Source organism: Populus nigra, chromosome 5 (genome assembly GCF_951802175.1).
Source record: "Populus nigra chromosome 5, ddPopNigr1.1, whole genome shotgun sequence".
NCBI lineage: Eukaryota > Viridiplantae > Streptophyta > Magnoliopsida > Malpighiales > Salicaceae > Populus > Populus nigra.
Window position 1 is genome coordinate 11,487,637 of NC_084856.1, and position 72,089 is coordinate 11,559,725.

General features: G+C 32.1%; 1 protein-coding gene across 1 annotated transcript; it reads left to right on the top strand.

Annotated features, from left to right (window-relative positions):
- The first annotated feature begins 24,758 nt into the window (after positions 1-24,758).
- Positions 24,759-26,956, top strand: LOC133693650 (COMPASS-like H3K4 histone methylase component WDR5A). The gene is made up of 2 exons (XM_062114906.1): positions 24,759-25,520; positions 26,320-26,956. Exons 1-2 carry the CDS (start codon positions 24,858-24,860, stop codon positions 26,608-26,610), a joined length of 954 nt encoding a protein of 317 aa, XP_061970890.1. The 5' UTR covers positions 24,759-24,857; the 3' UTR covers positions 26,611-26,956.
- Positions 26,957-72,089: the final 45,133 nt, after the last annotated feature.

Genomic DNA, 72,089 nt, shown 5'->3' on the forward strand with positions numbered 1-72,089 from the left:
ATCTAACTTCTTTGGAGAAATCACCACTTCATCAGATCCTTGAACCTTTGGAACCCAACTGTTCCCTTGTGTCGTCATCTTGCTAGTCTTCAACCGTTTCATTACAAACTGCTATATATACGAAAATAGTACCGTATGGATAATCCTTCCACCAAGCAAGTTCCCAGGAAAGATTGGAGGGGTCACACTGGTCCCGCTTAAAACCCAATCTCCTAGACAGAACTTCTCAGGCCATATGTATCCATCGTACTGTCTTTCCGTATATACAACCATTTGCTAGCTTTGTTGCGGCTTTCCTTTACAAATGATCTGGAATATACTGGTTTAATACATGATTTCTCAACTTCTGGTGAGACTACCAGTTCTTAGATTCGTCAAGATTGGTCTTTATCAATTTCCACTCTTCACCTCAAATTATCCACATGATCGGGTGTCCAGAGTGTCCCAATTTTGCCTTCCCTCAAGGCAGTTAAAATCAACCATTGTGCATAAACATTGACAATAATGTAAACTTTGAGCTCAAATCTAGTTTTATACATGTTCAATAGATTGTTCACAACAATAACTTAGAGTCCGCTCTAGCAATCATCAACAACAATCATAGAAAATATGCATAGGAAAACAATCATACTCATTCATAACATAAACTGAAAATAGAAGGAAGAATAAATCTCACGGTTCTTGAAATCCGAAGGTTTGTTGTGTCCTTGCAACCAAGAAAAGAGCTTAGCCTTGCATAACTATTGAACAACTACTTCTAAAGAATGAAAAGAGCATGATTTTTTGGGTTTGTAGAGGAGAGAATTTGTGTTTATTCTCTGCTGGCTGCTGCCTCCTTCTGCTCTCCCTCTTTTCTGCTGGCTGCTGCCTCCTTCTCTCTTTCTTTTTATATGCTAAGAAACCCTAGTCTCTATTTTACAAAATAGTCCTCCCTTGAGTTGGCAGTTTACATTTAAGTACTTTAATAACTATTTTTCCTAAAAGGAGAAATAGCCTTGCATGAAATCTTCAAGCTCTGACTTAGAGGAGCTAAATTGCTGATATAAAAACTTGGATGTCGGTTTAGATGCTTCGGAACGTAATTTGGACTCGTTTCTTCACAAAACCTGTTTGCTGGCAGAATTCAGTTGTCATCTTTGGAAAATCATATCTCCCTCATATGACATCGTTTTTGGCTGAAATTGTGAGCGTGGATAGGTCTTTGAATTAGGAATCCAAGAAAATTTAGTTTGCATCAATCGGACTTCTGTAGCTCCAGATATTAAATTTTGAATGGCCAAAGGTCAACACTGGCAGAATGCGAGATTTGACTTTGCAGGATGTGATTTCCATGATCTTTCTCCTTTTATTTTTCTTGCATTACATTTCCAGAAAGGTATGGATGTTAGCTTTTTATTGCCACTGGAATCACTTCATTTCGATCTCTAGAACTCACGCTCTGCACAAAACATCGACTGAACGTCAAATCTGCCAATTACCTCCAATTTACTCCTTTTTGCATCTTTCATCCAAAAATGCCTTCAAAACATAAAACAAAGAATATCAAGGCATTTTATATATAAAACATGGACAAAACATTAGGTAGATGTGGGTGAAACTATCGAATAATATGGTTACATCAACAACGCAAAACCTACAAGGGAAATGCAAAGGAGATTGAACCCGCTTATGATGGAGGTAGTGAAAGCTGAAATTTTAAAACTGTTAGATGCAAGAGTCATTTATCCCATCACGGACAATAAATGGGTGGCGCCAATCCATGTGGTGCCTAAAAAGATCGGAATCATGTTGGTGAAAAACAAAAATGATGAGCTCATTCCTACTCGCATCTTGAGTGGATGGAGAATGTGTGTTGATTACAGAAAGCTAAATCTTGCTACACGCAAAGATCATTTCTCATTACCATTCATGGATCAAATGTTTGAACGCCTAGCAGGTAAGTCTTTTTATTGCTTTCTTGATGGATATAGTGGATACAATCAGATTGTTATTAATCCTGAGGATCAAGAAAAGACTACATTTATATGTCCATTTGGTACATATGCATATAGGAGAATGCCTTTTGGTCTCTGTAATGCTCCTGCAACTTTTCAAAGATGCATGATGAGTATTTTTTCTGACTATGTTGAAAGAATAATCAAGATTTATATGGATGATTTCACGGTGTATGGTGATTCTTTTGATAAATGTCTAGAAAATTTATCTTTAATCTTGAAAAGGTGCATTGAAACTAACCTTGTCTTGAACTATGAAAAGTGTTATTTTATGGTAGAACAAGGAATAGTTCTTGGGCATGTTGTGTCTTCACGTGGATTAGAGGTTGATAAAGCTAAGATAGATGTTATTTCATCATTGCCTTACCCCTCATGCGTGAGGGAAGTTCGTTCTTTTCTAGGCCATGCAGGTTTCTATCGACGCTTTATCAAAGATTTCTCAAATATTACAGCACCCTTGTGCAATCTATTAGCCAAAGAAGTGGATTTTGTGTTTGATCAAGCATGTAAAGATGCCCATGATGAGCTTAAGAGACGTGTCACATCTGCCCCTATCATCCAACCACCAAATTAGGATGAACCTTTTGAGATAATGTGTGATGCGAGTGACTATGCGGTTGGAGCTGTGCTTGGGCAAAGAATTGGGAAGAATTTGCATGTTATCGCCTATGCTTCTCGCATGTTGGATGGAGCACAATGCAATTACCATACAACTGAAAAGGAACTTTTTGCAGTGGTGTTTGCTTTTGAAAAATTCAGGTCATATCTTCTTGGTACAAAAGTCATTGTTTTTATTGACCATGCAGCTCTCAGGTATCTTTTGAAAAAGAAGGAATCCAAACCAAAACTAATTAGGTGGATCTTGCTTTTACAAGAATTCGATCTTGAGATCAAAGACAAAAAAGGTGCCAAAAACTATGTGGCTGACCACTTGAGCCGACTGAGGACCGAGGATATACAGATCAAAACAATAAGAGAGACATTCCTTGATGAGCAGTTGTATATGTTGCATTCCTCTACAAGACCATGGTATGCTGATTTGGTAAACTATTTAGTCACCAAAGAATTCCCTCCAGGTTTGTCTAAACCCCAAAAAGATAAGTTACGAGTTGATGTTAAATATTATTTTTGGGACGATCCTTACCTTTGGAAATTTTGTGCGGATCTAGTTAGGAGGCGTGTACCACAAGATGAATTTCATTCCATTCTCACTTTTTGTCATTCTCATTCTTGTGGTGGGTATTTTGGAGCAAAAAGAACAGCCCACAAGGTACTTGAAAGTGATTTCTATTGGCCTTCTATTTTTAAAGATGCATATCACTTTTGCAAATCATGTGAAAAATGCCAAAGAACAGGTAATATCACTCATAAGAATCAAATGCCTTTAACGAATATTCTTGTAAGTGAAATTTTTGATGTTTGGGGTATTGACTTTATGGGTCCATTTCCTTCTTCATCTGGCAATCTTTATATTCTTCTTGCTATTGATTATGTGTCCAAATGGATTGAGGCAAAAGCCACACGAACTAACGATGCAAGGTTTTTACTAAAGCCTGTTGTAATAGTAATAGTAATAGTAATAGTAGTAATAATAATGTCAAGGTATCATTAGTGATCGTGGCACTAATGGTATTTCAAACAAGTATAGTATAAACTCTTATTATTCAATTGGAAACCACACACAAGGAGGTTCCAATCAGATTATAAATTGTTAACATCTGGCAATCTTTATATTCTTCTTGCTATTGATTATGTGTCCAAATGGATTGAGGCAAAAGCCACACGAACTAACGATGCAAGGTTTTTACTAAAGCCTGTTGTAATAGTAATAGTAATAGTAATAGTAGTAATAATAATGTCAAGGTATCATTAGTGATCGTGGCACTAATGGTATTTCAAACAAGTATAGTATAAACTCTTATTATTCAATTGGAAACCACACACAAGGAGGTTCCAATCAGATTATAAATTGTTAACATGATTACATTAGTTATCTTATTCGAATAATGCTAATACTTGTAAATGTTGTCAGGCATTCATGATTATAACTTATGTTAACAACAAATCAAGTTCCTTTCATAGCTCAGGTGTCGGTTATACCATACAGTATGGGCTATGAAAGTGTCAAGTATTTGTTGTACCAAGTGTTATACAACATAAATCTAGATTAACCATTTAACAAGCAAAGTATTAAAAGTGAACAAGATAACAAATACAAAGTATGCTAGTATCCAACATTAAGGTCCATGTTAAGTTTATATTATACTTATTCTTACACCATTAGTGTACCCTTTTCACCTTGACATAATTAACTTAGCTACACATAATGAAAGAAAGAAACATAAACTAACAAGATAAGAACATAAATGAGAAAGAAGTTAACTAAGTAAAGAAAAGGAAATGAAAGGCATAAACAAGAGATTAATATAAACAAAACTTAAGTATTACAAAAGAGAGAGCAAGAGCATGATCTTGATCTGAACACCAAGATGCCTAAATACATGGCAAATGCCTTATAGGCCAAAATTCAGAACTATTGATTTGTTGACTAATTGATGAATGGGTGGCCACATCTTGACTTGGTGACAATTCTTATCTTCTTGTCTGCCACAAACATCATTGATAACGTCATAATTTGAACAGACTTTAACATGAAAGTTCTAGGAAATTGTCTCATCTTTTCAGGGTAAAAATTTGAGATCATTTGGACTTCTAGAACTCGAGATATGGGCTGAACACTGAACAGTGTCTGGGCTGCAGGACATATTCGAACTTCTTTGTTGTTGCTACAATTTGGACTTGAAAACGGCCTTGTTAAATCTTGGGCTCCCCATGAAAGTTGTAGGCCTATGTCTTATCTTTCCATCCATATAAAGTAGACCTAAATCCGAGATATACAGCTCCAGATATGACCCGATTACCGAACAATGTTCTATTTTGGACTCCACCAACATCTCTTTTCTAAATTTGGCCATCTCTTTGTCCTTTCAATTTCAGTACTTCAACTCATCAATCAATTCTTTCATTTATGTGATAGGCCTGCATTTAAGATGAACATTTACCATAAATTTAAGGTATCTTATATTATTAGATATGTTATTATAAAACATGCTTTAGTTAAGGAGTTATTGATACTTCAAGTGCAAAATGATGATATAAAACCTTGATAAAAATATACTTTTAAGTACTAATCATCTGACCTTCAAAATTTACTGCAAAATTGGTGCAAAAAGACCAATGTTTAAACATGCTTGGCCAAAGGGTACAACTAAGGTGGATGTGTTGAGATTGACCTAAAGGAGAAATGATAATGATCATTCCACCAAGAAAGGTACTAGGAACTTTATCCTTACCTTTAAAAAGAGAGAAATGCAAGAAACAATGAGAGCCAACTTAGAGAGATGAAATGCCAAGATAAAGAGAGATAAGAAAAAGATAGTTTGAGTTGAGAGAGTTTTTCTAGGTTAGAAATGGGGTTAGTTTGAACTAGGAAATTATAGAGGGAATAGAAGAAGAGAGAAAGAAAAAGGAAGGAAAAGAAAGCAAAAACCAAAGAGAAAGAAAGAAACCAAATAAACATGAGATAAACTACCCTAAAAACAATGCATTGTCAAAATGACAATATTTTTGCCACAATAGCAGCTCCTCCTTGCCTGGAACTAACTCTAATGTACACCTAATCCCTTTTTTCTTCTTCTTATTTCCTATATGTTATGTATAAAATAATGCACATGCTACTATTTATGCATAATTGCTATAGAATAGAGTGAGTAATGTTAATCTATTTCTTTGTAGCCTAAAAGGAAACTCTACTTGCTAGCATAAATATCCCAACTAGAAGCATAACAACTATCATTCACACTTCTCATTCAACTAACATCAATATATTTTTCTAGAACATGTGGAAAATTATTATGAAACAATATACAATTGTGTTATTGCTCTTTTGGTGTCATCAAAAACTTTTCTAGTAAACATTATATAGGGTATTTGCTTCTTTGAAATTCAAGAGATTAAATTCATCACCTATTTAATATAACGTATTTGAGTTAATGCAAAACCTCTATTACGTTTTTTAACTTTTAAATATAGAATTGTTAATTTTTAAATCTAAGATTGTATCAACTTCACCAAGTCTTTTATCTTGAATTTAAAAGTTAGAAAATTTTTAGTTTTCAAGACACCTTTCATATTGGTTTTAATAATGAGCATGTCATCTATAAATAGATAAATTATAACGCTATACTCATTAGTAAATTTTAAATATATACACTTGTATGCTTTAATATATTTGAAATCATCTTATAAGATCATCAATTCAAACTTTTCATGCCATTATCAATGCTTGCTTCAACCCATATAAGGATTTTATAAGTTTACACATTTTGTTTTCATTTCTAGTTAATATAACACTCTCAAGTTGTTTCATATATACCTCTTCATATAAATCAACATTCAAGAATGTAAACTTAATATTCATCTGATGAATATGCAAATTCATATAAATAAACTAAAGTAAATAACATTCTTATAGAGGTTATTCTAGCATTTGTATGGAATAAAGCTAAGACATTCACTTTGTCTAAACCATTTAGCTACTTACTTAGCCTTAAAGTTTTTTATAAATCCATTTGTATTGTATTTGTTTCTCCATTTACAACTAATTGGTTTTTATCCTAAAGGCAAGTCAACAATCTTGATGTGCTATAAGAAAAATAGAATTCATTTCTTCTCTAATTGCCTGTTTCTAGAAAGCAATTTCTTTCGATGTAATTGCTTCACCATAAGTCATAGGATCATCTTTAACTAATAATAACTTGGGAATTTTATTAACCATAGTTTTACAATTCCTTTACACAAGATAAATTATTTATGTATAAATACAATTAGGATGAGATTATTTTTGTACATTTCCCCTATGTCTTCGTTTGATTTTACTATATGAGACATTAATTTTTATCATTGTTTCTTAAATCTTCAAAACTTGTATTTGTATTTTATGTCTTTTCCAACTATAGATCATTATCAAAATCATTGAAGTATTTATCTTCAATAAACTTAACATATTTCGATTCTGCAATAAATTAGAATCAATATTTAATAGTCCATAAGATTTTGAATTTTTAACATATCCCACAAAAATAATTTTATTGGATCATGATCTCAACTTTGTCCTTTATGGATTAGATACTCTATAATAAGATAAATAAATCCAAAATTTAAAGTAATTTTAGTTTTTCTATAAGATATTCTATTATTTATATGACAAGCTTTTAGCGAATCCTCTCCCAGTAGATTTATTGAAAATTTAGCATAAAGAATCATGACATTTACCATTTCAACCAATGTCCTATGTTTTTTTTTCCATCAAACCATTTTATTATTGGGGTATAGTCTAGGACTCTATGGCATTTTAGTGTCACCATTACTTAATATACAATTCTATTTTCTTTATTACTGGAACAAAACTTCATAGAAAAATATTAATCTCCTATATCATTTGTATTGTCACCATTGGTTAACACTACCAGAAATTCGTTAAATAGCAACGGATTTACCGACAGAATATTTCTGTCAGTAATTTGAGGTCGAAATTACCGACGGACAATATTCCGTCCGTAATTCAGTCAGTACTACCGACGACAAATTTCTGTCGGTAGTTACCAACTGAATTACAGACAGAAAAGTTTTCGTCGTCAAAAAAAGGCAGGTCGCTGACGTGGAGGTTTTGGCGGGTTATTTTTTCAGACGGAATCACCGACGGATTCAAAACGATAGCCCGTACAGCGACCACCATTTATATTGCTGACAGAATCACTGACGGATTTGAAATGACAGATCCGTACGATGACGTGTCGATTGTTCCGTCAGAATCATCGACGGTTTCACCGATGGAGTGTCTGTCGGGAAAAGTTAATATATGTCCGATCTGCCGACCCTCTCCTCCCCTATTTCTCCTTCTTCTTCCTAATCACAACTCTCCTCATCTGCAAACAACTAGCCCCCCCTCCCCCTCGAACAAAAATCTCCCTCATATCAGCACAACAAGTTATATTTCTTGAAGTTTTGTGGTCACAGCATCTGTGTTCTAATTTACCGACGGATTTTATCAATTTTTATAAGTAATTCTATCTTTTTACATTTTAACATTTAATTAAATGTCAATTTTATTGTTTTTGTAGTATATGTATTTTGTTAGTAGATGTACATGTTTTATTGTTATTTCTCAAACAAACTTGTAGTATATGAATGTATAATTATATACCTTTTATGGTTTGTTTTAGATTTTGTAAGATTGTATTTGTTTGTAAATTGTTAAAACTTTATGGAACTACCGAAGTACATGTGCTATTTTAAAATAATTAATAGCTTGCTTAATGGGTCCATTTAAAGTTTTATCAAAGGTATTGCGGAGTGGTAATTTTCATAAATTTATATATTTTAATTTGTATGGACGTTGATAAATGATAATGAATATTTAATATCTATGAGAAGTTGTGATTGGTTTGTTGGATAATCTCAAGGAAAAGTAATATTTTTGCAAGTTTATTTACCTAACTTAGTAAATTAATACATGACGTCATCATAATTTTATAGAGGTTCGATATAAATCATGGATGATCGTTCATGGATGTATCGAGATTCACCCCAAGGATTGCGGAGGATGGATTATTGTAACGGGGTTCAGGGTTTTATTAATTTCGCAACATTTATTCCTAGAAATTTTATTGGAGGCAGTATTAGGTGTCTATGCAGGAAGTGTCAAAATAAAAAGTATCTGCATCCAGATGTTGTAATGATGCATCTTCTACACAAAGGGTTTGTGGAGAATTACCAGTGTTGGTATGCACATGGAGAAGTATTTGTTAGTGAGAGGAGAATGGAAGAAATGGTGGTTGGGTCTACTTCTAGTGCTAGCAACGTGCATGAAGCGGCAAATGACAACACTAATCCTTATAGAAATATGGTTATGGATGCAATGAGAATGAATCAAGGTAATGTTAGTCAATGTCCAATCGTAGAAGAAGAACCTAATGGAGATGCAACTAAGTTTTTTGATTTGTTGAAAGATTCTAACGAATCATTATGGGATGGCTGCACGAACCACAGTAAATTATCGGTCGTAGCACAGGTGTTCACCATCAAATTAGATCACGGGTTGAGTGAGGCCGGGTATGACATGATTATTGAATGGGAAATAAGCATTTTACCTGAAGAGAACAGACTGAAAACGAACTTCTATGCTGCAAAGTCCATGATGAAACCCCTCGGTTTAGGATACTAGAAAATTAGCATGTGCCATAACTTCTGCATGTTATACTACCTTGAAAATGCTGAGATGACCGAGTGCATGACATGCGAGCATTCCCGTTACAAACCAAGAACTGGCAGGGGAAAGACTCTAGTGGCATATAAAAAACTTAGATACTTCCCGATCACACCTAAACTGCAGAGGTTATTCATGTCACCAAGCACACCATGCGGTTGATGGAGTGATGGTTCATCCTTCTGATGGCGAAGCGTGGAAACACTTTAACAGTGTTCATCCTCACTTTTCAGCTGAATCAAGGAATGTGCATCTTGGGTTGTGTACAGACGGATTCAACCCATTTGGGTCATTTGCTGCTCCTTATTCTTGTTGGCCGGTCATACTCACAGTTTATAACTTGCCACCAGGAATGTGTATGAGGCCAGAGTTCATGTTTTTATCTACTGTCATACCTGATCCAAGCAGCACAGGACGAAATATAGATGTTTGTCTTCGACTGTTGATTGATGAGTTGGCGCAATTGTGGTCCTCCAAAGCTCTGACTTATGATATATCGAGGAAACAAAATTTCCTTATAAGGGTGGCTTTGATGTGGACTATCAATGATTTTCCAGCTTATGGAATGCTTTCTGGTTGGAGCACGCATGGGAAACTCGCATGTCCATACTGTATGGAAAACAACAAGGCATTCACGCTAGCAAACGGAGGTAAAGCTTCTTTTTTTTACTATCACCGTCGCTTCTTGCCACTTAATCACAGGTACAGAAAGAACATAAAAGATTTCTTTGTTGGCAGAATTGAAAAAGATGTTGCATCCCTGTGTCTTTCTGGTGAAGAATTGCATGATGTTGTCTCAGAGTACGGTGACATTGTGTTTGGCCTTCAATCAGGTAAGCAAAAGTTTCATGGTTTTGGTTTGACCAATAATTGGGTAAAGCGAAGTATCTTTTAGGAGCTTCCTTATTGAAAGACCAATATGCTCTGCCATAACCTTGACGTCATGCATATCGAAAAGAACATGTTTGAGAACATTTTCAACACCGTCATGGATGTAAAGGGGAAGACAAAGGACAACATCAAGGCTAGATTGGATATAGCTTTATACTGTAACCGTAAAATATGGAGTTGATTTATGATGAGTCACAGGTCGCAAAACCAGGAGTAAGCTTCGTGTTAGAGAAAAACGCACAACTGCTAGTCTCCAAATGGCTTAAGAGTCTGTGTTTTCTGAATGGATATGCATCGAACATATCAAGGCTAGTTAATATAGAGGACTGCATATTGTATGGAATGAAGAGTCATGACTGCCACGTGTTTATGCAAACACTCATCCCATTAGCTTTTCATGATTTGTTGCCAAAGGGAATATGGGATGCATTCATGGAGATCAGTTATTTCTTCAGAGATATATGCTCCAGCAAGTTGAATGTTGATCACATTAAGAGGCTTCAAACGAATATCGTCGAGACACTATGCAAACTTGAGATGATATTCCCTTCATCATTTTTTGACTCAATGGAGCATCTCCCTATACATCTACCGTTCAAGGCAAAAGCTGAAGGACCAATCCAATATAGATGGATGTACCCATTCAAACGGTTAGATATTATAGTTGCAATGTAATTCATATATAAAATTATTTTATATGTTTTTCTTAATTGAAAATACTTTATTAATATTTCAATGCAGGTACTTGTTTAATCTCAAGAAAAAGGTTAAAAACAAGGTGCATGTTGAGGCTTCGAAATATGAGGCCTATATTGTTGAGGAGATCTCAACATTTATCTCGTACTATTTCGAACCTAATCTGAGAACGAGAATCAATCGCGTTCCACGGCATGATGATGGCGGTGAAGTGCCTTCCAGTGGGAACTTGTCAATATTCTCCAATACTGGACGACCCACACCTAAAAATGTCGTAGAGGAAGATATTTGTTGGAAATAGAGTTCAAACAAGCACACAACTATGTTCTATTTAACTGTGATGAGCTGAGACCTTTTATTCAGTAAGTTTATTTAAACTTTGTTAGTAATATACTATTAATTATATATTGTAATATCATACACTCATCATCACTTGTAGGCAACATCGACAATATTTGCTCTCCAATAACTCACAGCTGACCGAATCTCAGATCTTTTAATTACAAGATGAACAGTTTGCCACGTGGTTCAGAACACATGTAAGCACTATCACAAACTCATTCTAGCTTGCAAAATTATTATACGTATGCATGTCATTACGAGATTCTCGTTCATTTACTGTTTATTGATGTACATTACATACAAGGTTTATCAAATGGAAAGGAGTGCGCCTAAGTCATTGTCTTCACTAAGCCTGGGGCCTGAAAGAAAATGTAAGTGCTACAACGGGTATTTTTTCAATGGATATGTTTTCCATACTGAAGAATACGGGCAAGGAAGAAAGACATACAACAACGGTGTTTGTATTAAGGAATCCACTAGTAGTGAGTTAGAAGTTGACTACTATGGTAGATTAGAAGAGGTTGTTGAACTGCAATATCATAACGAACAAAATGGAGTGTTTTTATTCAAATGCTATTGGTATGACACGACTGACAGAGGAATCAGAGTTGATCCGCACTATGGTTTGGTCGAAATCAACTCAAAAGCTAGACTCCGCAACATAAACGATGTCTTTGTTTTCACAAAGCAATGTCAACAAGTTTATTACACATACACCCCTTCATTTAGAAAGGATCGATCAAGAGTGGATTGGTTGTCCGTTTTAAAAACAAAACCCCGGGGTCGTGTCGAGGTTGTTCAGGATGAGAACAAAGACACAAGTGTGCGAGATGAAGTCTTTTAAGTTAGTGAGCTGGTTGAACCATATCGAGTTGCTCCTTCGATTGAATTGGAAGAAAATTCAAATTTTCGTGTTTTCGATGATAGTCTTATTGATGTTGACGCAGAGGAGTTGAATGTTGTTTTGAGCTCTAGCGGACAAGCAAATGTGGATGAAGAAGATGATATCCATATTGAAGATTGCGATGAGGGTGATGACAATTCAGTTGATGATGAAGAAGAAGAAAATTCTAACTAACAATCAAATTTAAGCCTTGTGTAAAACCCTTTCTTTCATGTAATTTAGATTATGGATGATATATTTTGTAACACGAAATATTTATTACTTGAAATAATTACTTGAAATGCCACAATCATGAAATAATTACTTGAAATAATTATAGATTATGGATGATATATTTTGTAACACGAAAATAATTACTTGAAATGCCACAATCACCGACGTCCATACCGACGGATATATGTCTGTCGGCATTTTTGTAATGTAGATAAAGTCTATAGTTTTTTTTGCATAATTCATTGCTAAAGTTTATAGTTTTTTTTTGAATTTTTTGAATATTTTTTATTGTTATATTGGCATAATTATTATTAGTTGATTTGTTGAATATTTATTGTTAATGTTGAATTTACCATAGAATTAGTAATTGAATATGTTTGAATAGTTATTAATTTTACTCTATTATTGCATGATTTGTGTTTAATGTTTTCTATTTATTTTGATTGTTATTCTAGAGTTTTTTTTTTAATTTATTGTTTTGTTGTATTGGTATAATTATTGAATAATTTTATGAATTGTAATTATTAATGTTAAATTTACCTTAGTATTAGTAATTGAATATTTTGGAATAATTGTTAATTTTACTCTATTATTGCATGATTTATGTTTAATTTTTTTCAATTAATTTTAATTATTATTCTATAGTTTTTATTTATTTATTGAATATATTTTATTGTTGTATTGGCATAATTATTGAATAATTTGTTGAATTGTAATTCTTAATGTTGAATTTATCTTAGGATTAGTAATTGAATATGTTGGAATAATTAGTATAGATTGGGTCAATTGGTTGTGGCTTTTGTTAATATATGCAGGTTTATGGATTTGGGTAGTATCCGGTATAGGGGAGTAGTATCCGGTATAGGGGAGGTGCTGTCGAATTTTTTTTTAACATTTGAATTTAATTATATAATTATTTGTATAAAATTGTGGAGATGCGTAGAATGAAAACCAGAGCTGGTCGCTCACGTACGGTCGCAGCTAGTTCGTCTAGCAGCGATGATGATATTTCCTTAGGTGCCTCTCAAGAAGAGGCACCTACACCACCTGCGCCATCAATCGATGCTACCTCTTCCAGCGGTACTTCACAGCGCAAAGAAGGTGTGCCTTCGCAGCGGAATCAATTTACCCACAAGTACGAGACACAGTGGAAGGACGACCTTTCAATGTAAGTTTGTTAAGGTTTATTTTTTTTTAAAAAAAAATACAACATAATTTATGAAGTAATCACTATTTAATTTATTTAATTTATTTTGAGGTTCACAAATATTGAGGCCGCCCGAGTAATATCATCGGCGTTTAAATCATCGATGGAGATTCAATTGTTTCAATGGAGTCAGATATCCAAGAATCCTAAATGGATGCCTCAAATCAATGCATGGTTTGGCAAATTTCAGGTTGGTGTTAATTTATAATTTTCAGCTTATTTCTAATAAATTATTAATATAATTGTAAATAAATTATTGTTTTTATTTTAACTTGTTTATTTATACACAGCACAAATTCTGCTGGGATAGTGAGCATAACACTGTTGTGAGGAGGGTGTGGGAAAATCACGCAGCAACTAGGTTAGATCGAAAAAAATACAAGATTTTTTTAGACTAAAATTTATGTTTCAAAATGTAATTTTTGGTTGCGTGAAGTAGGTTGCATGATTTTTGGTATGAAGCACAGAAAAGGGCAAAAAAAACCACGAGGGATAGGGGTTTCCAAGGCTGGAACGATGTTGCGGTTTGGAGGGATTTCAAACCGATATACATCCCGAAAGATATATGGCCACACTATATTGAACACGTGACATCTGAGCAGTTCACACGACGCTCACAGTTCGGTGCTGGCAACCGGAATCGGCCAATTCATGGCTCGGTGACAACGCACACTGGCGGCTCTGTTCCGTTTGCTGCACATGTGAAACGGATGGTAAGATTAATTTAAATGAAATATATCGTTAAATTAAGTTGTTGTTAATATATCTTTTTTATTATAGGTTGTGTCTCTTGGACGTGAGCCGAGCAAGATGGAGCTGTTTGTGGAGACGCACGTGCGGAGTCAAGACCGCCAAAAGGGGACGCAACAGTTCGTTGATAACCGTGCTCAACATTTCATGGTATGTTTGTGCGACCATTTTATTTTGTAAGTTATTATGTAAGTTATTATGTTTATTGAATTGAATATGATAATTACTGTTTTTTTTAATTTTCAGGAGACCTATAATAATCGGTTGAGGGAGAGATACAGGGACAATATTTTGACCCATTCGGAATTCAATCCGGATTTGTGGATGGAGGTTGGCTCGTCAGGTGGGCTGGATAAAAATCGGGTTTACGGGCTCTCCAACACTACGGTCGACAACTTGCGGTCGACCCGTAGTGTTTCAACCGTTGGGAGCCCCCAATCAATATCGAGCTCCTAATCTAAAGAGTTCGTGGCCTTGCAGCAACACACGACTCAGCTCACTGACAAATACGACCACCTATTAGCGGAGTATGCACAACTCAAAACGTCTCATGCACAACAAAGAGCAGAGTCTGAGCAAATCAAAGCGTCTCAAGCATAACAAAAAGCGGAGTATGAACAACAAAAAGCGGCTTATGAACAACAAAAAGCGGCTTATGAACAGCTTCGCAAAATGATTATGAACATGGCAAATAGTGGAACATGTACGCCTAATCCTTTTTTGTCGTATAATCACCAACCTCCTCCTCCAGGATCTCTTCCTCCTCCTCCAACTCCACCTTTATATTAATTTTTAATAAATATTATTTACCTTTAAAACTTCATTAAATATTTTTTTTGAAACATATTCAGTTTGTAATGAATATTATTTAACTTTGTTTTTTTATGTTTAATATAAATTTTATTTGCATAATTGGTTTGTATTACAATTAATTTATATAGTTTTATATTATATATCCTAAATAATTTTTAAAAAACAAATTTAGAAAAAAACTATTACTAAGGATTTTACCGACAGATTCATTCGGTCGATATTTTAAACACTCACCGACAGACTTATTGACGGAATTAATCCGTCGGCATTTAACAGTAGCTGCCACACTTACCGACGCATTTACAGATGGATATATTTGGTCGGTATTTCATACACTCACCGATAGCTTTACCGACGATTAGTAGCCGTCGGTAAATCATGATATCACCGACAGACTAAAAATCTGTCGGTATATTTCAAGCGGGAATCTTTTTTTTGGCACGCAAATTCCGTCTGTAAAACCATCGGCAAATGGTTTTTTTTGTTTTGCCGACCGATATAGCGATGGAATGGGGAATCACTGACAAAAAGAAAGCCAACGGACATAATCCGTCGGTGATGACATCGGTAAAAAAATCACCGACGAATTTCTAATCACACACCGACGGAATTTTGCCGTCGGTAAAACTATGAAATCTTATAGTGTAAAATACAATTCTTACTCGATATACAATTCTATTTTTTCTTTTATAATTGGAACAAAACTTCATAGAGAAATATTAATCTCTTGTATCATTTTTCAAGAATTTGATACTCCTCTCTATTTTGTTTCCAACTGCAAATTTATAAAGATTAAAAGTTATGAATGCCTAAAGTTATCATCAATGAAAGTAATAAAATACTTATTGCCACCATTGGTTAAAATGCCATTGAAATTCAAAAATATCATAATGAGCTAAATTAAGAAAATAATTATCTTTTCAACACTTGAAAATTGTTTCTTAGTCATTTTGTACTTATATAAAAATTTCACATTTATCATAAGTGATGTGAACTTAGAGGGTAAGAACTCTTGAATCAATACATAAGAAAAAAAAACAACCCAAGAAAATAAAAATTAGATTACGATAAAGAACCCGACATAATGATTATCTAAACCAAGACACCAAAGTTATTGGATGAAAAAGAACCCCAACCCTATGATTATAATAAATCACAAAATAAAATTATATAGGAAGAACACCACAAAATCAATTTATCTTTGATAAGTCCAAGAAAAGTTCAATAAAGAACCAAAAATATGAGCAACCTCGCCACACACAAAATACTTTTATGAAATTATTAAATCTCTTCCAAACAAAAATCTAAATACATGATAAATAACCCTATTTATATCAAATAAAATTTCTTAAATTATTCTGAAAAGTCAACAAAAGAATTCTAAATAAAACATCCTAACACAAATAGAAAAATAATACAATTCCTATATAGTAGCTTCTAGGATTTATCACAAGGTCTTCTCCATGTCTGATTACTACAAAATATAAATCCTATATAAAACAAGGCCTTTAGAATTATCTAGAAAACATTCAGCTCGATCCAACAGTTAGATCAAAAGTTATTATTATTAGTATAAAACTATGCACTGTGAAAAATAAGCCAAAAAACCACCTTTAATATCCTTAAATAATAAGAATTGTTATTGCATAAAAAATCTTGGCAAATGAGGAATCCATGTCAAATAAATATTTCACATGTCATTAAATCTTTACCTTATAAGAATCCACAAATCATATGGGAAGTAGTCATTTTTTTACTTTTTTTATTTGCTCGTAAATTTCATGTATGACTTTAAACCCATCGTTCTCTCATCCGGATAAGTTATTGAGCATACCATATATGTATGTGAATCTTGAGATGTCTAATTTCCATCCCAACTAGAATCACAACAAAATCCCACCTATATTTTCAGATATAGCCTAAACAGTACATAAAAGTCCAATGTAGCAGATTTATACCTTTTTAACCCAAACATCTTGACTCAACAAATTATTCTTTGATCTTTTTTTATTTTAGACATTGTAATAAGCTCAATTAGTAACTCTAATTGATCGGTTGGTGATGCTCTCTGATTCTCATCATTCCCTATCTTCTTAAAAGAATTCATTCTCAAATCACCAATAGGAATACCATTTATGAGAAATACATTCTCATAATTATAAAAGATATCATGTTTTTTTAAAGAAGATCAAGATTTTCTAGAAATTATTTCACCTATTGTGTGTGACCAAAATTTCATGTAAGTGCAGAAAGAAAGAGAAACAAAAATAAAAACATAAAAAAAAGTTAAAATAAAAATAAAAATAAAAATAAAAATAAAGTTTGTAGTTTATACACTAACTTACCTTCTCGGTAATGACATCAAAAACTTGACATGATTAAATAATTGATGAATTTTCTCATTTGTATGAGTATCAAAGTAATAGATAAACCTGAAAGACCAGGATCAATCCATAAGAAGGTTAAGAATACAAAATCACAAATAATAAAAGAAACAAAGTTAAAGAGATCTAAAAGTTGTGATATTAATATAAAGATTTAACAAAGATAAAACAATTATCAAGGTTAGAGATTCACTAATGGTATTTCAAATAATTATAGTCTACACCCTTTTTATTACTCAACTGGAAACCATACACAAAAGAGATTCCAATCAGATGATTTCTCATTAATGGATCATTTTAAGTTATTAACATGGTCATATTAATTATCTTTAATTATCTTATTTGAGTAATGCCAACACTTGTACATGTTGTAAAGTATTCACGATATTAACTTATATTAACAATAAATCAAGATACTTTCATAGCACAAGTGTTGGTTCTCCATGTGATAGGCTATGGAAGAATCAAGGATTTGTTATGTCAAGGATTGCACGCCATGAATGACTCACCACTTAACATGGATGATATTAAGATTGATTAAGATAATAACAACAATGCATGTTAATAACAAACTTTTTTAAATTTAAACATTAAAATTCATGTTGAATTTGTACCATACTTATTCTTACATCATTAGTATAACATTTTCACCTTGCCAAAAATAAATTTAACTAAACATAATTACATTAAAAAAACACATAAATAAACAAGATAAGAACATAGATATGGTATAAATTAACTAAGTTTAATAAATAAAATGATAAGCATAAACAAGAAATTAATGAGAATATAACATGAAATAAAACTTGAATATTACAAAAATACAAAGAAAGAAAGCAAGAGCATGGATCTTGATCTAAAAACCAAAATGTCTATATGTATGGAAAATGTCTCCTTTTAAAGGCAAAAATTTAGAACTATAGATATGGTGGCTAACTATTAATTTGGTAGTTGGATAAAACGTTAATGATAACATCATAATCTGGATAAATGGTTTCCATGATAGTTATATATAATTGTCTCATCTTTCCAAACAAAAAAAATGAGCTTCTAAAACTCTAGATATAGGCTGAACACCAAACAAAGTTTAGGATACAAGACAAATTCAGACTTTTTTTTTTTGTTACTAAGATCTGAACTTACAGATGATAGTATTGAGTCTTGGGCTCTTCATTAATGTTTTAAGCTCACATCTTAACTTTGCATCAAGCTAAACCAAACATGAATTTGAGGTTGATAGCTCTAGTTATAACCTAAAAATAAATGGTTTTGAATAGTACCAATCCAACTAGGATTTCTTCTCTAAGCCTAACCCTCTATTTTTCTCTTTACATAACCCTAAATTTCAACAACTAAACATATCAATAAGTTTCTTGGATTGTGAGATATAGTTACTTTACAAATTTATATTTAAAACTGAACATTTATCATAAATTAAAGATATCTTATATTATAAGACTTGTAATTATAAAACATATTTTAGTTAGGAAATTTAATGATACTTTAAGTGTAATATGATAATATACAAATTTAATAAAAATGCACTTTTAATTGCTTATTATCTCCTCTTTTCTTTCTCTCCTCTTAACCAACTCACCAAATTCTTTCATCTCGACCAATATTTTCTTGTAAGTTAACCCTACTGATATATTCTTAAAAGTCACATTCCTTACTAGAATTTTTTTGCTCCCATATATATGCATGCACATGAATTCTTTGGCCACGAATTAAAATTCCATACTAAGGTCCAATATGCTCTCTCCTAAATTTGTATAAAGGCAATGCAGGTATTAAAAGCCAGAACTTCTTATCCTTGTTACTAATGCTTCAAGTAGTTTATTTATTTTTTGTAATAAGCATCATAAGTTGTTCATCCTTATTCACCTTGATGAATCTCTTACAAATTTATTTTTATCTTTAACCTTCACCACCTGGAGTCTTAGTGTCTCTTACCTTCTTGTATTAGATACCATTTAGGATTGTCTCTCTTGCAAATTAGAAATCATGACATTTTGTTTACCCAAGCTATAAAAAAAACCTCACCAAACCTCACATCCTTCCTCTGAAATTGCAGTTGCATAGCTTGTAACATAAAAAACAGGCTTTCCCTCTTCGTCACAGGTGATGATATGTTTTTGAAAGACATCGTTTAAATCTGAAATTTTATGTTAGTAGTAAAAACCTATATCCTCTCTCTCTCTCTCTCTCTCTCTCTCTCTCTCTCTCTCTCTCTCTCTCTCTCTCTCTCTCTCTCTCTCTCTCTCTCTCTCTCTCTCATGTGTGTACACTAAAAATGATTTCACTCAATTTGTGTTTCACTCAATTTTGGCATTTCACGATAATATGGTCAGCTTTTCATCTTTTACCTCTCGTGCTTTCCTTTTTAGTTCTTTAAGGAACCGATGAAAAAGAAACCAATAATTTTAGTTTTGTAGCATCCAACCAATAGAATTCAAGACACACAACAATAAAGAAAGAAAGAAAGAGATGATAACAAAAAGGAGTACGATATCAAAATTCAAATGAATATGAAATGAAAATAAAAACAAATACAAAAACAAAAACAAAACAAAGATGAATATGAAAACAAAAACAAATACAAAAATGAAATGAAATTCAATAGTGACTTTATGAAACCCAAAACCAAAGTAGACTTCAAATAATCCAAAACCAATATCAAATAATCAGATTCAAATTGATATGAATTGAAAATTTCTTAAGAATCCTAAATTCAATTTTGTGCAAATTTAATGTTTGCGGCAAAAACTTAATCTGTGATTTTTTTTTCTTTTTTTATATATTATTTACACAAAAATCAAGACTAAAAACAACACATAAATAACACAAAAAATTTCAAATAGATAAATATAACTTGATTTTAAAGTTTTACTCTGATATGAACTTATACAAACCCAAAAGGTAAAAACCCTTGAACTTCATACGCAAGAAAAAAACAACCCAAGAAAGCTAAAATTAAATTACGATAAAGAATCTGACACATTAATCACCTGAACCAACACATCAAAAATATTAGATGAAAAACAACCCCATCTCTATGATTATAATGAATCATAAGTTGGAAGTATAAAGGAAGAATCTCATAAAAATAGTTGATCTTTGATAAGTCCAAGAAAAGTTTAATGAAGAACCAAAAGTATAAGCGATCTCACCACACAAAAAATATTATTTTGAAATAATTCAATCTCTTCTAAAAAACCTAAATACAAGTTAAACAATACTATTTATACTAGGTAAATCATTTTAAACAATGTTAGAAATTTAATAAAAATAGTTCTTAAAAAAACATAGTAAACCAACTAAGAAAATAATACAATTATTGCATAGTAGCTTCTATGCTTAGCAAAGTCTTCTAGATGATGATTGCTATAGAATTTTAACAATATATAAAACAAAGCCTTTAAAATAGTTTGGAAAATTTTATCCCTATTCAACGGTCAGATCAAAAGTTATTCTTATTTGAGTAAAATTATGTATTATGAAAAATAAGCCCAAAAACCACCTCTAATGTCCTTAAATAATAAGGATTGTTACTGCATAATAAATCCTTGCAAAATAAGGATTTCTGTATAATTGATATTCTTGAAAATAAGAAATCATTGTAAAATAAAAATTTCACATGTGATTAAATCCTTGTCTTATATGAATCCATAAATCATATGGAAAATAGTTGTTTTTCGACTTTCCTTATTTGCTGATAGATTTTAAGCCTAACTTCAAACATATTGTTTTCTCTTGTCCGAATAAGTTATTAAGCCTACCATATATGAATGGAAATCTTGAGATATCTAGTTTTCATCCCAACTAGAATAGCAGGAGAATTCCATTTATAGCTTTATATGTGGCTCAAACAGTACACAAATGTTTAGTCTAGCATATTTATAATTTTTTAACCCAAACATCTTAACTTAGCCCATTAAATTCTTCTTTGATCTTTTTAATTGTAGACCTTGTAATAGGTCCAATTGACACATTTAAATAGTCTTTTAGCGATGCTTGCTGATTTTTATCAACAAGTTTCATAATTATAAGAAATCATTCCTTGCTTAGATATAAACATTAAAGTTTTAAAACTAACATGTGCTAAATGATTATGCTATAATGAAAAAGATTCAGCAATATAAACATAACCATTGCTCTTATTACTAATATACTAAGCTTGAAAATTCCATTAGAAGAATAGTTCTTCCTAATAAACACCTCATTTGGACAAGATAAACTTTTTAGCCTCTAACACTACTTTAATTCCTTTCAGACAAAACCTAGTTATAGATACAAGAATTTCCTTAATTTTAGGAATATAAAAACATTAACTAAAGTCAATTTTCTTTGCAAAAGTGAAAGAAAGGTCCAATATTTCTTTTAATATAACCTTTTCCTTAGCATTATTTCCCATCACAATATGCTGATCTTTTATAGCATCTTCAAACTCTTTGAATTGAGTTGCATCATTGAAAATATAGACAATATTAATTAAATGATACCATCAATTAAACGATACGACATTAGTTGCCATGTTAGTTTTAAAGATCATGCCAATATGCATTTTGATCACCATGACCCCAAATATTCCTTTTCTCTATACATTATAATTGCTTTGTTGGGATTTTTTTGAACTCACACTTCTTGTAAACTTGTAACATTTCTTAATGTGCCCTTTCTTTTCCATAATGAAAACAACATTATTTTTTCTTGAAGTTGTCAGAGGGGCCAACATTATTGTTGAAATTGTTAGATTTGTCAAAATCAACAAACTTTCTCTTTTGAAGCTTGTTTTTGCTCTTGGATCTATTTTAAACAACATTAACTTTGTTACCATTCTCAAGATTACTTATATTCTCATGGATATATACTAGTTTCTTTCTCAATTTAAATATACTTCAAGAGTTAATCCACATTAATATCTTCATTTGAATGAATTTGAATGCATGAGTTTCTTTCTATAGTTACTCCAAGTTGGTAGAAACTTTATAATAAGTGTAGCCATTTACTAGGGTTTAGAAACTTTAATCTTTATTTTTTTGAGTTTGGATGCCAAAGCTTGCAACTCATCAACGAGTCCATTTACACTAAAAATAAATATTTATGTGTTGATAAAAAAAAAGAACAATAATTGTTCACATTTAAATTAGGAAAGAAAAGATGAAATCAATTGTGAATAATAAAATTGACAAAGTTTAAAAAGTCTAAGTCAACTAGGAGAACTAGAAAATAGTTAATTAGATGATCAAGAGTCATGATTGATAAAAAAAAAAAAAAAGTAATTATTTGTAGGAGTTTGAGTTCAAGCTAATGATCAAAAGTTTCAATCCTACCCGGAGCATAAGTCTTTAACAAGCTAAACTGACAAAGTGGTGTAGCTTAGTTAGTAATTTATGTGATTATCTGCAAATAAAAAATTTAGTTTGTGTTAGGATTTAATATACCTTATTTTATGAAATACCTATATAGGATTAAAATTGCATGTTTAGATGTAGTTTAAAAAGTGTATCAATATAAATAAAGTCATCTAGCTATTTGAATTTTTAACTTTTGCATATAAACTTAGCTGATATTCAAATTAATTACTATCATTTTAAGATGCTTTCTAACATGTTTTGAACAATAAGAACATTATAGAGCAATTTCTTCTCATTCTTTGTTCCATTAATTTAACAAGATAGAACCTTGTTTTCTAATATAATATATTATAAGTAGCTAGGAGGTAGTATAATGATTTGGGAGAGCTATATGAATAAGAGAGCTATATGGAGAGTAAAAAAAAAACTATTAGAATGGTTTTTATCTATTAATTTTGTGTCTTGAAGGGGACATTTATATAAGATGCAAAATCCTTTTATTCAAAATGAAGAGTCCTTCTTATATGTCTTATTTTTTTAGGAAAACCATAAAATAGAGAGAAAATTTTAACTATTTTTTTCTCTTTAAACTTTCCCTCCCTCTTCTCATATACAAAATTATTTGTTAAAATGCTTTTTTCCATTGGAATATCTTTGGAGATGCTTAAGTAGGCTCACACATGGAGCATATAGTTTTTTTTCATTTTGGCATCAGCAAATGTTAGCTGCATTTGTAATTTAACGCATTCAAATCAAATTTATGAAATTAGTTCCATCATAATTAGTTTGATGAAATAAATATTATTATTAATTATGGAGTGAAAATCACTTCACAATATTTAACAAAAAAAAAATAATGCAGCCACCCTATGACACATTCACACTTTATATAACATATATATGAGGCCAAGCAAGTGTACTAAACTGGGGAATGGAAAGTAAATGGCTGCACTACATTAGAAAAAATTGAGTGGAGGGACAACACTGAAAATATGAATCTCTAATATAAATACTACATTATTGGTCCTATTATTAAACAAAAAACTATAGTTGTTTTAATTCTTTTTTAATCATGATAATTTTTTTTTAATTAAATGTATCTCTTGTTCTTCTTAGAAAATATAAGGCTTTTTATTATAATAAATTATTTTTGTGTGATTGAATTAATGCTAAAACATCATACAAGAGTGATAAAATCTATTTAAAAACTTTAAGAAAAAAAATTTGAATTGAATTTTCACGACTAATTTATTATAGTATTATTATTTTTATATCAAATATATAATAATTTAAAAATATCAAATTCAAATAAAAAATTATAATATTATTTGAAAATCATATCAAAACTAAAAAGTAAATGAATTTAATAATTTTTTTTAGAATACTGGGTAAAAAAATTAAAATTTTTTTTAAAAATAATAATAATAAACAACACCATGTAATGTCAATAAAAAAAAAATATAATTGTCAACAAGATTCAAACTCACAATCTACAGTCCTTATTATGAGATCCTGTTTAAGAGTGTGATTGCGGTTATTTTTAAAGTGATTTTCATTTTAAAATATATTAAAATAATATTTTTTTTATTTTTAAAAAATTATTTTTGAGATTAATATATTAAAATAATTTAAAACATAAAAAAATTAATTTTTTTTAATTTAAATTTATTAAAAACATTGATTCGCGTTTTCAAATTCTCTCTACACGCCTTAACTTACTGAGTAAAGATTCATAACTACAATAAAATTGATTAAGAAAATATATTAATTTATTAATTTATTTATATAAAAAATAAATCAGTAAAACAGCATTAAAACAAAAAAAAAAAAAGGCCAATTACGAGATCAGTAAAGGCCTTCAAGTAGAGCATGTCGGAACATCTGTGGAGTGTCTAGGACTCTCTCTCTGTCTCCAGTTCTCCCTCCTAAAGGCCAAATAAAGGCTAAAGGCTAATAAACCCTTTGAAAAGAAAAGGCAAATGTCAGCCCCAACCGAATCCTACAAACCTTACACCCTAACCCAAACCCTAACAGGCCACAAATCCCCCATATCATCCGTCAAATTCTCCGCCGATGGCCGTCTCCTCGGCTCTTCCTCCGCTGACAAAACCCTCAGAACCTATTCCATCTCCCTTTCTAGTCCTCCTACATCTCCAATCACTCATCTCCATGACTTCCACGGGCACGAACAAGGCGTCTCCGACCTCGCCTTCTCCTCTGATTCCCGCTTCATTGTCTCTGCGTCCGACGATAAAACCCTCCGCCTATGGGACGTCACAACAGGGCACACAATCAAAACCCTTCATGGGCACACCAATTATGTGTTTTGCGTCAATTTTAACCCGCAATCGAATATGATTGTTTCGGGTTCTTTTGATGAGACTGTTAGAATTTGGGATGTGAAGAGTGGCAAGTGTTTGAAGGTATTGCCTGCCCATTCGGATCCAGTCACAGCTGTCGATTTTAATAGAGATGGCTCGCTTATTGTATCGAGTAGTTATGATGGATTGTGTAGAATTTGGGACGCTGGGACTGGTCATTGTATCAAGACCTTGATTGATGATGAAAACCCACCTGTTTCCTTCGTCAAGTTTTCGCCTAATGGAAAGTTCATTCTTGTTGGCACCTTGGATAACAATTTGGTACGTTCATTTTAAGTAGTAAAGTTTATATGTCATTGAGTTGGTTCATGTATTGGTGTTGGTAATGGTTGATAGTTTTCAATATTGATCAACTTATGTAGTTTATGTGTAAATTACTTGTCTTGGTGGAAAACTATGCCTGTTTTCATATGCTTTCGTAGGAATGCAGTTGAAATTGTTGTAAGCATTTTTTTTATGGCTGCAATTTTGCTGTCTTGAATAACAATGTGCAGATAATACATAGCATTATCATCCTTAACTTTTCCCCTTCCTTTCTTGTTATACGTCATGACCTATGCCCATGAAATGCAGATTTTTATGTTATGAAGTTGTCTGTGCAACATTTAGGTTGTTTGGCGAGGAATTTTGTCTGCTTATTTGTTAACTGGTGATCCTTTTTCTCTGCTTTTGTTTACCGTTTTGATGTGTATCTCATGGACATGTGTCTTAACAGTTCACTTCTTGGGATCACTGCTGGATCCTAGAGGTTTTGTGTATAATTATGTGGAAATTTGCAGAATAACCCATTAAATTGGGTTCCATGATGATGTTTTGTTCTTTTAACAAAGCTCATTGAGTATTCCTGTTCTTGAATTTATATTTGTACATAAATGTCGTGTTCATTTATTATTTTATATACGAGGGCAAATAATTAGCACACATAAAGTTCATTTGATAGCTTGTTGTTCTAGAGAACTAAGCATTTTAGTTTTATTTTGGAGGGTCCAGTCTTTCTTTTTCTGGTGTTTTTCATTTCCTAGATGATCTCTCACCTGGATCTGCTATGATACACTTGCAGAGGCTTTGGAATTTTTCAACTGGGAAATTTCTGAAGACATACACTGGGCATGTCAATACAAAATTCTGTATTTCGCCCACCTTTTCCATAACAAATGGAAAGTACATTGTTGGTGGTTCGGAAGATAGTTGTGTATACCTGTGGGAGCTTCAAAGCAGGAAAATAGTGCAGAAATTGGAAGGTCACACAGATACAGTTATATCAGTAGCATGTCATCCCACCCAAAATATTATTGCATCTGGTGCACTGGGCAATGACAAGACCGTGAAGATTTGGACTCAGGAAATATGATTTCTCTGCTAGCAGTTTTTTTAACCTGATTTGGCCTGTGCATAGGAGTAGACCTTGAGGTACAAAGAGGGAAATATTTTGCTCGATGGCTGAAGCTTCTGCTTTTTCCCAGAAACTTGTCCTCTTTGATATGCATGTAGTTTTGATTCATTTAACCACTGTTTATGTATCTGAGGAACAAATTTGATGGAAGTCGTGTGATCTTTTTTAACAACCTTGATTCCCATCTCTGTCCCCTTCACGTTTATAACTGGACCGGTGTGTAGCTTCTGTTTAACTGAGAAGAAAACCAGCAGTCCTTTATTTATTTATTTAGACTTAATATAAGCACTGCTTTTGTGGACCATTGCTGTAATTATTATTGAAGGACGACGGTAGACTTACTACAAGGATCATGAAAGGAAAGAATGTTCGTAGGACAGGTAAAAGGAAAATGGATGACTTAATAAGAGGTGCATAATTACACATCGTAGACATCCATTTTATATCATTGTCTTTCAAAGGTAAAGTACCCAAGTTGATTATTGGAGGGGCTGATTATTCTTGTTCCCGTTTCAGCCTTGTGAGTGGAGGTCATCCAGCAGGCCTAATACGTGCTAATCTTAGGACCCAGCGCCTGTCGATGTAGTCATCCAATCAATAAATTTGGCACTGTCTCTGGAAATCCGATAGAAAAGTCATGCCAAGAACAACTAGAACAAGTCACGCACAAGAGGTGAGAAAGCCCTGTTATCATGATCCACGCCCAAAACAGCAACAGAAAGAGGTCGGCGTGGGTGGTCTGTAGGGTGACAATAAGCAGCTAAGAGTAAACGAGGGCTCTGGTCAAGGTCGAGAGGACCCAGCGCCACCAGGAATCCTTGTGGGTAGGGAGCACGTGTTCAAGAGTTCCTAGATCATATCTAATTGCCAAGTAGAAGCAGATGCCATATCTAACGACAACCCTTATTCAAATCTAAGAAAATAGGTGACATAGCCCTTTATATATATACAAGAAGGAAAAAATTAATGAAGAAAAAGAAAAAAAATCTGAATCAACTGAGTTAAACCATCAAATCTGGGATTCATGTCATGAAAGCTTGATAATTAAACAAAAAAAAACTTAATATTAAGAAACTATTGACAAAAAAAATAAACTAAAGGCATGAACTTCTTTATTTTGGATTGTACCATGCCATTCAAAGTAAAGGGCATAAAAATAAAAATAAAAAGAAAAAAAACAAAAACAAAGGCATACGCTACTTTATTTTGGATTGTACCATGCCATTCAAAGTAAAAGGCTTAAAAATAAAAAAAAAAAAGGAAAAAAAAAACAAAGACATACGCCACAAGTTATTTTTTTTTCTTGCATAAAAAATATCAAAAAATACTAAGATCTATGAGTGTTAGGTTTTTTTGTAAAGATATACCCAAAAACCTTGGGTCTAGCTGCAACGCTTGACCCAAGAATAATATTTATAATATTAATAATAACATTAAACTTACATGACTTAAGTTTAAGTGAGCTTGACCGCAACACCGGACCCTAGAGCATTGAATGTGGGTCTGGCTATAAGATCTTGTCATAAAAGTGTGATAATTAAATAGATTAATTAAAAAGAAAAAAACAAAGGAAAAAAAACCAATATGAAGAAAAAAACTAATATAGAAAAAAAATCTGAATTAACTAGGTTAACCCTTCAAACCAGGTTAACCCATCAAACCTGAGATTCGCGTCATGAAAGTTTGATAACTAAATAGAAAAAAAAACAATTTACGGATTTACCCAAAATTAACTGGGTTAACTCGTCAAACCAAGTTAACCCATCAAGTCCGGGATACGTGTCATGAAAGCTTGATAATTAAATATAAAAAAATTTAACATTAATAAACTAAACTAAATGAAAAAAATTAATTAAAAAGAAAAAAAATCGGGGTTAACTCGTCAAATCAGACTAACCCATCAAACCCGGGATCAAACAAAAAAATTTATTAAAAAAAAACTAAAAAAAAAAATTAGCGTTTCATTTAATTTTTAGTATATAACCAAGTTAACTCGTCAAACCAGGTTAACTCGTCAAACCCAGGATCCGTGTCATGAAAGTCTGATAACTAAAAAAAATTAACATTAACAAACTAAAATAAACAAAAAAATTCATTAAAAGAAAAAAAAACACAAAGAAAAAAAGCAAAAAAAAAAAACCATAAAGGCATAAAAAGCAAAAAATAAAAATAAAATAAAACAGAAAAAAAAAATAAAAACAAAAAAAATAGTTTAGCGTTTCACTGTGGACTGCATAGTGAAACACTGAACAGATTTAATATATGTTATTAATTAAAAAGAAAAGAAAAAAATTCAGGTTAACTCATCAAATCAGGTTAACCCGCCAAACCCGGGATCCATGTTATAAAAATTTGATAACTAAATAAAAAAATTAATATTAACAAACTAAATTAAACAAAAAAATTCATTAAAAGAAAAATACATAAAGAAAAAGGCAAAAAAAAACCCATAAAGGCATAGAAAACCCAAAAACAAAAACAAATGGGAAAAAAATAATAAAAAAAAAATGGGGGAAAAAACGAAAAAAAAAAGAAAAAGAAGAAGAGAAAAAAATGAAAAAAAGAAGAAGAGAAAAAAAATGGAAAAAAAATGAAAAAAAAAGAAGAAAATTGCTTAGCGTTTCACTATGGACTTGCATAGTGAAACACTGAGCAATTTTAGTTTCTTCTTAAAAAGAAAAGAAAAAAATTCAGGTTAACTCGTTAAATCAGGTTAACCCGCCAAACCCGGGATCCGTATTATGAAAATTTGATAACTAAATAAAAAATTAATATTAACAAACTAAATTAAATAAAAAAATTCATTAAAAGAAAAATACATAAAGAAAAAGGGAAAAAAAAACCCATAAAGGCATAGAAAACCCAAAAAAAAACAAAAAAAACAAAAACAGAAAAAATGGGAAAAATAAAAACAGAAAAAAAAATGTGGGAAAAAAACGAAAAAAAAAAGAGAAAAAGAAGGAGAAAAAAATGGGAAAAAGAAGAAGAGAAAAAAAATATAAAAAAAAATATAAAAAAAAAAAGAAGAAAATTGCTCAGCATTTCACTGTGGACTTGCACAGTGAAACACTGAGCAGTTTTAGTTTCTTCTTAATATATATATATATATATATATATATATATATATATATATATATATATATATATATATAGACTCTCTCTCTCTCTCTCTCTCTCTCTCTCTCTCTCTCTCTCTCTCTCTCTCTCTCTCTCTCTCTCTCTCTCTCTCTCTCTCTCTCTCTCTCTCTCTCTCACACACACACACACACACACACACACACACAATGTATCAGATTATTGAAAAAATATTAATTGTTCATTATGAAACAAGGAGAAAGAGGGTAACATATTTATGTCTAGAAAGAGTCCAGATTGATTATAAAAGACAAGGAAATGATCGATTATAATAACAAGAGTTTACGTAAATAATTAGAGAATCACATCTACTCCGAGTAAGAGTATTGAATAGAATAAATTGATATTTACATGTTAAGTTAGAATTCATGTAATTACTAGAAATGAGACATGTAATAAATTAGAATTTAGTTTGTATTATGATTCGTTATGTAATTTTCTCATCTGAGTAGAAAAGTATGTATAATATTAGATTTAGAAGTTTATATGAAACTAACAATAAACGAATATAAATAGGTCACTTAAAGCTGAATTGAATAAGATAGACAGTAAAATATATATAATTTTTTTAATGCAATTTATAACTTTTCTGCAATTTGTTATTTTTCCTTTACTATGTTATTTACAACTTCCATTTACATTCTAGCTTGTTTATTTACTTTTTTTTTCTTTTTTTTTACTTGGAAAATGCTTGGAATAATATAACTTCCTTAAGAATTGAATTATTGAAACCATCTTCACTTGGAATTAAGTTTCTAATTGAAGTTTCTCCTAATTGAAAAGAAAAAAACCAAAGAACATGTAATATAATTGATCTAGAAAATAATCGCATTGATCAAAAGATTAGCATAGCAAATGAGACAATATATTCAATACTATTCCATTAGTTAGTAACCATGCCACCTAAAAAGAAATCAAATAAAATGTCATTATTATGACTAACAAACATTCAATACAAGTGAATAATAGAGATCAATTACATGGTCATGAAGAATGTGGCCGTCAATCTCCAATTCAGAAGCTAATTGATAAACCTCAATTAAACACACCACAAGATAGATTTTTATCGTCTAACTTCTATAAGAAACAAAGAGCTACACATAGACAAATTTATAGTGCTCTTATACATCTTATACCTTTACCACTATTCCTGGTGTCATTATCTTTACTAACTTTTAAAGGATAAAATGGTGTTCCAACACAATTAGCACAACCTCTCGTATACCCTTTTCAAGGGATTGATGGTGTAATGCGATGGTCATAACCATTACGTCCAAACACTAGCCAACCACCAATGGCTCCTCTTGAAGGATTGTCCTTTTATCAGTAAATTAACCTATCTAATGTTGATTTAAGAGCATCAAGTTAGAGATAACACAACAAATATGACTTACCTCAATAATATTGTGGTGGTTAGTAAAACCATGCAGGCTATGATTGATCAACTCAATCATATTTAGAATAAGCTAAAATAGAATCGATCAATCACACACATGGTTGGGGAAGAAGTATAAGGGTATCTTCCGATCATAAACCATCTATTAGGAATGCATGTAAGGTCCTAACCATATCTTAGGGTAACATGCCTATGCAACAAACATAGTTGCAGCCTCAACAACATTGAAGCACAATTACAAATGAAGTGCCACCCATTTTGCAAATATACAAGTAACCCCAAGCTAATTATATGGCCTTACAGCCTTACCAACAAGCAACCCATCTTATGCCTATACAATATAATGCCCCACAAGCTACCTTCCAACAAGGTAAAGTGAACCTTCTTATACCTCAAGGAAATGTTATTGAATAACAAACAACGGAATAAACAAAGTTGAGCTAGCCCAACACCTAGGAGATAAGGCAAGAAATTGGACGAACATCTAGGTTTGCATTCAACTGTCTACATCCTAAATGGGTGGATAAGTTACATCCAATTTCAAGCCATGAAAATTATTAATTTTAAATAGTTTTCTAAATAAGACAGCCATTCAACAAAGGAGCCTATCGCTAAACTCATTGATCAATGTGGTGATGGTGTAGTAAAACCCTTTTTTAAAGTAAAGATTGTTTAGTTCATCATTGATCAAAACAACATTTCACTAGTTCTCTATGCTACCAACTAACTCTATCAATGAAGGTTACATTGATTAACTTAGCTAGAATAGTCCAAAATCTAGGAGAGTCTATAGAAAGTAATGCCTTTTGATTTAGGACTCTAAAAACCAAGTGCACGACACCTATAACATAATAAAAGTGCATTAAACTCATTTTGGAAGAGATGTTGGTCAATATCAAAAGGAGGTTAATGAGAACCGATTAACCAATTACTTGGATATCTATACCTTGATAAATGATGTTGCTCATTATGAATAGATATTATCAAAACCAAGAGAAAAGAAGCCATTAAAAGAAACCTACCCAATTAGCTACTTGAATGAGGTCACGATGACCCATCAATTAATTGATTAAGATTACAAAGAGTTTAGGAAGATCATAGCTAATTTCAATTATAAAAATTAAAGAGGGAGACCATTCGAGATAACTATACTAAGAAAACCTAAATAGGCTAGGAAGCTTGGTAAAAAATATACAAAGACTATAAATGTGGTTAATGAGAAAAAAAAAAACTTTTTAGATATAAAAAAATTAAAGAAAATTTCAACCAACTAGTATATGAGGTGGGGGCAAATCAAGCTTTTTGGCAACCATACAATTTCTACTATTGATTAGATCAAGGGGAAGAAGCGTTGCAAATGGTATAAGTCATGGAAATATGACACTAATAATTGTGTTATCTTAAAAAATCAGATATAGAAAAGAAGATAAAGGTGGATAACAAACCTTTTCCTAAAGTGATAAAAACAACAACCACCCATAAGCTAAAAAAACTCATTAGTAAAGGAGAATTACAAAAGTTAAGGCTTGATCAACCATAAAAAAATGTTAGAATTGATCATAGATGGTAGTATTAGAAAGAGATATATTGATTGCCCCAAAGACAAAAAGGTTGAAAAAAAGATTAGGATATACTTTCTTATGAGGTATACAAGTGCCTTACATACTATACCATCCTTTCTAAAATAGAGGACTTGAGGGGCAAAGCTAAGCCAGTTATGACTCAGCAACAAACTAAGATATTTAGGCTTAAAAAACCAATTAACACGAAGAGGCATAAACATTGTCCAAGACAAAAATTATCCAAATACAATAATAAGGATGATGATCAAGTCAATAACTATAAATATATCCTACACCAAGAAAAGAGATGGAAACAAGAACAATTGTCCAAAACCTAGTATAGGAGAATGTATCACCTAAACACATTGGTTAGGAAAGATGTAGAGAAACCATACACCTTATCAAAAAAATTAAATTTTGGACACCAAGAAGACCAATTCTATGGTTAACATTAAATAACCTCAAACTCCTTTTAAATTGTTAACACAAGGTAGATACGATCACTCATGATTAGTACTAGGCAAGATTGAGCCTAATCTTGTATAAATATTATTAAAGTGCAACAATTGACTTTTGTTAAAGACAACATTGCTAGATCATGCTTGTTTAAAATGAGTTGATTGGTTGACATGTCAAAAAGACACTAAAAGCAAGGTTGATACTTTTAAGTAAACATTGATTTATTAACCAAGTTAGGGATGGTCGATTTTTCAATTTGTTCCAATGTTATTATGATAGAAGAATATTGCTTTATATAGTTTAGAAATAAAGGAATATAGGGGGTATTATTCGTACAAAAAATAAACATCCATGTATCAACTATATTACAACATTAATTGTTCACTGCCAAATATAGAAAGAAAGGCTATAATTGATTAATAATAGTAAAATTAACTAGGTCAAGGTAGAGTCTGAATCAACCAGGAAAGATATGAAACAATCAATCATTACAACAAGAGTTCATGTAATCAACTAGAAGATTTAGTCCTATTTAGAACATGAATCCTTAATAAAAGAAACTGGTATTTATATATTAGTCAGGATTCAAGTTATTACTAGCAAAAAGATGCGTAATGAGTTAAAGTTCAGTTTGTATTAGAATTCATTATGTAATCTTTTTATCTAATATAAACTGTCAATATAGGATTAAATTTAGTTCTTTATATGAAATTCTAATACCAATATAAATAGGCCATCCAGTTACTCAAAAAGATGATCAATCTCATATATATAATTTCTTGTAATTTATTATTTTTTTGTACTATTTTGTAGCTTTCCTTTACATTCTACCTTTTTTATTTTCTTTTTTCCTTTTTTTCTTTTACTACTTTTTACCTAGCAAACACTTGGAATAATATAACTTGCTTGGGGATCAAAACATTTGACACCCACACTCCATTTGATTTATAAGACTACTACATTCATGTACTAAGGATTAAGGATTAAGTATTAGTATATATTCTCTATAACCAATCAGTTGGTTACGCGTGACACTAACTTTGTTAATGTAAAAGTATATTTATTATTGATAAAAGTTTTTTTACCCTTAATATTCATTTATGTTTGATTAATGAATATATAATAAAGATAAAACTATTGGGAAAAATAATACTTTACAAAGGAAATTATAAATTGGTTATAATTATAATAGTTTTCGTTGATAATTTTTAGTGTTGAAATAACTTAGTTTTTTGTTAATGATTTTCAATGTCATAATGATTTAATTTTCATTGATGATTTTCAATAAAGTTGGAATGGATGTCTTATTATAACATTATTACCATGCAAAGGCTTGAATAAAATACACAAATATAAAAGATATTTGTATATATAGGTGTGTGCATATATGTATGTCGAAATAATCTTTGACGATGCCTAGAGATAAATATATTGAGTAATGTTCTCTTTATGGATTAGGAGGTGCCATAAAAATCAGATCTTTGACCAGGCAATGACATACTAAAAGGGGAGCAGGTAGGTGATTTCCACATTCATCTAATTTTGTTAAATCCTTGAGGTACTTTTATAAAGTATTGCTATTCGAATTTTGTTACATGATTAACCATGAATTATAAAGAATACTGAGATTAACGTTGTCTAATGGTATCCATGTTGGATAACCGGGAATGAGTGATAAGATTGGTTTTGGCTAATGGTATCCATGTTAGATAGCTAGAAATGAGTGATAAGATTGGCTTTGGCTAATAACATCCATGTTGGATAGTCGAGAATAGATGTTAATGATTAGCTTTGGCTAATGATATCCATATTGGATAGTTAGGAATAAATGATAAGATTAACTTTGACTAATGGTATTTTTGCCAGATAGCCGAGAATAGATGTTAAAGATTAGTTTCGGCTAATGGCATCCATGCTAGATAACTAGAAAATATATTCAAAATTAGTCTCGGTTAATCATATTCATGTTGGATAGCCAAGAATAAATGAATACTTTGGTTGGCCATAAGGAATTGGGACTTAATCATTAAGTTAAGATACCGACCATAGGTATTGGAGTAATTATTGATTAATAGTCAACCGCAAGAGTGGAGACCATAAAGATGTTGGGAATACATGTTTGACATAGATGTGGGTGGAAAAGATTTACTTGTTGAACAAGTTAATAAACCTTTAATGGGTGGTTAAAAAGGGTCTCAAAGCAAAGACCTTAATGCTCACGACTATTTATTGATGCTAGTGTAAGAAACACCATTAGAGGCCTATACCTTGTAAAAAAAAGGTCGGCTAAAGGATTTAGAACCACAAGCTTAATATAAAATCCTAGAGTTATGTTGATAACTCGTAATTTAAACACAAGAATGAACATATTGAGGTGAGATGTTACTACTAATAGATGGTAAATAAAAATAAAACTACGTTGAAAAACTAAAAGGTTTGTAAGCACCATGTGTATATGTAAAAAGATGCTATTGTTGTATATTAACCGTTTAATATTATACTATAAAATATAACTATTATGCTTATCGCATAGTATATTTTATGTTTGACAAGTTCATCATCTACTCCACGAAGCTAGATAACTTGACATGATGTTTAGTTGTAGGATTTCCTAAATGTTTTCACCTAGTTAAAACTTTCGGCCAACACATGATATTTGGGAGTTTAATTAATTGTGTTTTTAATTGTATGTAGTTAGGTTGGATTATGGAAATTAGGAAATTGGGAAAAGAAAATAAAGAAGAAATAATTGAAGTGTGATTTATAACTGATTGTAATAAAAAAAAAATATGATATAGAATGAAGTTACGAATTGATATGGTGATGAAATAATCTTGTTTTTACAGGGGATACCTCGGTAGCACGATCATAGACGGGGACAAGTGTTGAGACTTCAGGGGGAGAAAGTAGGTGTTAAACACTCATTTCTTAGTTTTTATTGTTTTGGTAGAATTATTTCAATTATTAAATGAATTGTCGGTGATCTAACTTGACAAATAAATAAATAAATCATGGAATAAAAGTAAAGATTTATGATTTGATTAGTCAATCCGATGATGGAGGCTAGTGATGTCAACGGTTCTTTGAGATCAACATTTACTAATTAGTCATGTTTGGATAATAGGGAAGACTAATGATGTCGATACAAGGGTATTGGCAAGAGGAAATAGTGTGACTTTTTTTATATTGTATAAAATTTGGGTGATGAAAAATTCTCAAATGATAGGGAAGACTAATGATGTTAATACAAGGATATTAGCATCGATATTTATTGATTAGTCGTTCCCGGGTGATTAGGAAAGGCTAATGATATCAACACTAGTATGTTGATATTGGCATTTATTGATTAGTTGACCTATGGATTAGTAGCTCATGATACTTGGTGATTTGGTATCAACATAATTTTTATTAACCATACTAAGATAGAAATGGTTAATGATATCAATTCAAAAATTGGTATCGACATTAAGTTGATGATACACAAAGTAAATGATATGTAATAATAATGAAAAGATGAAAGTAAAAAAAAAAAAATTGTTTTAATTACTTGTTGTTAGAATTTTTTTTTCACTTGGTTTGTTTATATTATTTGTTATATTATTTTTAGGTTCCTCACATTAGCTTCATGAGTAGAGTACATCATGTTTTAATTCATGAAACATAATAATTTTATGTCTATTTTGTAATTATAAGACATATGTATGGATATTTTGTTAAGAATATGTAATTAATAATGCAAACTTTTTATTATAAATATATATGAATTAAATATTTCATACATTAAGATTCTTTTGTTTTAAATATAGGACTTTTATACAATAATATATTTTCATATATATGTTGTGTGGTTGGTTAATATAAAAAGGGGGGGATATAATGCAATGTTAACAAATTGTGAAGAAATGAATTTGCTGGAAATGTGTTGATGTGATAATGATCAAGAAGAAATTGGATCAAGGAAATGGAAACATTGGTTTAAGAATTTTGTTTGTGAAATAGAAAATTGTCGATAACTTTGTACATTCTATTTTAAGAGAATCTCTACCAAGATTTTGGTAGAAAAAATGTTTAATAATTGGGTTGTAACACATGTGATCCTGTGAATGACGACGATGTATAAATACCTTATTGACACACAAATCAAGGGCATATCGCTCCACCACTTCTCTTTCATATTTTTCCCTATATTTCTTTTGTTTATCCTAATCCTCCATCACTTATCTTTCATATTCTTCCTTATATTTTTTTTATCCTAATCCTCCATCACACTAAGTTAATCATAAAAAAAAAAATTGTATTTAGTTAAAACTATTGTGAGATGGGTTTTTGAATGCAAAATAAATCAAAAAGAAATCTTCATGAAAGAAAAGCATGTTAGTTTAGCTTCTACAAAATCAAGGTTTGAAACACAATTATATATGTGATCCAATCCAAAAGGAAAAAAGCATTTGACTAACCAAACAGTTTTTTTTATATATATTTAGACAAAATACAAAAACTACCCTAGTACAAAACGGTCTCAGAGTTATATCTCACGTCTAGATTTAGGAGTCTGTCAAATAGGATGGAAAACATCCTTGTTTATTATACATCGGATCATGATTCCTAGGTTTCTAAACAGGCAAATTAGTAGAGGATTTTCCTGTAATTATATGTGATATTGTCGGAAACAAATTGGAAATTAGCCTATAAAATGCAAATAAATAGTGAATTAACATAGAAGCAAAAACTTTTGGTGAAATAGCACACTTTTAAAAAGTCACGGTTCAAAACTACGATATTTAATGAAAGTCATGGTTCAGAACCGCGATAAAAATTGTAATTTTGTCACGGTTCTTAACCTTAACATTTAATTAATTTTATGGTTCAAAATCGTGACCTTTAATTAAATGTCACAGTTCTGAACCGCAATAAAATTATAATTCTTGTTGTGGTTCACAATCGCGACATTTAATCAAATCCCCTTACACACTTATCAATCATTTCACAATAGTCAATTAAACTAGTGGACCGGTTGACACCAAAAAACAAAGGTAAAGCTTCTGTGTCAATAGTAAATTTTGAAGATTTTAATTGCATTTTATTTTTAGTCTATAAGTTGGACATATATATTTTGACACATAAAAAATGTTTCGAAGAAAAAATTCATAAAAAAATCATAGTTTTTATGTTAATCAGTTGACCAGTTCAAACAACTAGATTAATAGGCCGACCAGTTGAGCCAGAGGACTGGTAGTGAGGTGATGCAACCATATTATTCAATAGTTTCACCCACATTTAACTAGTGTTTTGCCTATGTTTTATATATAAAATACCTTGATATTCTTTGTTTTATGTTTTGAAGGCACTTTTGGATGAAAGATGCAAAAATGAGTAAATTGGAGATAATTGGCAGATTTGACCTTCAGTGGATGTTTTGTGCAGAGCGTGAGCTCTAGAGGTTGAAATGAAGTGATTCCAATGGAATTAAAAAGGTAACATCCATACCTTTCTGGACATCTAAGGCAAGAAAATAAAATAAGGAAGAGCATGGAAATCGTAGCCTTCAAAGTCAAATCTCGCAATCTGCCAGTGTTGACCTTCAGCCATTCCAACTTGAATATCTGGAGCTACAGAAGTCCAATTGATGTAAACTCAATTTTTTTGGATTCATGACTCAAATTTATATAAACGCTCAAAATTTCAGCCAAAAACAATGTCATATGAGGGAGATATGATTTTTCAAAGATGACATCTGAATTCTACCAACAAACAGGTTTCGTGAAGAAACGAGTCCAAATTACGTTCCGAAGCATCTAAACCAATATCCAAGTTTTTATTTCAGCAATTTAGCTCCTCTAAGTCAAAGCTTGAAGATTTCATGCAAGGCTATTTCTTCTTTTTTAGGAAAATAGTTATTGAAGTACTTAAATGTAAACAGTCTACTTAATGGAGGACTATTTTGTAAAATAGAGACCTAGGGTTTCCTAGGATATAAAAAGAATGAGAGAAGAGAAGTGGTGCAGCCAGCCAAGGAGAGAAAAACGCCCCCTTCCTCTAAGAAACCCTAAATTATGCATTCTTCCTTCTTTTTGATTAGTTGTTCAACAAACATGCAAGGCTAAACACTTTTTCTTGGTTGCAAGGACACGGAAACCTTCGGATTTCAAGAACTGTGAGATTTATTTTACCTTTTCTTTTCAGTTTATATGATGAATATGTTTGTTCTCCTATGCTTATTTTTCCTATGATTGTTTATTTTAATTGCTAGAGCGGACTCTAAGTTATTATTGTAGACAATCTATTGTTAAGTTTGATATCAAAACCGGAGTTGTGGTATATGAACTTGTGAAGCAACTGAGTTTAATAATTGTGGCGGATCTACGTTATTAATCTTAGGGAGAACATTCAATCAAATCAAATATAGACTGCGGACAGTTATGTTTTCTTGATTAATCAACTTATCTAGTTCTTAAGGCTGCCATTGAATTAAATTACTAGTGCGGACACTGTGGTTGTTTGATGGTTAGGGCTAGTTATACGGCGGATCCGTTAACTAACCAACGTTAAGAAGAGATAAATATTCAGAATATAAATTGATGTTTCGTTTCCATGATCAGTTCTGATTTCTATAGGTGGATGTGTGCTTGTGACCAAGGTTTGTTCTCTTGATAATTTTCTGATTTTATTAAATTTAGTTTGATAGTTTTCTGTTTTCTTTTGCTTTAGCCTAGATAACGTCCAAACCCCCCCAAATTACATATCATCTAGCATAAAAATCTAACTTGAATCTTCCTCGTGGGATCGACCCCTTGCTTGCTCTATACTATCTTGTGTGTTGTGTTTGAAGCTAGGGTAATTAATTTGTGCGACCGCGACATCGCAACATGAGGCTACTGCCCCTCTTAGCAAAAACTTTCCCCAACATCTAAATCTAACAAAAAAATGTTTTTATGAGATTTATTAGTTACTTTGTTAATTTGACAATTAATCTAGTTAATTATTTTACAGAGTTAAAAATTTTATAATTTAAACAAAATTTAGGTAGAGTATCCCCCTACATAAACACTATACCCAAAATTTTGTCCTTATTAAAAAACCTACAAAAAACCACAATAATCAAACTCAACAAATTCTCATATTTCATAACCACTATATTATCATCAAGATTTTCTTCGTTCGTCCAATCAACAACTATTTCAAGATTTGATTTCTTTATTGTCAATAACAACCTGGACAATTTTTCAAATGACTCCTCATGTTAACAAAAAAGATACTCAATCACTTTCTGTTTTGCAACTCATGCTTTGTTATATGAAATTTTATACTTGTAATGAAATTTTGTTCATCTTGTATGTGTGCAACCATCATTAAAAGCTTATCATAACAAGGGTTAATTTAGTATTAACAATAAAATTTACATCAAGCTAATGATGTTTTTTTTTTTACAAAGGTCGAAATATAAATGTGTGGTCCTTTTAACTTTGCTATCTCAAATGAATCCGATCTTTTATGATATCCCCCACATAAATATCACTTATATTCAGGCATTTGCACACATTGTAATTGAACAAATATAGAGTTCGATTGTTGGACTCGGTATTCAAGCGAACGTGCAATGTGGCACTATTTAACTGCATTAACCAATTTATTTTTACTATTCAATGTTTGTTTAACCTCTAAATCAGACTCTCCTAGTATACATCTATGACTAAGTTCCCAATCATTAAAAATAACAAAACTAAACTAAAAAAATCTCTAAATTCATAAACAAATTAATTTCATCATCAACTGATGTAACTATATTATTCAATAGTTTCACCCACATCTACCTAATGTTTTGTCCATGTTTTATATATAAAATGCCTTGATATTCTTTGTTTTATGTTTTGAAGGCACTTTTGGATGAAAGATGCAAAAAGGAGTAAATTGGAGGTAATTGACAGATTTGATGTTCAGTCGATGTTTTGTGCGGAACGTGAGTTCTAGAGATCGAAATGAAGTGATTCTAGTGACACTAAAAAGCTAACATCCATACCTTTCGGGAAATGTAATGCAAGAAAAATAAAAAGAGAAAGATCATGGAAATCACATCTTGCAAAGTCAAATCTTGCATTCTGTCAATGTTGATCTTTGGCCATTCAAAATTTAATATCTGGAGCTACAGAAGTTCAATTGATGCAAACTCAATTTTCTGGGATGCCTAATTCAAAGAGCTATCCATGCTCCAAATGTTAGCTAAAAATGATGTCATATGAGGGAGATAAGAGTTTTCAAAGATGACAACTGAATTCTGCCAGCAAACAAGTTTCGTAAAGAAATGAGTCCAAATTACATTCTGAAGTATCTAAACCGACATCCAAGTTTTTATATCAGTAATTTAGCTCCTCTAAGTCAGAGCTTGAAGATTTCATGCAAGGCTATTTCTCATTTTTAGAGAAAATAATTATTGAAGTACTTAAATGTAAACTACCAACTTAAGGGAGGACTATTTTGTAAAATGGAGACTAGGTTTCTTAGCATATAAAAAGAAAGAGAAAAGGGGCTGACAGCCAGCTGAAAAGAGGGAGAGCAGAAGGAGGCAGCAACCAGCAGAGAATAAACACAAATTCTCTCCTCTACAAACCCAAAAATCATGCTCTCTTCATTCTTTAGGAGTAATTGTTCAATAGTTATGCAAGGCTAAGCTTTTTTCTTGGTTGCAAGGACACAACAAACCTTCAGATTTCAAGAACCATGAGATTTATTCTTCCTTTTCTTTTCAGTTTATGTTATGAATGAGTAGGATTATTTTCCTATGCATATTTCCTATGATTGTTGTTGATGATTGCTAGAGCGGATTCTAAGTTATTGTTGTGAACAATCTATTGTTAAGTTTAATATCAAAACCGGAGTTGTGATATACGAACTTGTGAAGCAACTAAGCTTGATAATTGTGGCAAAACTACATTATTGAACTTAGGGAGAACATTTGGACAAAGTGACGCAAGTTGCGGACAGCTTGTATGTTCATCTTGATGAAATTATCTAGTTCTTAAAGCTGCCATTAAATTGAATCATTAGTGCGGACACTTTGATTGTTTGTTAGTTAGGATTAGTTATACGGCGGATCCGTTAATTAATCAACGTTAAGAAAAGATAAAATTTCAGAACATAAACTGCAATTTTCGTTTCAAGGATCAGTTCTAATTTTTGTTGGTGGATGTGTGCTTGCGACAAAGGTTTGTTTTCTTGATAAATTTCGGTTTCAATTGATTTTGTTTGCTAGTTTAATTTCTTCTATATTTTATATCATCACAAATCAACCCCCCCCCCCAATTGCATAACGTATAACATAAAATTCTGAACAAAATCTTCCTAGTGGGATCGACCTCTTACTTACTCTATACTATCTTGTATGTCGTGTTTTAAGTTAGGGTAATTAATTTGTGCAACCGCGACATCAACATCATTATCAATGTCATTATCAACATCATCATCAACATTTACCATAACATTCGGGTCTAACATATCATCATCTTCATTATCACTAAGCATAGAATAGACAATTCTATGTTGATCAGTCAAATAGATTGTCAAACATAATATCATCTATCCTTTATAGTAAATCATCCGACAATAAATTATTTTTACCTCTACTAACTGAATTTGAAGGACTATCAGAAATTAGGACACATATATATTTTGATTAATTACTCACATACAATACCATGATATTCAAATCACTTTGGATAAAAGAATTAATCATTGTTTTTAAAACCATCATCACACACAATCGGCATAGGGTAATATTGATGTTCATCAATCTAACACTTTCAAGTTATTTTAACATCAATATCATTATAATTCCACCCAAGTCCATGACAAATGGTTTATTTCATTTATGTATATGACATGCCTAAATTATCATTCAACAACAAATTGTTCCTGCCATTATATATGATATTATTGTTCAAATCATGAATAATAATGTCACCATAATGACATAACATAAATATGTTATATGGTTAATTGGATGTAGTTTTAACTAAATTGCATTACCTCAACCCTGATTGGCAAAATTCATAGCAAATTCAATCAAATTCCTAAAATTTAATATTAAAACAAACTTCAATAGAAATTAAACATAATTCTTGATACAAAATCTAATTGATATTTTCATACTTTTCAATTTATCAAAAAATTCAATGGAAAGTGTAATTCGTCATAATTCTACTGCATTCATGCTCTCTTCCATGAAATCATCAAGTGTAGTTAATTATATTATTAGCTGATTATCAATAATACACAAAAAATCTCTAATTACATTAAATGCAACACATAATTAATTTATTATTAATTTAATAAACCGTAAATTCATCATAAATCTTAAATTCAACCTAAAAAACTGTTTCATTGTACCTAAAATAAAAACAAATTCATAGCATGTTTACCTTACTTGTAGGACTAGAAAAAGAACCGGAGTAGTGGTGGCAACAATTGTGGTAGCGACAATAGCAAAGGAAAGGTGGATTTTGAACACAAAAACTTTAAAGGATGTCTAGAGACTAAAATAAATTTGATTTTTTGTTGTTTTAATAACAAAATAAAAGTATTTAATGGGTTTTTTAGAAGATAATGAGGGTTTTAGTCAGTTTAGAAAGACAAAAAATATTTAATTTTTTTTTTTAATCTAATAAAATTTTAATTTTAATTGATATCTCGCTTCAACATCTATTTGATAACGTTCCTATTGCAGTAAGTCTGTTATCTCATTATATATTTTGGAAATATTATTATTTTGTAAAAATTTTAAATTTAAGGTGCTACATTTTAAAAAAATACGTGGTTGTCAATTCACGAAGCAAAAGCACCATCTCTATTACTTTGCGGTGATGTGTGACTACATCGCCATCACAAAAGAGATGGGATACGTTCCTAAAGTGTCCCATTACTAAGAGAAAAATATACTGCCAAAAACCATTAGGTTGTTGATTTTTTTTTCCTTCCAATTCTAGGTATAGCTTAAGTAATTAGTCATGTTTGACCACCATAAGTTCGGTCATATGATTTTAATCACCCTAGTCACATCACTTAGGTTACTAGTTTAGATCGAATCGCCTTGGTAAACTTATTTTATACGAAAAGAAATAGGAGTAAAAAAATAAAAACTTATTTGTGTGGGTGTTCCAAGTTCAAAACCAAGCAATTTACACAAATTTCGAGATCTGATTATGAACTGGATAAGAATCCGAATTGGGCTTCCATGCAAGTCTGAATTCGATCAGCACGAAGCAAATAAGGCTGGACTCATGAGCCCATAATTTAGAGATGGTCTTGTTACGTCAAGTATATTAGCACATTTATATGGCAAGCCGTTTAATCTGAATTAACAATGACTTTGAGAACAAGTACACAGATGCTCTGCATGTGAAAGGCTAAAGGGAGGGTGATGTTATCTCTTTCTGGTCACATTCCTAGGCAGTTGATATTAAGCCATAATACTATAAAAAGCAATATCCTTCGTTGTTTTATTCCTTTAACCAGCACAGAGGAACTATAAGGGTAAAAAAAATCATGCCCGCGTAGCGTCAAACATTCAATACTCACCTTTGTACACAAGGGTTAAAATAAAGGTGCGAAATCGATGTTTCAATGGGAATCACCCACCTTCGTAATAGATCATTTCGTGTTTGGAACTCTTTCAGACGTACGTTCTGAAATCATTTTTCATTCTTGGCAATTTGCAGAGCATTTAGGATGGGTGGTATGTCCTGAGATAAGATAGGGTGCTTAAAGACTTGAATGCTTCGTGCTAGCCCTAGCTTGCTTAGGTTCCGGGTCTATTTTTTCACCAAAGAAGAAGCTAGTGGATGCTTCTGCTGATCAAGATCTAGCTAGCTAGCTGTCCCTTGATTGTATTGAAAAAGAAACCTCCCTTGAGGAAACAAGAGAGGGAGTGTGTGAAAGAGAATCTAAGGTGATTGAGACGTGACAAATCGGCTTAGATTTTGACATTTCATCTCTGGAAGAGATAGAGAGGAGACAATAGTGACAAACAGAAAATGGTTAGAAGGCGAGAGGTAAAGGCTTAAGTAAAGGTTTGCATGCAAGGTAGCCTTAAATGATAGTCGGTGTTAAGGTCTCTCTCATTCTTTCCCTTTGCTGCTGCTACTGCTACTGCTGCTGCTGCAGCAGCTGCTGTTTTTCTTTTTTCTTTCTTTTTTTTCTCTTCCCAAATTTAATTTAAGGTCTCTTTCTCTTTCTTAAGTATAGACTATAGAGTAAATAAAAACATTTTATCAACAGCGAAAGAGAACAGCTTGGCGCAGAGAGTCACAGCTGTTATTGTCCTTCTCAGTTGGGTAGACAACTACTAGCCATTCCAGTGATCTCATGATCCACTTTCTTTCTGCGAGCCACCCTTATTGGCTACTGGCCTCTTGTTGTGATCTTTTATAGGATTTTGTTTAGATTTTGTGGTCTCACGTGAATCTCATAACCTCTTACCACATTAAATTCTCTCCTCGAAAAAGGACTGGACCTCAGTAAAGGATTGGATTAATGAGGTTAAAATATTAAAAACTCTAGCCAGCCACTTCCCACTTCAAACCCTGATTGCGATTAAAGGGTGTTTGAAAATCTAATGATAATTTTTTTATTTTTTTTAATTATTTTTCATATTTGTATATCAAAAACATTATTTTAAAACAAAAAAATAAAAAAAAATACTCAAACATCTGTTAACGCAAGTGAAAAGCAAGGTATATTTAAATATTAATTGTTGCTTTTCTGAACAGATACCCAAACCAGTATTACTAATTATTTCATTTCATAAACTGAAAAAATTCGGTTGTCGAGATTGCTATAGGTTACTAGAGAGGAGAAAAGTCACTTCTGCTGGATTCTCTTTTTCAAAAAAAAAAAAACCTGCAGATGACTGGTATAAAGTTAACTGCTCCCACCATCGCTTGCTAATGCTCTTGGAACTTTCTCAAATTAATCAGTATGGGATATTCTTGAACTTGTGTAAGATTGATTAGATCACAATTAGGACAAATTAAATTCAACCAAATTGAAAGACAGTTGCCTGTTGTGTATGTGGGTTGTGTTGTATGTATCTGCACAAAAAATACCAGAGAAACATTCTATTGTCTCTTTGTTTTCCATACTATATAAGCGTCAGCTCAACAGCTGGGTATAAGTCTTGTATGTCCTGGAGAGCTCATTAAAATGAAACTGAGCGCAGGTTTTTCTTGCAACTGTTTTTTTGTCTTTTCTTTTTTTAACGAGTTTTTGTCCTTTTACCTCCTCCTTCTCCTGTTACCCTCTCTCCCTCTCTCTGCTCTTCTCTTCTCTGTAACCTGGAAGGTCCACATTTCTGACGAAGAATTTATGCCAACAGGTGGATAAATTTTGTTTTCTCCAATTCTCTGTTTCCAATCTGCCTTTTCCTTCTTCAATCAGGAATATGGTTTCTTGGAATTGGGTGGGCAAGCTTCCACCACCACCCAATTATGTTCTTTTAATACACACACACACACACACACACGATCAGAAGATGGGGACTTACGTGTAGCGCCAAGAGATAAAAGAAGCGGGTGATATTGAGCTTTCATGATAAATTTTCAGTATAATTCACTAATCGGGGAGATTTCAAAGGAAAAGAGAGAGAGAGAGAGAGAGAGAAGGAGAAGACAAAGAATGCTGGTTTGATCGAAATAAAAGCGAGCATTACAATCTAGTAGAACATTTCTATTTTCAAGATTATGTTCGGTTAACTAGCAGCTGTTTATTTTGTCCCATTGGACTGAGAAGAGCTCCTAATTTTTGTTCTTAAGAGTGCTTTGTCTTGGAATTATCATATTTATGATCAGTTGATATCCCTGTTAAACCCTATAATAATCTTTGTCCACATCGAGGGGTCGGAGCGAAATTATAGGAGTATATTCGATTAAAAAATATTATTTAAAGCTAAATTATTGATATAGCTTTTTGAATAGTTTAAATATGATTATATATATATATATATATATATATATATATATATATATATTTTATTTTATCAACTTATTTTTATTTTAATTATTTAATATAAACACCTTTGATTTTAAAAAAAAATCATTGAGAAAATTTAATAGATGAAAGAATGAATTTTTAAATAATTTATCTTAATGTTTTCTGTTCTTTTAAAAAATATGTAGAAATAATTTCTTTTAACATAAAAATCATTTTGGCTATTCATTTAGCTCTTTTATTCATACTCAATGGGCATAAGCTATTTAGAAGAGGCAAATTATTAATATGGTTTTTTGAATAAAATAAATATAATGCCTTTTTATATATTTATACTCTAATAGTAAAAAATCATTTTAGCACCCATTTATATTTTAATATATTTAATATTAATACTTTTGGTTTTTTTTTTTAGATAAGTTATTGAAAAAAATTTAATTGAGGAAAGAATAAAACTTTAAATAATTTATTTTAATGTTTTGACTCTTTTTATATATATATATATATATATATATATATATATATATATATATATATATATATATAAAGATCTTTGACAGAAAAATAATTTTGACTCTTCATTTGCCTTTCTCATTCGAGCTGCAAGATTAGGAAAGAAAAGATAAAAAATTATTTGTTTTTTTTATTTTTAGTTTTTCTTTTAACTCTTTACGACATCTTCAATTGGAGGTGTTATTTAGAAGAGTCAAATTTATAATATGATTTTTTTAATAGTATAAATATAGTTTTTTTTTGTTTTTATGCATCCAATGGTTAAAAAAAACTATTTAGAAGAGTTAATTATATTTTAATATATTTGATACACAACTATTTTAACAATCTGATATGACCCAATTGATTTGACAGGTCTAACCTGGATGATTCTTAATTAATCTAATATTAAATAATAAAATTAAAAAAACAAAAAAATAACCCGAGTTAACTCGAATAAACTAGCCAAATATATTATACGGGTCATAAAACCAAAATAAGTTCAAAAGAAAAAAAAAACTTGTGAAAAAAAAATATTATTACAATAAGTAATGTTTTAGCATTTTTGTAAGACATGTAGGAATAATATTTTTGTAAAAAAATTTGATAAAATATCATTTTATTTATGAGCATATAAAATAAATATTGAAAAGCTAAAATAATATTTTTATTTTTATTTTTAGCTCTTCATTTAGCATTTTCATATGATGGGAGAGCTATAGGTTGCTAAAATGTTATTTTGTTAAAATAAAAAGACATTCCTATATATTTTTGTGAGGATAGTCATAAAATAAAAGGAAAATTTTAACTATTTTTTTTCTTTAAACTTTCTTTTTCTCTTTCATCATTCTATGAAAAATAAAAAAATAGCTTTTTAATTGGGGGGTACTACACGATTTTAGCTTTTGTGTTTCTTATATATTGAATTGTGATTATTCACATATTTTTCTAGATTATTTATGTTATGTGTTTTTCATTTCTTTTTAAAAGTGTTAGGTGAGCTTAGAAAATTAATGAATTAGGTTGTCCTTTAAAAACTTTTTCTTAACTTAAAACAATAAATAATTTAACTTAATGATCAATCCAAATAAATAACTCAAACAACAAATTGTTTCTGATCGTGATGTTTTAAATTTTTAAGCTATTTTTGGAAGGTTTTGTAGGAGAAATTAAAAATAAAATTGTTATTTTTTACTACTTGTCATCCACAAAGAGATGGTCAAATTGAGATAATTAATAGAACTTTAACTATATTGTTAAGAACTATCATTCAAAAAAATTTGAAAAATTAAAAAGTTTGTCTGTCCTTTATTGAATTTGCTTATAATAGAAATATATATTATACTTCTAATTATTCTCCTTTTGAGATTGTATGTGACTTTAATCCTTTGACTCATCATTTGGATTTGTTTTCTTTATCTATTGATGAAATGATTATTGTTGAAGTCGTTTTAAAATTGTATGTGGTTTTAATCCTTTAACTCATCATTTGAATTTGTTTTCTTTATCTATTGATGAAAGGATTATTCTTGAAGGCAATAGAAAAACACGGGTAGTAAAGACTCTTCATGAGAATATAAGGTGGCATATATATATATATATAAAAGTAATATGCATTTAAAGCTAATAAATGATGAAATAAGGTTATTTTTTAACCATGTGATTGGATTTGGATGCATTTGTGAAAAGAGATATTTTCTCAGTAAACAAGATCTACATTGATGACGAGAGGAGATTAACCATTTCAAAATCTTGAAAAAATTAATGATAATGTATATAAAATTGATCTACTATGTGAGTATACTGTTAGTACTACTTTCAATGTTTTTTTTTATCTTTCATTATTTGATGTAGATGATGATTCATGGATAAATCCTTTTAAAAAGAGATGAGATAATATAATCAAGAATACACCAAAAGATCCATTCAAGCTCCAATTGAATTAATTACAAGATCAAGAGAAAAGAAGCTCAAAGATGCATTCAATGAGTTTATTCAAAATATTTGAGCCAATATGGATTTCAAGGAGGCAACATCAATAAGTGAAGATCAGGCCTTAGTCAACTTAATTCATGTATAAGAGGGGCCTAATCCATCTACTTCATGGACAATTAATTTTGAAAGTTAGAGGCTTATTTTTTTCAATGCATAGTTTTACTCTAACAAACATAATATTGGATCCAACCAATGGATTGGCTAAAAATTTAATAGACATTTCCAAAGGTTTTGTTCTATATTGAGTTAAAATTTCAGCTAATCGGACATCGGGAAGGCTCTGCGATAAGGTCTACAAGATATTGTGCAGAAATTGTATTAGTTTCCTAGTTTATTTATAATTTTTTTCTATTTTATTTAGAACTCTTTTATTATTTTCCCAGCAGTGTTTAAGACATTTTACCTATTATAAATAGAATTATTTAGCTTATATTTAAGTTTTTTTTTCTAGAATTTGATTTTAACAGTTATTATTGTGTTTGAGAGAGGTTTTGCTTATATACTTTTTTTTGTTATTTATTGAACTACTATGATTTATCAAATAATTAACCAAGTTTTGTGGTTTTTTTTTCTATACTTCCTGTTCGTATCGTTTTATAGGCATTGGGTGAGAGTTCGATTAACTATAGTCTTGGTACAAGTTATCATTGTATCAAGCTCAATTACAAGTCTAAATATAGTTTTTTTGTCATTAAACTTTTTGACTTTTTAATTACATCCTCCCAAGTTACATTACAATGGTTTTTTCTATTTACATTTCTTTCAATTTGTGTTATCTCTCATTTATAACTTTTTAATGATATTCAAAGTTTAATTAGGTTTTGATTTTTCTAATTTGTGTTATCGCTTGAGAATTGACATTGAAAAACAGGAACCACATTTGACAAAGAATAACAAAACAAACACTAGTTAGATTTTGCAAAAAAAAAAAAAAAACTTCAGTTTGATCCCAAGAGTTCCTATTTTCCTATCATTTGGTCTCCTTTTTTTTTTGGAAATTAACATTTCAATACCAAACTTCTTCTCTTTTTCACGTTTTAGTCCCTGTATGTTGAGAGAGGAGAGCGAAAGTTTCTAGAAAAATCTCTAAAGATAAATGCTAAGATGACAACATTCTAACCATTAAAATGGTCAATGGATCTATCTTCTCAAAAGGAGTTTAATGACGGTGGTGTTACTCTATAACTATGTTAAAAAACTTTGATCGAGGACAACATGGTATATTTTTTATTTGTTTGATTTTTATTTTTTTGGAGTGATTAGATGGTGTTTTGAGCTTAAGAGTGAGTTTATCGAGGTTCTTATGATGTTTTGTTTAGGTAAAAACAAGTCAAAATAAGTTTTTAAGATCCAAATATTTGGACCCTGATTTGATGGTAGGCAATAAGTCACTTGTCATAGTAAATGACTTGTCACCTGTTTAGAAAAAAATAATTAGAGCAAAGAACTCCTATAATTAAAAAAAAAAAAACAAACAAACATAACAAGGTTGCGAGCCTAGGCCTAGTCTCTTTGATGGTTGGCCAGGAGATTAGGCCTAGCCTGCTAGAGCCGGCAGCTCCTTACCTCATTGTTTTTCTTTTCATTGAATCTTTTGCATATGAATTGCTTAATACCATCTCTTTTATATTTTAAACTTTTTATTATTATTTTTAATTGGTCAAAATAAAAAATTATTATTTTTTATGTCAATAGGTTCATATTCTCGAAAAGAGTCAAATAGTGGTAATGTTTTTCTATAAACATGTTTAAGATGCATTTGGTTTTTTTTTTCAATTTAGTTGATTTTTGCTTTTTTTTTAGTGATTTTATGGTGTTTTGAGGTTGGCAATAGATTTATCAAGAATCTCATAGTATTTTTGAGGCATTTTTCGTGTGAAAACAAGCTAAGAAATAGGGTTTTAGGGACCAAACACTTAGACCTTAATTTTTCGACCACCTTGAGGGTGGTTGAAAATTGGAGTTCAAGATGACGTGTCATTTATTTTTTTGATTTAAAAAAAAATAGAAAAATATCATCCACACCCTCACATGCAAAAAAAAAAAATTGAATCAACCCAGGCTCACAGGCCTGGGTTTTCAAGCTCAAGGGTACTTAGGCTTTTAGGTTGTTTGTTAGGCAAGTGGGCCTGACCCTTCTTCTTTTTTTTCTCTTTTTTTTTTAAATTTGATTTTAAAGGCAAACCAGGTTTTGGCAAGGTCGGTTGAGTTAGTTGGGCCACATATGAAGACCCGTGTTAACCCAAAATATCATCGTGTTAACATTTATAAGAAAAATTAAAATGTCAGCATCTAGAAAAAAATAAATCAAACTGGGTCTTGCCCAAACCGATTGGGTCATGATTGGACCCACAAACTCAACTGGATCATGTTAGGTCGGTCCAAGTTTAATAACCATGCTAAAGAGTTCCTCACATTAATGCATAAATGATGTATTATTCTCATGTTCATTTTAATACATTCATATCAAAATTATCATAATGTTATTTTTTAATCAAAACTTACTTTTATTTTCAAGTTAAGATGTTATCCAGAAAAAAATATTCCAACAAAAAAATACAAGAAAACAAGCATTTTAATAAAATAAAGAGGTTTTATTACACAAGTATCTTTTTTCATTCTTATTGTGAAGCAATCCAGATTATTTTTTGTTCTTATTACTTTTTTTTTTTATTGAATGAATGATATAGAACAACAAAATAAAATATTTTTTTTATAGAGATAACTCATATTACTAAGAAAAGGATTTATACTAGCAAATTATCTTGTTTCAATCAAATTTAAATTATTGTTCTTCTTATATATAAAAAACATAGCCCTCACGTGCGCAAACAAATACACAAATATATATATATATATATATATATATATATATATATATATATATATATATATATATATAATCATTGATTTATAAAATAAGATTGAACAACAGATCTATTCAAACTTATTTAATGCTTTCTGGAAAAGAAAACAACACATCTTGATCTTTCTTATGAAGATACTTTTTAAAAAAAACGTATTCCTACAAAAGCAAGACCTATACAGATGAATGCTGATTTAGAACAGCATTGCAGACTTGAAATCCATAATCTCGAGTCTAAAGGTCTTATCCAAAAGTCTAGATCACCCTAATTATGTGCAGCCTTTTATGTGAATAAAAACTCTGAAATCGAAAGAGGCACACCAATACTTGTGATCAATTACAAACCTTTAAATTCTACTTTAAAATGGATCAGATATCCAATCCCCAACAAAAAAGATTTGTTGCAAAAATTGCACTTTGCATTCACATATATATATATATATATATATATATATATATATATATATATATATATATATATATATATATATATATATTCCCAACTTGTTCTTTAGTTATAGTCATAGTTATTAAACCCGAACCGGCCTAGTGGCTGGACCGGTCTAGGTTAGGAGAAAGACTGGTAAACGTAAAAAACCGACAAGACCCGGTCCACCCGGTAGGTCGACCCATGACCCGAGCTACCTGGGCAAACCCGGACAAGACCTGGGCAAACCCAGGGAGTACACCTGAGTCAAAACAAAACAAAACAGAGCAAATAGGGTTTAAGCCATCAAATCTTCTGTTTACCTTGTGATCTACGTCGAAGGCGAGAGCAGGAGAGAGGAGAAGGAGGGAAATGAAGGCGAGGAGAGGAAGCGATTGAGCAGTGGTCGTTGAGAACATGGCGATCGCCGGTGAAGATGGGATTTGATGTTCCAAATTCGATCAGTCAAATCGAATCAAATCGATTTTTTCTCGTAAATCTTTTTTCAAAAACGGATGAATTCTCTCGCTTAGCTCTGAATTTTTATTTTATTTTTCCTTTCAGATAGAGAGAGCGGGGGGAGTGAAGAGACAGTAATGTAAGGCAAGGAGCTCAGGATTTAATATTTGCGACTGACTTGTTAATGCTTTTTTATTGGTAAGTAAACGATTTATTTAATTAATCATGTCCAAAGCAATATGAATGAATATATTTTCTTTTTTTTATACGCCCATCCATTCCATAGAATTATAGTCAATAACTTGATTAATTGTCTAAGCTACATTGCAGGGTTTTTATTTCAATCCATTAAAATAATTATTTTAGTTTTTTTATTCAAAAAATTTATAAATGCATAAAGTTTATTTTACAGTTTATAATAATAAGAAATAAACTAAAACAGAAGAGTTTTCACACATTTACAATGTAAAAAAGTTATGTTTTTTCAATGTGAGATAAAATCTTTTTGGTTTAAATACTTCAACTTAAAATGATAATATAATATTTTTTCAATGTGAGATTTGAAACCCTTTCATATATATACTCTATGTTCACAAGGAAAAAGTTATGTTTTTTCAACGTGGGATAAAAAACGTTTTTGGTTTAAATACTTCAACTTAAAAGTATAGCATAATATATTTTCAATATGGGATAAAAGACTTTTTTAAAATATTCTTTTAAACTTCATTATTTACAACATGTATAGCCTATATTCACATTGATTTTTTTATTTTTTCATATGAAATATTAAATTTGTAATTTTTTTAATTTTTCTAAGTTGACCCATGAAACCCGGGACCTAATCCCTTGGCTAGGTCAACCCCCAAGCCGGGTTTAATAACTATGGTTATAGTTAATATCTTTTTTTTAAAATATTTATTGGTGCATAGAAACCTTGATCAATTTTATTAAATGTATTCTTTAGATTTTAAAATTACAATTATAATTATTTTTTAGGCCAGCACATGCGCACGCACATGTACCCACACTTGTTTTTAAATTGAGAATTAAAAGAGGGAAAAGAAATGATATTTTTTAATGAGATTAATAAATTAATTGAATTATTTGGAATATTTGTTCAAACTGCTCAAATTAACTGAATTATTTTTGAAGAGTTTGGAAAATTTTGATTAAAATATTTAAAAAATCAGTTCCATTCTAATATAGCATGGGAAAATTACATAAGATTTCCCACTATATTTTCCTGAGGCCTTTGCTCATCGTTCTCGTAATCTTTCAATTTTTTCACAGACCCACCTACCCACCTTCTGCCATGGAAGGAGGTGTTCACTCCAACGAATGACACAAAGCCGTAAAAAAAAAACAAATAGAGTTTATGTTGTTTTCGCATTTATTAGATATGTGTGTGTTTGTTGCATCGCGGGTTGAAATAATATTTTTATTAAAAAAATGTTAGACAAGTTATTGTGTTTTAAAAAAATGAAAAAAAATAACTAGGGTATGGACCTAATGACTAGAATATGGACCTAATTGAGCAAACAATGCTGGTATAATTAATTACATAATAAAAAAAATAGATAACAATAACAAATAAACCAACTCAAATAAAAAAAATCATGACAACCTAAAAAAAATGATAATGAAGCTAAGATCCCAACTAATCAAATGTAAAAGAATGAAACTAAAAAAAAAATAAAATACATGAGCTAACTTGAGCGAGCATGCCAAATATGCAAGCCAAATCATGATACCAGAATAAGCCAATAGAAACCAAGCAAACAAAGTCAATGTCCATTTCCAAACAAATACAACGTAGTATGATGGAATTTAAAAGAAGATTAATAAAGAAAAAAGACCTAAAAAAGCAAACCAAGCAAGCCAACCAAACTCTGTCACCCGGATCATACAAGATAACCATATAGAAAAAAAACCAGGAAATATCACGAAACTCAATTCTAAAACAACCTAAACAACCTAAATGATTTTGACATGAAGATTCATCTTCAACCTTAAATGATCTTGTTGTTATTTGTCTTTATGAATATGCTTAAGTCATTCAATAAACTAGTTTGTTTGTTTCGTCATTTTAAACAAAGGCTTAACAATGTTAATGTCCCAAGCTTCAAGCTCCACTTGATTGGTAAAAGAAACAATGACTTAAAATAATATGATGATCCATCATCTAATGACATTGGTGGTTTAGTGGTTGGAGACAATGATCTCGATATGAGCGAGACATCATTATTGAAAGTTTGTCTGGATCCCTCCAAAGAATCTTAAAGCTCCATCAAAACTTTATGTCATTTTATTATCCATTTCTTTTTCCATATGACAAGGATGGTTTTCACATAGATATTGCATTGGCTTATCAAAGACACAAACCACCTAAAAAACATCAAATGGTTATGATGGGAGCCCATTATGCTTTATCTCATTCATGAGAGAGAAAGAGGAGAAAGTACTCTTATAAAAGGTGGGCGATTGTACTAATAGTTCTTGGTTGACATGTTCATCAATGTCAAAGAAATCTTCTTGATTTTATTCATGTAAACCAGGAAAATCTTAGAAGTGAACATTACAAAGGGATATAAGATGATTTTTTTAGAGATGATGTTAAGGGGTCAACAATAGGGAAGACTATACTTCCATCTTTTTTTTTATTGGAAGTCTACAATACATGATTAATAATTACTAGGATGCCATGATGATATGTAGATGTTATGGCAATCCAGACCTCTTTATTACATTCACCCGCACTGTTGGTTGGCCTAAAATCCATCGAGGAATTAAGAAAACAAGAATTTATTAACCTAAGAATAAGCCTGACATCATCACAAGAGTTTTGCGCTAAAAAATTATTGATATGATGTCATTCATCAAATCCAGAAAGCCACTTGGACGAATGATTACTGGTATTTCTATTTCATGTCTTATCTCTCTCTATATGTGTGTGTGTGTGTGTGTTTGCATTTTCTTTATATAAATGTTTGCATTGTAGAGTTCTAGAAAAGAGTTTTGCCATACACTAATTTCTTAGTTTGGCTATCTCCAGAGTTTAAATGTCATTCGGTTGAAGATATTGATTATATTGTTTCAGCTGAAATACTTGACAAGAATCAAGATCCTATTTGCTATGATAGAGTTTCAAGATTTATGATGCATGACTCAAATGGTGGTGCAAACCCAAAGGCTCAATATATGGAGAAAAATAAATGTTTTAAATGATTTTAAAAAAATAAGGATGCAAGTGTGTTTGATGAAAACAAATTTGTTTATTACAAACAACAAAAGCAAATTAGGACCCCTATTATAAAAGGCAACAATGCTCTTTCAAATTGTCATGTTCTCCCACACAATAGAGATCTTTTACTCTGTTACAATGCGCATATTAACGTTAAGATTTGTTGCCAACCTATGCTTATCAAGTATTTCTTTAAATATATTAGCAAAAGATTTGATCATGCATGATGGTTATGCAGAAGGAGAGTAATTAAGAAATGCATGTTTATCTCAATGGTAGATTCATTTGTTTATATAGGGTGGTATGACGTCTATTATAATTTCCAATCCATTCAAGGACCCCACATGTTGAAAGGCTTTAAGTTTACTTGCCATTGCAACATCATGTTGTTTTTCCAGGTAATGAATCCCTCCCAAGTATATCTCTTTTACGGTTCTTTTTAAAGCTTAAACATCTATACATCTTCTCGATGCTTCAAAAACAATTAAACTATGATTGCTTTTGGGTCACCATAAATTTTTCTTTTGTATCTAAGCCAATCAGGTTCATTTAAAATTCTAATCATATATATTTAAATAATTTTCCCCTTCTCATACTGATCAGTACTTAAAATTACATTCTCACTAAGGCTTTATATCATCATATTGCACTTAAAGTATCATTAAATTCCTTAACTTAAGCATGTTTTATAATAACAAGTCTGATAATATAAGATAACTTTAATTTATGATAAATGCTCATTTTAAATGCAGGCCTATCACATAAATTAAAGGATTGATTAATGAGTTCAACTACTGAAATTGAAAAGACAAAAAGAAGGTTAAGCTTAGAAAAGAGATGCTGGTTCAGTCCAAACTAGAACACTGTTCAGTCATTGGGTCATATCTGAAGCTGTAGATCTTGGATTTCAATTTGGTTTATATGGCTAGAAAGCTAAGACATAGGCCTAAAACATTCATGGGAGTTCAAGACTCAATTATGCTATCTGGAAGTCCAAATCTTAGCAACAACGGAGAAGTCGGAATTTGGCCTGCAGTCCAGACACTATTTAGTATTTAGCCCATATCTCGAGTTCTAGAAGTCCAAATGCACCGATTCTTTTTTGTTGGAAAGCTGAGACAATTGCCTAGAACTTTCATAAGGACAATCTATTCAAATTCTAATGTTAGCAATGATGTTTTGTTCAGACAAGAAGATAAGGATTGTCACCAAGTCAATATGTGGCAACCCACTCAACAATTAATCATCAAATCAATAGTTCCAAGTTTTGGCCTATAAAAGGAGGTATTTGCCATGCATTTAGGCATCTTGGTTTTCAGATCAAAATCATGTTTTTGCTCTCTTTATATTTGTAATGCTTAAGTTTTGTTTATATTAATCTCTTATTTATGCTTTTCATTTCCTTTCTTTTACTTAGTTAACTTATATCTTATTTATGATCTTATTTTGTTTATTTATGTTTCTCTTTTTCATTATGTTTAGCTAAGTTTATTATGTCAAGGTGAAAAGGTTACACTAATGGTGTAAGAATAAGTATAGTATAAACTCAACATGGACTTTAATGTTTGATACTAACATGTTTTGTATTTGTTATCTTGTTCACTTTTAATACTTTACTTGTTAAATGGTTAATCTAGATTTATGTTGTATAACCCTTGGTACAACAAATACTTGGCACTTTCATAGCCCAACCGTATGGTATAACTGACACATGTGCTATGAAAGGAACTTGATTTATTGTTAATATAAGTTATAATCATGAATACCTGACAACATTTGTAAGTATTAACATTATTCGAATAAGATAACAAATGTAATCATGTTAACAATTTATAATCCGATTGAAATGTCCTTTGTGTGTGGTTTCCAGTTGAGTAATAAAAGGAGCTTATACTATACTTCTTTGAAATATCATTAGTGGATCCTTTAACCTTGACATTTATTTTATCCTTATTTAATCCTTATATCAATATCACATGTAACACCCCCTACTTGGAGATAAAAAGACAACACTCTTATGTCAACCGAAAACAGAGAATTTTTTTTTCTCTATATATATATTCATGGTTTTCATATTAAAATTTACTGAAACTTCGACGGAGTCCCCCCATACCGGGAGATCCCAAGTTATTGATATGCAGCCTGTTTACATTTCTAATAACTCGCTTTTCATAACTTAATCCCGACCCAATCATCTTGGGTTTCCATTTCCACAATATTCTCACACCTCTTACCCACGATATTCATGATATGCATTATATAACACAATATCATTATGGATGAAAATAAAAGTAAATACTTAGACATGAAAGATGATTACATGAACTACAGAGATTAAGTTCATTCAATTAAGTTTAAACATTAATTATATAAATTAAGTTATACAAACATTTTCATGTTTACAAAATATAAGGGTATATCCCCTATAACCTAAATTACAAGAAGGGAAACATAAGCTAGGATCTACTCATGTCGTGCATGTGATGTTCCTGAAACAAAATACATATTATTGAAAGGTGACTATCACATAAAAAGAAATAACAACATGAAACCAACCAATTTTAAAAGGGTAACATGCATTCATATTTTGTTCCCTTCTCCTTTATGGTTTTCATTAGAATCTCTTCCTTATTCAAACTATTAACCTCCATTCCATACTTTATAAGATCAAATATGTTTATCTTCGTTTAACCCATTTCCGATACCTCTTCCACTGGTATTATCATCATCATCCCATATGAGTCGATGTAGGGTGATCCACTTATCCGGAATCCTAACATACACTGAATGTATGCTAGCCGAAAACATGGTGATCCCCTTACCTGAGGTCCTAACATACGCTGAAACATGGCGATCCCCTTACCTGGGATCCTAACATATACTGAATGTATGCTAGCCCAAAACATGGTGATCCCCTTACCCGGGATCCTAACATACACTCATTGTATGCTAGTCTAACCATGGCGATCCCCTTACCCGGGATCCTAACATACACTAAATGTATGCTAGTCCAACCATGGCGATCCCTTTATCCGGGATCCTAACATACACTACATGTATGCTAGTTTACACCTCCAATCACACTTCTCATATTTCATTTGTCAGTGATAATTTCATCACTTGACAATTCACACAACAACCTTTCCCCTTGAGTACATATATATATTCGGTAATTCACATTTCACATCAGTAATATATATTAAAACATGGAATTTATATAGAAGGTAAGGGTGTGATTCCCTACCTGCAATAGAAGCTCTACTCGTGCTCTCCTGCTGCTGCTGTTGCACCACGCCTGTGGTCCCTCCTGCAAATCACAGGTTTATCTCATAAATTTTCCTCACTCAAGGATATGTTTTATAATAACCATATCAATAACCAATAAGTCTTTCTTTCAGTCATTTCTTAGTACTTTATGTTTTTCTCATTTCACTCATTATTACTGTCGTTCTTTGTCCAATCCTAGTTATCATTCCTTTCTTTATATTTAGACTATCATTGTCCAACTGTTACTGCCTCCTTTTTGAACTGTTACTGTCTGACATCTCCTTAGATTTTTAACTATATTGGAGTTATAGAACTTCGATTCAAGCAAAATTTATGGCGTTGGAAAGGCAAGACATGAGGCTACAAGTTCTATGTTTTGAGAAGAACTCAGTTCTACCTCTAAGATAGTCAAAATCGCTCATCAACAAACACTTGGACTGTTACTGTCTATTTTTGAACTGTTACTGTCTGACCTCTCCTTAGATTTTTAACTATATTTGGAGTTATAGAACTCCGATTCAAGCAAAATTTATGGAGTTGGAAAGGTAAGACATGAGGCTACAAGTTCTATGCTTTGAGAAGAACCCAGTTCTACCTCTAAGATAGTCAAAATCGCTCATCAACAAATACTTGGACTGTTACTATCCAACTGTTACTGTCCATTTTTGAACTCTTACTGTCTACCTCTCCTCAGATTTTTAATTATATCTAGAGTTATAGAAATCCAATTCAAGCAAAATTTATGGCGTTGGAAAGGCAAGACATGAGGCTACAAGTTCTATGTTTTGAGAAGAACCCAATTCTACCTCTAAGATAGTTAAAATCACTCATCAACAAACACTTGGACTGTTACTGTCCAACTGTTACTGTCCATTTTTGAACTGTTACTGTCTGACCTCTCCTTAGATTTTTAACTATATCTGAAGTTATAGAACTTCGATTCAAGCAAAATTTATGGCGTTGGAAAGGTAAGACATGATGCTACAAGTTCAATGCTTTGAGAAGAACCCAGTTCTACCTCTAAGATAGTCAAAATCGCTCATCAACAAACACTTGGACTGTTACTGTCCAACTGTTACTGTCTATTTTTTAACTGTTACTGTCTGACCTCTCCTCAGATTTTTAACTATATTTGAAGTTATAGAACTCAAATATATAATTTAACATCCAGGCATCAATTCATAATCAACTTTAAAACAACTCATAAAACCATGTTCACAAAATCTTACCCGATACGAATCAAGTTCTCGATCCCTCCTTTTCTTTCTAATGACAGCCAACCCTCCCCTCTTCTCTTCTTGTTCAATTTTTTTCTTGTTAATCCCTTGCCTACCAGTGTTTTTTTTTCCTATAACCCTAAATCTTGGGTGGGTTCTTAAAATTTGGTGTTTCTCTCTTGATCTGTAAAAATAGATACCAAAACTCCTTCTCTTCTTTCTTTACGATAGTTACAGATCTGTTTTTGGTAAGAAGAGTAGTGTTTATGCTCTATAATTATTCTTATTTGCATTTAGACCCCATTTTCTTTAAATGCATTTGTTTTGCCCCCACTTCTTTTTAATTTAGTTTATTTTCTTTTATTTAATCCACCCTTGATTTATCTCGGGATTTACATTCTCCCCTCCTAATAACAAAATTTCATCCTCGAAATTCAAGTTACATACCTATGTCGGAGAATAAGTGCGGAAACTTCTCCTTCATCTTGGATTCTCTTTCCCATGTTTCTTCTTTTATTTGAGAGCTTCTCCATAATACTCTTACCAAGGGAACTCTCTTATTCCTCAACAACTTCTTATCTCGATCTAAGATCTTGACAGGTTTAGTTTTCATGGTTAAATCCCCTTTAATCTTCAAAGGAACCTGTGGCAATACCCTTAAGAGGTCTATCTTGGCCTTTCGCAACAATGACACACGGAACACATTGTGAATCTTATCCAAATATACAGGCAATTCTAATTGATAAGCAACGAGCCCGATTCTTTCCTTAATCTTGAAAGGGCCAATATATCTCGGGGCTAATTTCCCTTTTACTCTAAATCGAATGATGCCTTTCCAAGGAGCCACCTTCAAAAATACTTTATCTCCCACTTGGAATTCCAACGGCCTTCTTCGGTGATCTGCGTAACTTTTTTGTCTATCCTGAGCTTCCTTTATCCTCTTTTTGATCACCCTTACCTTGTCAGTTGTCAGTTGCACCATTTCAGGTCCCAAAAGCTTCCTTTCTCCTACTTCCTCCCAACAAATTAGGGTACGACATTTCCTCCCATACAATGCTTCATATAGAGCCATACCAATAGTAGTTTGGTGGCTATTATTATAGTAAACTCCACCAAGGGCAAAAGATCCTCCCCATTTCCTCCAAACTCCAGCACACAGGATCTTAGGAGATCCTCCAAAGTTTGAATAGTCCTTTCAGATTGACCATCCGTCTGAGGATGAAATGTCGTGTTCAGATTCAACTTTGTCCCCATTGCCTATTGTAAGCTAGGCTACAACCCCGATGTGAACCTTGGATCCCGATCCGATATAATTGAAACTTGCACTCCATGAAGTTTGATTACTTCATTTACATACAATTTTGCCAATTTATCCACCGAGTCAATCATCTTTATAGGCAAAAACAAAGCAGATTTTGTTAGTCGATTCACGACCAGCCATATGGCATCATTACCCTTCTTTCCCCTGGGTAATCCCGTCACAAAATCCATAGAAATATCCTTCCCTTTCCATTCCGGGATTGATAATGACTGTAATTCCCCTGCAGGTTTCTGGTGTTCTATCTTTACTTGTTGACAAATCCCACAGTTTGAAACAAATTCTACTATTTCCCTCTTCATATTTGGCCACCAGTAGTATTCCTTTAAATCCCTATACATCTTTGTACTCCCAGGATGAGTAGCAAATCGAGATTCATGCGCTTCTCTTAATACTTCATCTTTCAAAGTCATATCCTCAGGCAAATAAATTCGTCTTCCCATAACTATTAGCCCATCGGATAGCATTTGAAATGATGTCTCTATACCCTTGTTTACCTCCCCTTGGTCTCTTTTACTTTCGCATCTGCTTGTTGAGCCACCAAGACATTGTCTCGAAACACAGACCGGATCTTTAACTAAGCTAATAGTGACCCCTTAGGCCCTACACTTTGCTGCAAGCCCATTTTTTTTAATTCCACTATACTTTCCTGTTCCTTCAGCTCTATATCATTCATCATCGTTTTTCACTTCCTACTCAAGGCATCGGCTACTACATTAGCCTTACCAGGATGGTAGTCAATAATGCAATCGTAATCTTTTATTAACTCTACCAATCTTCTCTGCCGCATGTTCAATTCCTTTTGTGACATCAAAAACTTCAAACTTTTATGGTCTGTAAAGATTTGAACTTGTGTCCCATACAAGTAATGTCTCCATACTCTTAAGGCAAACACCACTATTGCAAGTTCTAGGTCATGAATTGGGTAATTCACCTCATGCGATTTTAGCTGTCTTGATGCATAAGCAATCACACGCCCGTGTTGCATCAATACACATCCCAGACCCCTTTTTGAGGCATCACTATATACCACAAACCCTTCTGTCCCCGATGGGAGGGCCAGCACAGGAGCAAAAATGAGCCTCTCTTTCAGTTCTTGAAAGCTCGCATCACACTCTTCTGACCAAACAAACCTAACTTCCTTGCGGGTCAACTTGGTTAAAGGTGATGCTATGGTGGAGAACCCCTCAATAAACCTCTGGTAATATCCCACAAGGCCCAAGAAACTCCAGATTTCAGTCACATTAGTAGGCCTTTCCTATTTTAATACGGCCTCAACCTTTTTTGGATCCATTAGTATTCTTTCTGCGGATATTACATGGCCTAAAAATATCACTTCCTGAAGCCAAAACTCACACTTATCCAGCTTGGCATATAATTGATTCTCCCTTAAGGTCTGTAGCACAACCCTTAGATGTTGTTCATGTTCCAAGTGAGAGTTTGAATACACCAAGATATCGTCAATAAATACAACCACAGATTGGTCCAGGTAAGGCCAAAACACCCGGTTCATCAAGTCTATAAACATGGCTGGAGTATTAGTTAATCCGAAAGGCATCACTAAAAACTCGTAATGCCCATAACGAGTTTGGAATGCAGTCTTTTGTATGTCTTGTTCCTTGATTCTCAACTAGTGGTATCCAGATCTCAGATCTATCTTAGAGAACACCCCAACACCCTTCAACTGATCAAACAAGTCATCTATTCGTGGAAGGGGGTACCTGTTCTTCACCGTCACTTTATTCAATTGACGATAATCGATGCACAGATGAAGGGTGCCATCCTTCTTCTTTACAAACAATACCGGAGCTCCCCAGGGCGAGTTACTAGGCCGAATGAAGCCTTTATCTAACAATTCCTGAAGCTGGACCTTTAGTTCCGCCAATTCCATAAGTGTCATCCTATAAGGAGACTGGGCTATAGGAGAAACTCCTAGAATAGTTTCTATAGAAACTTCAATTTCTCTAACTAGAGGTAATCCCGGCAACTCTTCTAGGAATACATCACGAAACTCTCTTACAACAGGAATACTAGTCAAATCTATGCTTCCCTTTTCCAGCTCTCTCACATGGGCTAGCAAAACAACCCTTCCTCAATAATTTTCTAGCCACCAAGACTGAGATTACACAACTTGGAATTATTTTTCTTTCCCCTTTAAACACTACTCTTTTATCACCTATTCCTTGGATTATCACCGTCTTGGTGAAACAATCCACTTGTGCCTTATGTTTACTTAGCCAATCCATACCCATAATTACATCAAAATCATATAGCTCTAACGGCATAAGATCTACCCTCAGTTCTAACCCCCCAATATATAGTTTTACCTCTCTATAAATATCATCAATATGTATATTGTCCCCTAGAGGTGTACTAACTGTCACTCCTACACCCAAGTTACTAGATAACATATGCAAGTCATTCACAGTTCTATAAGATACAAAGGAATGACTAGCTCCAGGGTCAATTAAAGCATAAACGTGCATTGTATCTAACTGTAAGGTACTTGCCACCACATCTGGTACAGCTCCCACATCCTCGTAGGTCATATGGTATACCCGACCCTGAGTCCTCCCCTCCTGATTTCTGAGCCTCCCACGAGTAGCACTCGTCCTTGACTGGGTAGGCCTGATAGGACAATTGACTGTCACTGATTGCTGCTGGCTTTGGACCTCAATCCTCTGACCATTGTCTCCTTCGGTAGTTCTACGAGGACAATCCTTCTTCCTGTGACTCGTGTCCCCATACTAGTAACAGCCTCTTCCTACATGCTGGTACTCTTTCCATCGATGCCCCTCACTTCTACAAATATAACATCTCCCCGGCATCACAAAGCAATCTCCAGGGTGTCGATGCTCACACATATGACAAAATGGATATACTGGTCCCTTTTGCTCTGTAGACCCTCCAGCAGTTTTAACTCCATGTCTAGACTGTCCTCCCCAAGCTCCTCTTCCACTAACCTGTCTAGATCCTCCTAAGCTCCCTCTTGGGATGAAACTCCCACCCCTTTTTTGGAACTGACTTGATGATTGCCCATTCTTCTCTATCTTTGAGAGAGGAGGTCTCCTAGTTAAAAACTCAAAATCTCTCCTCTTAAATCCAATTACCTGACTCTGCTCGACCCCTGGTTTTTGGGTATCCCTTATTACCCTCTCCATGCCCTGAGCTGCCCATACCAATTCCCTCACAGACTGAAACTGGATGGCTATCAATATCATTCTCAGTTCCCGCCTCAGTCCATCACGGAACCTCTCCACCCTGTGGCGCTCTGTGGGAAGGTAGGTGGAGGCAAAAGCTGCTAAGTCCTGCCTCATATACTCTAGAACTGTCAAATCTCCCTGCCGCAAATCCAAGAACTCCTGTTCTTTCTCCCTCCTATGTTCCCAGGAATAGTACCTCTCCTCAAACTCCTCACGAAAGTCCCTCCATCGCAATACCTCCCCTGATCTCCTCTCTCTAATGGTCTCCTACCAAGAGTGGGCACTATCAACCAACAGCTGAGTCACACAATCCACTCGTAGCTCCTCTGACACCTGCATCTGATTTATAACTCTCTCCACTTTCCTCAGCCAATGTCCAGCAACTTCAGCATCCTCCTCACCACCATAAGTCATACAACCCATATCTCTCATTCCCTTCACCCCAATGCACTATAATGACTACTCCCCCTGTTCTAGGAGTTGTACCCGAGGCTCCCGCTACCATTCCTGCTGCTACAACTTTGATTATATGTTCCATAAAAGCAGGATCTGAAAATGGATTTGATCCAGCTATCGGTTCCACTAGTGGGGGTATATTATCTTCCCCCCGTCTGTCTGATACCTCGAGCATGGACACATCTGCCTGACGGGAAAATGAATCATCTCGAAGTCTCACTGACTCGCCAGCTTCAGAGTACATTGACGTTGCAGGTATATGAGAAGAGGTGTCTGCCAAGGGATCCCAGTCTGGATCACTTTCATTTCTAAAACTCTGGTCACTTCCCCGAACTGGGGATGGATCAGTCCTGGCTCCATGCCTTGTTCTCACCATCCTGTAACACATTTCAAAAACATATAATCATTTCTATCCCCGGAATAGCAACCTGAGCTCTGATATCAACTGTAACACCCCCTACTTGGAGATAAAAAGACAACACTTTTATGTCAAATGAAAACAGAGAAATTTTTTTTTCTCTATATATATATATTCATGGTTTTCATATTAAAATTTACCGAAACTTCGACGGAGTCCCCCCTATACCGGGAGGTCCCAAGTTATTGATATGCAGCCTGTTTACATTTCTAATAACTCGCTTTTCATAACTTAATCCCGACCCAATCATCTTGGGTTTCCATTTCCACAATATTCTCACACCTCTTACCCACGATATTCATGATATGCATTATATAACACAATATCATTATGGATGAAAATAAAAGTAAATACTTAGACATGAAAGATGATTACATGAACTACAGAGATTAAGTTCATTCAATTAAGTTTAAACATTAATTATATAAATTAAGTTATACAAACATTTTCATGTTTACAAAATATAAGGGTATATCCCCTATAACCTAAATTATAAGAAGGGAAACATAAGCTAGGATCTACTCTTGTCATGCATGTGATGTTCCTGAAACAAAATACATATTATTGAAAGGTGACTATCACATAAAAAGAAATAACAACATGAAACCAACCAATTTTAAAAGGGTAACATGCATTCATATTTTGTTCCCTTCTCCTTTATGGTTTTCATTAGAATCTCTTCCTTATTCAAACTATTAACCTCCATTCCATACTTTATAAGATCAAATATGTTTATCTTTGTTTAACCCATTTTCGATACCTCTTCCACTGGTATCATCATCATCATCCCATATGAGTCGATCTAGGGTGATCCCCTTACCCGGGATCTTAACATACACTGAATGTATGCTAGTCAAAAACATGACGATCCCCTTACCCAGGATCCTAACATACACTGAATGTATGCTAGCCCAAAACATGGCGATCCCCTTACCCGGGATCCTAACATACACTCACTGTATGCTAGTCCAACCATGGTGATCCCCTTACCCGGGATCCTAACATACACTAAATGTATGCTAGTCCAACCATGGAGATCCCCTTATCCGGGATCCTAACATACACTACATGTATGCTAGTTTACACCTCTAATCACACTTCTCATATTTCATTTGTCAGTGATAATTTCATCACTTGGCAATTCACACAACAACCTTCCCCCTTGAGTACACATATATTCGGTAATTCACATTTCTCATCAGTAATATATATTAAAACATGGAATTTACATAGAAGGTAAGGGTGTGATTCACCTACCTGCAATAGAAGCTCTACTCGTGCTCCCCTACTGCTGTTGTTGCACCACGCCTGTGGTCCCTCCTGCAAATCACAGGTTTATCTCATAAATTTTCCTCACTTAAGGATATGTTTTATAATAACCATATCAACAACCAATAAGTCTTTCTTTCAGTCATTTCTTAGTACTTTATGTTTTTCTCATTTCACTCATTATTACTATCGTTCTTTGTCCAATCCTAGTTATCATTCCTTTCTTTATATTTGGACTATTATTGTCCAACTGTTACTGCCTCCTTTTTGAACTGTTACTGTATGACCTCTCCTCAGATTTTTAACTATATCTGGAGTTATAGAACTCCGATTCAAGCAAAATTTATGGCGTTGGAAAGGTAAGACATGAGGCTACAAGTTATATGTTTTAAGAAGAACCCAGTTCTACCTCTAAGATAGTCAAAATCGCTCATTAATAAACACTTGGACTGTTACTGTTCAACTGTTACTGTCCATTTTTTAACTGTTACTATCTGACCTCTCCTCAGATTTTTTACTATATTTAGAGTTATAGAACTCGATTCAAGCAAAATTTGTGGAGTTGGAAAGGTAAGACATGAGGCTACAAGTTATATGTTTTGAGAAGAACCCAGTTCTACCTCTAAGATAGTCAAAATCGCTCATCAACAAACACTTGGACTGTTACTGTCCAACTGTTACTGTCCATTTTTAAACTGTTACTGTCTGACCTCTCCTCAGATTTTTAACTATATCTAAAGTTATAGAACTCCGATTCAAGCGAAATTTATGGCGTTGGAAAGGCAAGACATGAGGCTACAAGTTCTATGTTTTGAGAAGAACCCAGTTCTACCTCTATGATAGTCAAAATCACTCATCAACAAACACTTGGACTGTTACTGTCCAACTATTACTGTTCGTTTTTAAACTGTTACTTTCTGACCTCTCCTTAGATTGTTAACTATATCTAGAGTTATAGAACTCTGATTCAAGTGAAATTTATGGCGTTGGAAAGGTAAGACATGAGGCTACAAGTTATATGTTTTGAGAAGAACCCAGTTCTACCTCTAAGATAGTCAAAATTGCTCATAAACAAACACTCGGACTGTTACTGTCCAACTGTTACTGTTCATTTTTTAACTGTTACTGTCTGACCTCTCTTCAGATTTTTAACTATATCTAGAGTTATAGAACTCAAATCTATAATTTAACATCCAGGCATCAATTCATAATCAACTTTAAAACAACTCATAAGATCATGTTCAGAATATCTTACCCGATACGAATCAAGGTCTCGATCCCTCCTTTTCTTTCTAATGACAGCCGACCCTCCCCTCTTCTCTTCTTGTTCAATTTTTTTCTTGTTAATCCCTTACCTACCAGTGTTTGTTTTTATTTTTTTTTACCTATAACCCTAAATCTTGGGTGGTTTCTTGAAATTTGGTGTTTCTCTCTTGATCTGTAAAAATAGATACCAAAACTCCTTCTCTTCTTTCTTTACGAAAGTTAAAGATCTGTTTTTGGTAAGAAAAGTAGTATTATGCCCTATAATTATTCTTATTTGTATTTAGACCTTATTTTCTTTAAATGTATTTGTTTTGCCCCCACTTCTTTTTAATTTAGTTTATTTTCTTTAATTTAATCAGCCTTGATTTATCTCGGGATTTACATCACATCTCAAAGCTCTCTTCAACCCCTTTTCTGTTATTATCTATTTCTTTATTTAAAGTTTATACAGTTAACCTCCCTCTGGTTCGACCCCGGTCTTGCCGAGTTATTTATTACTTTGACACTCCTACACTTGGAAGAAGACATAAACTCTTTGGTCGTGTTACATACAATACTTATCTTGCTTTTTTTATTGCATTTAAACTTCTAATTTTACTATTAAATGATTTTTTTTATTTTTACCTTTTTTTATTATGCAGGATAATAACTGTTCCTTTACAAAGCATAAAAAATATATATTTTGTACCCCTTAATCCAAGCTTGGGTATGCTGTGTTTGGATCCTAAAACATAATGGCCAAGCAAGAAGCTTCAATTATCTTTTTGTTGATCAAGAGGTTTGGACCACATTTATCAATAAGACCTTTATTGATGTTTTATTCAAGTTCTTGTCCATGCTTACATTTGCAAATGATATCACATCTTAAAACAAAACAAAAAACAATAAATATGCCAAGCTCCTAGTCCTTTTTACTATTGTATACTTGAAAAAATCCAAGCTTAGCTTCACTTTTTAATATGTCACCACAAATATTTTGATATTTTGAGCAGTCTTATTTATTGGCATTTGAATTTTTAGAGAATGCTGCTATGACTTTTTATTTTTATTTTTGGCATTTATTCCATATATTACTACCTTTTTTAAAAAAAAAATCATTGCACTTTTTTTGCTTGCCATCTTATACATTAATTGAACTTAAAAAATAACCAAACATTTTCTCTGCAAGCCTACAAATATTTGTTGCCATTCCATTTAAAAAAAAAACAATAAATATGCCAAGCTCCTGGTTCTTTTTACTATTGCATCCTTGAAAAAATCCAAGCTTGGCTTCACTTTTTAATATGTCACCACAAATATTTTGATATTTTGAGCAGTCTTATTTATTGGCATTTGAATTGTTAGAGAATGCTGCTATGACTTTTTATTTTTATTTTTGGCATTTACTCCATATATTACTACCTTTTTAAAAAAAATTTATTGCACTTTTTTTGCTTGCCACCTTATACATTAATCGAACTTAAAAAATAACCAAACATTTTCTCTGCAAGCCTACAAATAAAGACAATTGAAGCTAGTTGCTTGGCCATTATGTTTTAGGATCCAAACACAGCACACCCAAGCTTGGATTAAGGGGTACAAAATATATATTTTTATGCTTTGTAAAGGAATAGTCATTATCCTGCATAATAAAAAAAAAAGGTAAAAACACAAAAAAAATCATTTAATAGTAAAATTAGAAGTTTAAATGCAAAAAAAAAAAGCAAGATAAGTATTGTATGTAACACGACCAAAGAGTTGATGTCTTCTCCCAAGTGTAGGAGTGTCGAAGTAATAAATAACCCGGTAAAACCGGGGTCGAACCACAGGAAGGTTAACTGTATAAACTTCAAATACAGAAATAGATAATAACAGAAAAGGAGTTGAAGAGAGCTTTAAGATGTGATATTGATATAAGGATTAAATAAGGATAAAATAAATGTCAAGGTTAAAGGATTCACTAATGGTATTTCAAACAAGTATAGTATAAACTTCTTTTATTACTCAACTGGAAACCATACACAAAGGACATTTCAATCGGATTATATATATGGATTATAAGAATGCATTATCCTTTATCCTATAATTTTTGTAGCATGTTAAGCTTTAATTTATTACAAAACCTTTGAACAAAATATTAACATGTATTATTTTATATCAAGCCTTCATTTTCCCAACCTACTCTTTTCTTGATCTTATGACATTGTGTTTATTACAATTTAAGTTAAATGAGTCTAGCTTTAAAAATACAATGTTACCTGAAAAGAAAATACCATGAATTTGCCATGTCCAAGATTAGTTTTTATAACAGTCTCTCATGCTGCAAATTCCTTTCTTGCCAATATGTATTAACAACCATTGTTGCCTTTTATTTTCTTGAACAAGGGTGGTGCAATACAAGGGTTAACCAAAGTTAGGGACACTACACATTTTGCTTCAATCATCACTAAGGGTGACAATTTAAAGATTAAAGGATTTTACACCTTTGAGAATTGCAACATTAATATTGTTGTGAACCATGAAACTATTATTGACCTTAAGTCTGACACCAAGGTCACTCGACTCGTTTCTCTCCCGTTTCTTATTCCACGATACTACTTTAATTTCACTGATTCCACATATGTCTTTACCAAAGAAAAATGATCATAACTTCTTACAAGTATTCTTCAATGTTAACTTATGTAATCCATTGTATCAAGCAAGATTTCATTCTTTTTTTCTTATTCAAAAAATTTATAGATGTTCTTTAAAGGCTGAAAGCAATACAACCAATTGAGAAGGTTTTGGTTTGAGGCCAGACACTTGAAGATATAAGAGAGAATTCATCCTCAAAATATACATTTGTTATTGGATTAATATTTGTTATTGTAATCAACTTCTATTAGCATCAATCTAACATATTCTTGCTTACTTTAAAGGTGAGGAACTTTGTATCAATCTATAGGGCAACATCGCTTGGAGCTTTGATAAGGCTTATTTGACCATACAAGATCCTTCAATTATCGTTGCTTTTGCTAGGTTTCATGTCACACAGTTTA

Bases quoted from the DNA above. Each gene is read 5' to 3' on its own strand.
- LOC133693650 (XM_062114906.1), top strand. From the start codon at position 24,858: ATGTCAGCCCCAACCGAATCCTACAAACCTTACACCCTAACCCAAACC. The intron at 25,521-26,319 runs GTACGTTCATTT...ATACACTTGCAG, and splicing joins GCACCTTGGATAACAATTTG to AGGCTTTGGAATTTTTCAAC.